The following is a 72,089-nucleotide window of genomic DNA, read 5'->3' on the forward strand; positions in this document are numbered from 1 at the left end:
CGAAACGTACTGAATCACTACGGCCGGCGTTGTTCGTCATGGCAGTTCGCACGCAGCCTATTTAGTGTCCGCTTGAATCGGTAGCCGGAAAACAAATGACAGAGTTGCGCCATAGTGTTAGCCATCTTTATAGACGCTTTCAACACGCGCCAGACTGAGCTGCCGTAACCGACCTTCTGTTGTCTTACCGAGATGCCGAGCCACTGAAGCGGACATTGACGAGCCTCCACAAAGGCCTATGCTAGGGAGAAGGACGCAGTAACATCCAAAATGGCAATAACCTGTCCTGCTGTGGTACTTATGAAGTGGAGCGAGTGAGATAATTGGAAACGAAAACTGAAGGTCGGTTATGGCGGCGCCCATGCACAGCTGCCTGAAATCGTCTATACTTAAAGTTTGTTTCGCACCCGACGCCCACCGCACACACCCTCTGGAAAAATACAAATAAAGCAATGTAAACAAAATGCCGTCGTAGCACTGCCGATGCCAAGAGATCGTGGCGGGAGACTTGTTTTTACGCGTTTCCGATAAAAAAAAAAAGAAAAAAAATAAGAAACGAAACTGTTCGGAGCAAAATGGTGAGACATCTACTTTCTCCGCATACTTTTGTTCACGCAATCCCCGGTGCGCGAACGCTATGCCGATGCCCAGCCACTTCGCCGTCACGTGTAGCAGCTATCGCTGTGACTGTACTGCGAATTGAAGCGTGAAACACATGACAACGGTTGATGTCATTTTTGTTTTCAATACTTACGCCGCGGGGCGGCGTGATGTGACGCGATTTAGCTCACATGTATTTCGCGCTTTACAGAGGACTGCTCATGCTGTTTTTCCTTTTTTGTATTTTTATCCAGTGCCTTCCCTTGTGAACCAGTGGATTATCACATGCACAATCTTATAAATTATTTCGAAATTCTCGCTCCAGGTTTTATTAAAAAAAACTAATGTAATATTTCAACAACAACAATGACCTTCCGACCGGAGATCGTCGACTTCGGAGGTGCGTGCTTACAATATACCTAGGGTTATGCGCATTTGCTTTTGCTAAAGGTTTTTGAACCTTATAGTTTCACAGGCTCAATTGGTAACTGCATGTTTCTGGTATACGTAGAGCCTGGGCATTGCATTCACCCTTCAAGTAGAAAAGCGCCAAGAGACGTATCTGAGAATAATATTTTTATATTTATTACGTGAACAATAGCTATTGTGCTTTAGCAGCTGGTACAGGTTCACTAAAAAGAAGAGGAGGTCTTGCCTTAGGGACTGTATATTTATAACCACCGAGCGCCATACCCAGATCCATACCATGTTGGCACGTATCTGCCTGTTTAAACCTCAAGAGACAATGATTATCCTCTTCTTCTTGGGACTACTGTTCTTATCGCGCAGCGATGTTATTTTACCTGAAAAGACGAAAGGAGATTATCCCGATGCCAACAAGGTAAGAAAATATCATACATATACAGTGATGTGTCGTTAATGTGGACACCTCCGTGCACGGAGGTGTTCACATGTCCACAACACGGCGCCGTGCGAAACGGCGCCGTGTTGTTTGAAGACCGGCGGCTTCGCTGCGTTCCCGTAGGAGCTAAGCCTTTTTCTTTCTTTACTTTTTTTCTCAGGTAAGTTCGCTCTTTGCAAATTTTGGAAACAAAAAAAAAAAAATGCACCATTTGTGGGCAACGCTGCACAAAATCGTGGTGCGATAGGTTAATGGGATACTGCACCAAAGAATGTAGTGTCCATAATAAGTGGCGCACGTTCTTTCCACGAGTCAGCAGCCGCCGGTGTGCGTGAGCACACGCAACAAAAATGACGTCAAAGACCTCCATTCGCGGTTAAGATCACAGTGAAATGTATGGGCTTCGGGCCAAAGGAGTATAAAAACAAGTTTTTCATTTACACAGTGGTGTCTGGCATAAAAGGTAAGCGATTAATTGGTCTAAGAAGCATGTAGCTTTTATTTGCAGAGGTGGAAAACCTGTCTTTATTCGCCTTTGCCCGAAGTCCATGCACTGTCCTCTTAAGCGCGAATGGAGGTCTTTGACGTCATTTTCGTTGCGTGTGCTCGCGCACACCGGCGGCTGCTGGCTCGTGGAAAGAACGTGCGAGACTTATTATGGGCACTAAATTTTTCGGTTCACTATCGCTTTAAGAAACTGAATTTTGCGGTCGATTTAAAGACCTGGCCTCTCCTTGAATCACGCTGTAGTACTAAATCGGATCCAGTCAAACGATCCCCTTCTAGGGGATGGTTTGATACTTTTAAGGCGCATGAAGATCTTTATGGAGACAATGCTGAATTCAATTAGGTGCTCACACGAGCATTGACTGGATTTATTTGGCATGCCGAGAAGGCGTTGTCATGGTCGTTGCCGGACGGAGTTTGAAGAGGAAAAAGAGGGCGGAAGGGGAAGAAAAAAGAGGATGAGGAGCTCGTGATAGGGAGGGGATCACAGGGCTCGGGACAGTCGAAGTCGAAACGCAGACAATCTGGGACGAGCGCCATCGACCTCCGTCGGGGTTCTCAGGCTCCGAGAGGCAAAACATCTGCCGAGACTCGAGGACACAGCAACGACCTTTGTCGGGGTGCCCAGACCCCGAGAGATACGATTGCGCTGCTTCCAAGCACTCGAGGCGCCGGACCGTACGAGGTCGACTCAGCTGCGCGGAAAGCAACCGGCAACAACAAACGGAACCCTCAAGCCCCGGACTTCGTCCGACTCGCTGACCAACCGGGTACTCATGTGACTGACTGCTCGGCTCGAGTGACTGACTGACTGCCCTTCGACCCTCTGACCATCCGACCACCTCGTTCACTGCCCGACTGTCTGCTCTCGCTACCAATCAACGACGTGCGCGTTAAGTAAAACGTTTGTGCTCTAATAACTCTAACGTAATTAGGATTGTACATATTCTTCTTATTCAGTCTTCTTTTGTTGTGAAAGCTTATATAACGCATCCAAATTGTCTCCGTGTGATTACTTAACACCCCTCAGTCACAACCTACATGACAGCGTGAAGAAGGACTAACATGGCGGCAACAACGGAGGAAACTGGACACATTGTTTTCCGCTTCAAAAAGTTGCCGAGAAGTCAAACAAAAAGAAAGCGCAGCAGCACATGCAATCATTTTTGCTCCTCCGAAGTGCTCCAAATGTTTCCAAATTCAAAAGTCCGCGACTGCCCTCAATCTGGGAATACTAAACGATACACAGGTAACACGAGTAGCACTGTAGTCACTGAACACGAGGTGCAATCTAACAGGTTTTCGTTGTACGCTTAACAGAATATTAAAATAAACGCCATTAAATCAACACTGATTGTGGCCGTGAACTCACTTCCGGTGAGTTATAGGGCCAGATAGAGGTACTTTATGTGGCTAGGTGTCACAATACGTCACATAGACCCGCTTTATACATGGCGATTTTCCCAGCAATTTCGGAATGCTAGCAAGTTGTTCCCTAGCGTTCCCTAGATCCTGGCGCTGCAACACCAACTGCTGGGATCGGGTCCGGCTCGAAAGGGACGAGCGACTCTGACAACTCAGAGACGTTTGAAGCAGAAGTAGCCATCCAGGGACGCTATATTTTCACCTGACACCCCTTAGGGTGTTGATGATAACAACTAAAAAATTGGTTCTAGTTCAAAATGAATCGTTTTTGGGTATGAATTGTTTCAAAAAGACGTCAGTATTCTGAACGCCATTTAAAGATATAACAACGCGCTTATAGCGCATACCTGTTTGTCTAAATAGTGCAATAAAAAAAAATACTGATTACGCGGCAAATCAAAGCAACACTTTCCTTTAAAATAGTCTGTCTTCTCTAGAATTCAGACGCTGTTTAGCAATTGGGTCTTGCAGTGATATATAAGATCAACATTGTAAGAACCAGAGACGTAGGACAAAAGGAGAAGAAAACAGGGGACAACACAGACACAGGTTTGTGTTGTCCCCTTTTTTCTTCTCCTTTTGTCCTACGTCTCGGTTTTTACAATGTTGAAAGTTCACCAGCTCGCTTGCATCTTCTCTGTAATTTCTATATATAAGATGTTCAGCCAATTCATGGAAAGCCTTGCACTACTTTTTGTTTGTACCTTAATTACTTGTGTATTATGAGCCTTCAGCGTTTTTGCATTCTAGGTCCCCGTCTGTTTTTGGAGGATAATTTAATTTGATTCCAGTCCCAGTCTGGCAGGGAGATAGCAGATTTTCTAAGGATTTTTGACCTATATTTGACGTCTACAGTCGTAAATCATAATAGTAAAGGTTCATCCAACGTCAAGGGGCATGCATATGTTTGGGGGTAGCTCCTCTTTTTGAAATGTATATCCGAAGCTTATATCGATATACTGCATGAGTTGGTCAAAGACTATACACATGGTTCAGTTTTTATCAAAAGATAGGTGGTGACATTTTGGCTTGTGCACTTCACTCAACCTTGGCTGCTAACATCGAGAATACCGTCTACAAGGAGTCTCCCGAGTCAAGGTTCTCTGCCGAGAGACCAAAAAAATACGTACACCAGTATTTATACACGAACTCATCTCTGTTACGTCACGCCGCGGTGGTGGCGCGTCGGACGCACTTCCGGTCCGGGGCTGTGGGCGGAAGTGCCCAAGTGAGACGTGTATTCCTGCGTTGTTTTGAAAGGAACCAGACAAAAACCTGCCTTCTTGTCAAAATGCTGCTACTGGGGCTGTCCCAGAAGTGTCGAGAAAGATTTGAAGGTCAGTTTTCATGCGCTCGGTTCGTCCGAGAACACGGATATGTCCCGTGAAAAGGGAAAACCAGACGCCGTCGGACCACGATTGCTTGGGCGGGAAGCATTTTGGATTGAAATCACCAATACTTCTGGTCATCAATTTTTTTTTTTTTTTGTTTCAAAATGAGCACCGGAACATCGTCAAGTTGTACGGACCACCTGCGGACTACGTTCAGTGCGTCTTCAAGTTCAAACGGCCGCCTGATCGTTCGAACTGTCGTCTGCTCTTTCAAACGTTTCTGCTTGTCGTCTGCTCTTTTAGAGGACACCGGCCCGTAGACCAAACGTGGGCCCGGTACTTGCTACAAAAAGTAGGTGCAGGCCTCGAAATACTTAAGTTTGAAGGTTGGTAAGCAGGCTGGGACGTAAACAGTAGATGCAAGGTGAGGTTGATCATTGTTACCAGTTGCCATCACCGACTTGTTATGCCTGATTCAGTTGATCCGATCCTGCTTGCGATTTTCAGTATCGACGTCGACCATCTCAGCTACGGTTCACGCTTTTTCAGTCCGAGCGACGTCGCTATTGAAAATTGCGAGCGAAATCTCATCATGTGAATCAGGCTTTAGCGTACATTCTGCGGCGTCCACCCGGAATGAATCGCCGCATGTCAGATTGTTCACGCGAAGTTTTGCGGTGTAACGAGCCTCGTTAACTGCGCTGAGGCGGCTCAAGCAGTCAGACATCGTAAGGAGGACGTAGAATCAACAATTCGAACGTGAAAAAGAGCGCGGGGACTCACACCGACGCCGACAACATCCCATTCCAATGGTTTGTTTATAGGCGACGGCGAGCTTCTTGCCCACACCCCCATCGCGCATGCGCGGCGCCGGTGCCCTACTGAAAAAACCCGTATAAAAATTCATACTGGTTGACCCGTATATCTCATACGGTGTTATGGGATACGGGTCTCCCGTATGCTACTGGAAACCCGTACCTGTACAGGTTGACCCATTCAGATACAGGAGCCCGTACCTCTATGGGTTGACCCGTTCAGATACGGGACCCGTACCTGTACGGGTTGACCCGTTTAGGTAAGGGAAACCGTGCCGGTACGGGTTGACCCGTTTAGATATAGGAGCCCGTCCGTACCTTACAGGTTGACCCATTCAGATATAGGAACCAATATTTATACAGATTCACCTGTTCAGGTAGAGAAACCTATATCTTTACAGGTTTACCCATTCTGACGCAGTAATAGGAATCAACATGGTGTCGAACGTTTGCATACGGACCTACGGATCGTTGCAGGTTTAACAATTCGCATGCATTTGTCATGCAAAAAATGAGCATGAGCCAGGTCATTTCAGGTTATGTGTATTTAGTGAAGGCAAATTGGCATACTGCAGAACATCAACAAGAAGCTTAACCTCTAAGCAAGCTTAGAAGTCAAGCTTCTTGTTAATATCCTGCAGTACGATATTAACAAATTGGCATACTGCAGTAGGTTGACCCGAGCTGTCCTCTTCCCTGGAGAGGCCTCTCGAGGATGCCTCCATATGTACTCGTTGAAGGCATCTGCAGGGGAAAATAATACAACAATAAGTCATGTATATCTACAGTTTCTCGAAAAATTTAATATTTTAATTCCTGCAATTATAAGCAAGCAGTTTCCACTACAATTTATGCTTTGTTAATATCTTGTGATACCATGTAGACTCCAAGAGCAACTTCTTACGATTACGCAGTCTGCTGGAAACAGCAGGTATGCATGATTCGGCCAGAAAGTTTTGAACCAGTTCAGACCGAGTTGGGAGGAGTGCAGAAGCAGTGCTCAAGTCGGGCTGCAACTGCGTGAAGTTAAGCTGCAGCGTTACAAACGACCCTGTAATTGGTTTCCGAAAGACCAAGGAGGTGCCACCTGTTACTGCATGAACACTGAACTGACTTCAGCCAGCGCAAGGGTGTGTGGAACTGAGGCTGAGCTCGTGCAGCACTGTAATAAATCGAACAGGCCAGTTCAGCGTCCGAGCAACTTCTGATTGAATCTAAGGCATCAGTTCTTACACTATTTGAACAATATCGACTGGTTCAAGCAAATCGAAAGACCTAGTGTGACTTCCCACAACTATGCACTTAAAGTTTGCTTGAAACAGTGTGTTCCTTGCATTTCATTGTCTATGAAAATAATAGACCCTGGAGCAGTGGGACAAAAAGGAACGGAAAGACACGAAGCTCTGGAGCTTTATGTCTGTCTGTCCCTTTTTGTCCCCACGCTCCCGGATTACTACATCTATCCTTAACCAGCTCGCCTGCCTGTAAACTAAAATGAAAGTATGTTCTACGAATCCAAATACGCGTATGTATTTTCAATTATGAACATGGGCCTCCGATTGCCTAAAGCCTCGAACACATTTCATGCCCAACAATGGCACCATGGAAACGAGTGAAAGGAACATTGAACACACAATGCTCGGCAGGCGGTTTTTGTGCGAAAAAAAGATTTTGAGCCGCAATTGTTGTTCTGGGCATGTATATAAATTAACAACACATATTTGACATCAAGAATCATTTAAAAAATTTAATATCCGTGTCACGACCCTTCAATGGTCCATTCATACGTGATAGGAGGAATACCCGCGATGAGAAGGTAGTTTAGAAAAAAATGTGCAGTACTCAAAGGACAGAGCCAAACATAGTTCGGTTCCAGCAGCTCTAGTGGACAAACAGACTCGTTTCACAGCTTTGCTAGTGCCAGCTTTTCGTTCAAAAGAAAAAATAAGTGCCTCACAGCTCCGCCGGGAAGCCAGCAGACGGTCCTGTGAGCAGGCCTCTGATATCATAGACCCCCCCCCCCCCCCCCCCCAAAAAAAAAAACTTGCAGGGATTAGCAGATATTTGCGACGCGGAGCATGTTTCTGTAAAACGTCCATAGTGTGAATGCATCAGAAAGCGCCAAGCGACCTAGATGACCGTGACAAGGTCACCTTATTTTTCTTCATATATTAAAAACAAAGAAGGAGATAGGGCTTCTTCATTTCGGTTTAGCGCTCGGAGCTTTACGTTCCTAAAGCTCGAGCTCGTCGAACTGTGACCCTTCAACAGCCTATAACACTGAAAGTTCTAAAAGCCTTGGAATATTTTATCCCATTCATTTTGCCATAGCAGATTGCAACTTTGGAAGCCATAAGGTTTGAATGTCTCACCAAGTATGAGATATCTGTGAGAAGTGGGCAATTACTGCTGACTGCTGCCAACTTGACTGGAGTCAGGGCCTTCTTGGCCACGGCGCCCTTGAAGCGCCGTCATAGCACCCCTCACACTCGGCCCATGCAGGTCCTCCCTGCCGAAGATCAGCTTCATGGCCTCTTTAACGAAGATGGAGTCTCCCCGGGCTCCCCTGACGTAGGACAGTTTGTACTTTCGCACCAAGACACCGTGGCCAAGGTGAACCTAGAAATAGATAAAAATGCTCTACAGGAAATGCAGCCAGCCATTGGTCCCAATCTCAATCTTTCGGAAACTTGTGCAGACATCTGCCGCACAATGACACTTTTTTCGGACGCAGGACATGCGAGGCAGCTCTTCACGCAACATCTTGGTGGTATTCTTTTCGGAGCTGATCGCGGAAATTCCCCACGGGCACTCACTACTCATCTCCAACTTCTCAATGTACAGAACAACTCATCTTGAAGTGCAGAACAGAGAGTGGAACAAACATAACTGCAAAGGAATCGCATAGCAAACAGTTCCAGCCATGCATGTCGTCTGCTGTACACACAAAAAAAAAGGACACAGAAGGGAACACAAAAAGCTCAGTAGGGTGTAGCCACGTGACCTCTCCCACTCACTCCCTCCTCTCCACTTCTCCGACCTCCGTGCACGGGTTTCAGTTTCGGTTCTGAGCAGTTGCGCTTTCTGGCTTTCATAAAGATATATGTGACTCTGTTGCAAAATATTAATATTGTAGTCTTTCGACACAATAAATCGCCTAGCAAAAAATGAAACTTTTTTTTTTTTTGGGGGGGGGGGGGGGTGTAAGTGTCCGTTTAAGTGAGTTCCGAGTAAAGCGGAAGAGAGAAAGAAGGGTACCAATTATAACAGAATTTTGATCTGGGCTCGTGGTACATGATTTATGAAAAAGCTTGAAATAAAACGAGGACACTAAATAGAAAATGTTTCAAAAAAGCGCCAATTAATTGGGAAGAAATATCTTATCAATGCCCGGTTCTACTCTTTACATTCATCAGCATTTTGAAGCAGGACGATGGTTCAATTTAAGGAAACATACAAATAACCTCATTCAAGGAGCTGTGGAAACCATAAAATGTAGTCACTTGCCCAATATCTGAAATGAATATTCAATGAAATTCTGAACTTACCTCATCATCGACCTCTGCAAGCACTGGCACACACTCGGTAGGTGCCTCCGGTGGGCCTGCTACAAGAACCGCTGCTGGAACAGCAGCATCAGCGGCCGGTAGCTCGCGCAACGTGAACTGGAGCAGGAGCACCAGCTGCAGGAACTGCCGCTGGGCAAGCTGGAGGAGCTGACCCAACACTGCCAGACGGGACTTTGTCCACTGCAACATAATAAAACAATGTTTAGAAACAAGACACGGTTACAGGAGTCGACAGATTTTTCGGACGCCAAAAATTCAGACATGCTTGGTTATTCAGACTTCAGCACTTCCCTGGTCCGTTGATGGCATGAGGGCTTCATAGTGCTTCATGCCACAGAATACTATCGGCAGTGTGCCTATTTGTTTTTCCGTAACACACCGGGACTGGAAAAGTGGTGCGAGCAGAACACACAAAAAAAGGACGAGACACAAAACCAAAAAAGAAAAAGGAAAAAAGGAAATGCGCTCAAATTCGCCGGCAGTGGGCGGCAGAGAGCATGTTTACAAAAAAAATACCGGTGAATAGCTAATGAATATTCATACCTAGCACTTCCAACGGTTTGCGAGATATAAGCTCAATCTTTCTGACGAAATCCAATGCTGTAGCAGATTGTCTGGCCACCTTTTGACCAGTTGCACAGTTGCGTCGCTAGGCACAATCTGCCGCCCGATTAAAGTTCAGCCTTGTTGGTACTGTGGTCATGCCTACGACCAGCTTCCTCACTCCCTCCTCCTCAACAAAAAGAACTCCTTTCCCCCCAATGACGAAAGGACGTGCGCTGGCCGGGCTCATCGGAAAGTGCATATTTACAATGTGGTGACCGACAGAACAAACATTCACTTCAAGCCTCATCAATGCGCACAGACCATGGTGTCTTGGTATGGACATGATTGTTTGACGAACTGCAAAAAACTATTTCTTTGGTCAAAACAACAGTGCTGCCAAGCAAAACGGGGTCATCGCCATCAGCAACAAGAAACAAGCTCTCAAAGCTCCATTTGCACCCTAAGAAAAGAGAATTATGGACACCAACTCATTGATACATTGAGGGCACCCTGTTGTATATGCTTGCTTCCGTTTGCGACCAAAAAAAGTAAAGTTACTTTTGATCCCTCGGATAAAGTGTGAGCACATAATGTGTCGTGTGTGAGGTGGGCAACTGAAAGTGCCTCCACGCTTACCCAGTAGTGCCAGCAGCTGCTTCCTGGTAGCGTCCTCTCTATCTGGAGCTCCTGCTCCAGGTTCACCACCCTCTGCTTTGCCGACCGCAGCTTTTCAACCAGTCAGGCATGCTCCACAAGCGACACAGTGGACGTCTTGTCCTCCGTCTTCTTTTTTTCTTGTACTTGCCACCCACTGCAGGGGATGGCGACATCTCAATCTGGAAAAGAAAAAAGGTCCACGCATTTCAATATTCATTTAATATAAACTTCCACCACAGGATTCGGACACACATAGTTCACATTAAATTGCCCCCCCCCCCCTTTATTTTCTAGGTGTATGTTTCAGCCCTATACCTGTGATTGCCCCCTCCCCCTGAAAGAATGCTTCCAGATGCCCATGACCATATATCCGGTATTCACGGTCATTTCAGGAAATAATTGCTGCATCGTCCTTTACACACTCTAGTGTGTAAAGGACGTTACGTGTATCTGTTTGCGCTACGTGTACCTGTTGGCAGCAAACACTGTATAGGTAAACGAGATAGTATGATAAAATATTGTGTTAAAAGTACTTCTCAGTTAGTTAGAAAGTAAATACTACTTTGCACCCAGTGTACTTTCTATGAGGTACGTAAACTCTCAGTTACTTTGTATTTGCAATCCAGTACTTTTAAATACGATAGCATTTATAAGCAAACCCTATGCACTTTAGGCGTCCATTGGTCCGAGGATTTGTTACTGCTTTTGAAAACCAGCATGGGCCGGCACATTATAATTCAGAAAAGAAAAACATGCCGTCGGCACTGTGCGTCAAACCCACAACTGTTGGGGTCTAAGCCGGGCACATTGTATCCGCTTCACTACGAGCACACATGGACAAGCATTTGCGAAAGAGTTACTGGGTGCAGGCAAGAGCTGCGTTGATGCACATGCCAGTGACTCAACGCCGTTGTTGCCATAGCAATGAGTGTCACATCTGGTCGCAGTCGCGCATAGCCACATCTGAGGAGAGCTCTGTGAACCACACTTGAGCATCATCTATCGTTGTCGGTATGCGAAAGCTGGTCTCACCAGAGGAACATACACGCAAGCGTGCTGAGGAACAGCGGCAGCAAAGTGCCTAGGGCACTACAGAACAACATGAAAAATGTTTGTTGAAAGCTAGAGAGGAAAGTAGCAACAAGAGAACCATCGAAGCGGATGAAAAGATTCAAAAGAGGAAACTTTGGCTGCAACGCAAGCAGGACGCCAAACAAAGGAGGGCGTCTTACGATAGTCAGTGATGTGATTGGCGTAAGCCGTTTTGGAGCACCTTTTGGGGCAGCCAAAACGGCGTTTTGGAGCAGGAAAAGTAGCCTTTGGAGCAGGCAAAAGAGTGTTTTGGAGCAGCAGAAGTGGCTTTGGGAGCGGCCAAAACAGTGCTTCGGAGCAGCGAAAGGGGCTTTGAAAGCAGATATTCTTAGGAAAATAAACATATTCGTTTTAGGTGCTGGACAAACGAAGGGCACTTCGGTCGCCGCAATAAACAAATTACGGTCAAGTTAGACCATGTGGGAGTCTCTCAACCTGTAACTGAAATGCCAAAGGCATAACACATTTTGCAAAGCTTCATTTAAATTCTACATGTATATGTACCCGTTATAGGTAAATAAGAACCGAACTGCACTTAATAAAATTTATTTGAAAATAACCAGCTTAGTATATAGTAAATATCACAGCATTAGGTCGACTACCGTAGTTATATATAATATAATAAATGGAAGCAGTCTCCGACTGATCAAACACGTAACTATACTGCAGTACAAGACAAAGGTACATTAAGACTAGCGGGTGCTTTTCTTTTTGCTTTTCGAAAATTTCTGCAAGGCTGCTGCAAGCCTCGATTTGCCTTCGGCTAGTAATGAATGTCCACTTTCAATGTCTCCAAAGAGACATTGAGACATCCCACAAGTGTACAGTGCTGTGGGCGTTGCCGAGCAACCCCGGAAAACCGCTTGCCACCGTTTTACTGGTTCCCGACGTGCCAGATTTTCGTCAAAAGTAAGCAAACGTAAAACAATGGGTCGCAAGCTTCCCAGCTGGTGCCTCTGTCGGGCAGTCATGTTCGCATGCACATGAGGGCAGCTTCGGCAGGCTTGCAATTGCACGTGCTTCGTCGCGGGAGTGGAGATGGCTGTTCGATCGAAACAGACACCATGCCACTCCGCTCCATCGCCAACTGGTTCCCAAAAATGTATGCAAAGTGTAATTGTCCAGCATACGACAAAAAACAGTCCAGGGCACATGCTTGCCAGGCCGGCAGGCGAGGTACAAGCTAAACACACAGAAAAATAAGAACCTGAGCGCATCGATTCAAGAAATCGCGAGCCAGAGTCAAAAAGTACTTGGAGCGGTCTGTGCAACGACTGAAGTGTCCACACACGCCCGCTGGAGCGCTCTGTGCAACAACTGAAGCGTCCACAGACACCCGCGTCTATCGTTGATTTTTTTTTCCTTTTTTTTTTTTTTTTTTTAAATGCGCGGGACGAGACACATGAGACACGACGAGAGCGTGAAACGAGAGACGGCGGGAAAAACTATGCAAGACCGGATGGACGATTGATACAGGGTACTTTTTGTCGGGCTGCCGCTTGCGCCACCTAGCTCACGCATGCTCAATTACGGTACTCAGTTTAGTTTCAATTTGAAACACAAACAAAATTGGTCTTTTGGCGCAGGCTTAGCGCAGATTACCCATATTTTGGAAAAATGTAGCAGGATGTAGCGGGGTTTGCCCCTTGGCGCAGTTTGGCGCAATTGGCGCAGCAATCACATCACTGGATAGTGGAGAAGAGATGCACCTTCGACTACAACGAGATTCAGACTTAGAGCAGGTGAGGAAGCCTCGTAAGACTGAAGAGGGTCAAATTCAGATATAATGCGGTGGAGAAACAAGCAGGAGAGTGTCTCTTGAAATTGAAGACGGACAACTTCGGCTACAGCACAATCGAGACCAGGAGTGGCCAAGCTGTGGCTCTTTGTGAGTTAAAGTGCGGCTTGTGGTCCACTTTCATAGAGCGTATCTACCTACCGGATCTGTGTAACAGAATAGCAAGCAATTTAAAAAAAAAATGTCTATACAAATAGTCCTGACCAGCCATAATGAATGGACACAATTACTCATGAGGCGAACAAAATGCAAGATATTCCTTAGCCTAACCGTGCAATTTTTTGCCCACAATTACTGCCCACTGGTAACAGATGTGAAGTATGGTGCCGATTTGAAAAAGGGACACAAAAGACGAATTTAAGGCCGCTGGTTCTGAACAGAGTCTAAGAATGGCGTAAGAAAAACAGTTTAAAGGCGCACATATACCTCGAACCTTGAGTCCAATATCATAGGGATGGCCACGTGCTTCTTTTTCAAAGCAGCAGCCAGCTCACCTCGTGTCTCTGTAAGACAAAACATGCACATTGAGCTACATTTCAAAGTCGTGTTTGTCCCCCCCCCCCCTTGTATCGAAGTTTATAAATATGACCATTCACCAGCTAGCCTGCGCTATAACCCATGTTTCAACAAGTCTTTTCTTCTATATTTTTACAAAGTAAATGCACCACCTAGTCGAACTTATGTGGTAAAGTTGTCGTAGCTTACAGAGCCGATTTGTTGTGATTTATTTTAAATTGTCGTGGCTGCCATCTGGAGCGCCCTGGAGTTCAACAATGTAAAACCCTTTGCTCTTGCCGCCCAGTTCTTTACAAATCCGGCGCAAGGACATACTCGTGCCCATCACATTTTGGAATTCTAGACGCCGGAACGGGGGACACCGGAACGGGGGACGCCGGAACGGGGGCACACCAAATTTCCGCTTTCCTTAAATTCCTTTAAACCCCCCCCCCCTTAAATTTCCCTAATTCGCTAATCTTTCCACAACCTTAAATTTCGCTAATTTTTGGACGTGTAGAATTTGCCAAAAAGTAGAGGCTCGCGAACATAGGGAGTTTTCGTAGACCGCGTTTCCCCCTCCGCTAATCTTTCCGCAACGAAGAAGTTACTACTGCGCCTGCACGCCGATAGCCTTGACTGTAGAGTTCCAGGTATATAGCGAGTTGCGGAGGGCGTTGCGGGACGGCGAAAACGATCTACGAAAACTCCCTATTAACGGTTTGCAGTAAACGTTGCGCTTCGAGCCCCTGATGCGTAGAAAACAACTTACCATTCTCCGGCGCACGCTGCAACAGCCTCCCCGTAGACGCTTTTCGGCACGTCGGGGTCGAAGTCGCCAACGGTCGCCGGTTTGAACTTCTTGATGCGGTTCACGCTGACTATTGCCTTCGCGCCATCAACATAAATCACGTACGCTTAGTACATATCGACACCGATAAACGATCGAGATAGCCCTAACGTCATTGCGGCTTTAGTTCAGAGAACTGGCTGGCAGTGGCTAGCTGGCCAGCGGCGCGGGTACATAAGGATTGGATTGGATTGAAGAAATAATCTGCCTTAGGTTATGTTAGTACTATTATTACTTAAAATAGTTTTAAAACATTTAAAAGCATAAAAACTTACCATTGTAAGTTTATTTCTTGTTAAGAAAAACATTGTTTGTCCGTCGTTGGTTGTTTTTCTGCACTCTGGCTTGCAGCTACAAAATCCAATCCAATCTGATGTCAATAAACCGAAACCGAAACTACCGCGGTACAGGGCTCAAAGCTGTGAAGCGAACTCTCGTTTATCTCGGTCTCGCTTCCCATGGATTTGGTTTTCGCATTTTATGACTTTAAATATGCATGTCATAAAATGGTTGAGTTTGATAGCTGAAACTGTTAAATTGAAATGACCTAATATGTGATTTTATGATTAAAATTTTTTATTGAAAAAAATATCAGAGTTTAGTTTCGCGGTGCGCGCGTTCCCGTCGAGGTCTGATAATTTCTGGTCGCGTTAAATAAAGGGGTATCCACACGAAGGAGAACTCCGCGGACGGATTTCGTGACGTCAACAACCCATTAAACTCCGTCCCCGGCTCCGCCGCGTGCACCTGCGGAGCTCTCATGCTAAAAGTACGAGGCCTCCGCGCCTCCGCCACGGAGGAGAACGGCGGCGCGAGGCCGCGAGGCGTCAAGAAGAGATGACGTATGTCTCATGTGATGCGCGCTCCGCGGAGGAAAGGGGCGGATTTCTCCTTCGTGTGGATACCCCTTAAACCGATCTCACCGGCCAGTTTGACTACGCCACCGCTGCCGCAATGCAGCGAGGGAACTTTAGTCTTTGTGCACGTGCGACAACCTCGCTGGAGCTCTTCGCGTGTAGAGCACGAGAAGACACGAGCCCTCGCGTGCACGGCCGTCTGCCTCCTGTGAACTAAAGTTATGGCGGCTTTAATGCGCTCAACGCTTAGTGAGATCGGTCTATTGTAAAAAAATTGGGTTGTGTGTGTGTTTATACAGCCTAGAACTTGGTCTGCCTCACAGGGGCGACGAGTCTCCCAGCTGTAGATGAGAAATTTAGCCAGTGCGGTACAGCCGCTAGCCTGGGGTCTTTAACGTGCATCACGCAGGAGTGATACACGACCACACGCCGGTACGGTACAGCCGCTAGCCTGGGGTCTTTAACGTGCATCACGCAGTAGTGATACACGACCGAACGCCGGTACGATGCTCATCCAGATCGAAACGGGCAGGGGTGGGGCTCGAGCCCAGGATCCCTGGGTTCTGCAGCGCGAGCTTTCGCTCCACGTGCTCCGAGCTGATGTGCGCTAGAACACTCGGCCACCGATCCCCCAGGTCTATTGTGAATACCGGTAGAGCCTGTACAAGGTTACCGACCGCCGGTTTAACTGCCGGCGCCGGTAAGGCGTTACCGGTCGCTCCGATACGTGGTTGCTGTTCGCCGCGCTTCGATTTCTGGCCACCGGTACGTTATTACGGACCACCAGTGTGCCGTACCGGCTTCGCCTGTACGTGTTCACTCGCCGCCTGTACATGATATGGGTAACCGGTACGGCGTATCGGCTTCGCCGGTACGTGGTTACCGGTGTGGCCTACCGGCGGTGCCCGTACGTGTTTACCGGTCGCCTGTACATGGCATGGGCAGCCGGTACGGCGTATCGGCTTCGCCAGTACGTGGTTACAGGTCGCCGGTACAGAGCTACCGGTTACCGATATGAGAATACAGGACTCCGGTGTGAACCGGTATAGGCCGGTATACATTCGTACAGGTTTTTTCAGTAGGGTGGCGTCCGCTAGGGGCGCTCGGGGTGCTCCGGTTTGTTTGTAAACATGAGTTGGTGTATACCTCCGGCTCAAGATCGTCCCCTAGTTTTGTTGGACGTGTGGAATGACAAAAGTGTAAAGTACGGCGTGCGGTGAGAGGTCACGTTGCCGCCGATGGGACTTTCAAGCCGAACCCGAGAAACAGGTGCGTGCCCTTCGGGCTTCGACTGGGAGGATTTGTTCGGTGGCCTTGTGTCTGTGTCGGGGAAGACGAAGGGTTCTCGCCAGCTGCGGAGGCACCGAGAAGTCGGGAGATGAGCTGCTGGTCGAAGAGACGGGAACAGCACGAGGGTGCGTCACCGAGGAGGAGAGAGTTTTTCTTTGTGAGCTTGGTGGTGTTTCGGCGAGGAGGAAGGCCCGCCGTTGGGGAAGAAAGGGACGCGTCAGGAGAGCCACTGTGGAAGGCCGGAGGAGTGAAGTGCCTTGGACGGGGCGCGCGGGAGTAGAGAGGAGGCCCGAACCAAGAAAAGAGCTCGTTGGCGGATTGGAAACGACGGGGGCGAACAGAAAACATGGGAGGGAGACCGCGCAGCGTTTCGCGGATCGACGGAGCTGACGAAGGCCGGCTTACGAATCCTGACCGAGCCGTGCCACCAAACCTGACCGCAGCGTCCCACCGATCGACGCGATCCTGACCGAGACGTACCTCCGAGACCCATCAGGCATCCAACGGGATCACCGAGACTGCGACCCAAGAAACGTCCGGCCGCTTCACCACTACGTCGCTCAAGACAGAAAGAAGAGCCCAAGGCCCCGCGTCCCGTCAACAGCACCGGCATCAAAGGGGGCGGGGCTGAGCGAGCACACCCACCGTTCCCAGTCGGACCAATTAAAGTCCGTTTTCAGGATTCGGTGTCGTGGCAGTTCTTCCACTTACTATCCCAAAAGGAACCCCAGGGAGGCTGAACCGCTACTCAACCGGCAGCGGTCATCACAAAGGCAATACCAGTACTTTGTTTTGACAGTTGCCGTTCGGAGCCCATAAACGCAGGTTTAGTTTGAATCAGGGATGGGCAGTATTTCAAATACAAGTATTTGAAAGACGTATTTCAAATACTTTGTGTATTTTGCATTTGTATTTAATAACAAATTGGGTAATGTATTTGACGTGTGTATTTAAATACTAAAACTTGGGTATTTCAAATACAATTGTAATTAAATACAATTTTGTGGGCGAAAATACATCCGTCAAATTTATTGTCACTGTCCAGAGCAGGAAGAAAACTAGGTTCTGCACCCGAACGCACTGCCTCTCAATCAAGCACAAGCGTTTAGTGACTTTGTGATTACGGTGCTAGTCCAGGGCAAGAATAGTGACGAAATCGACGTTTACAGGCAGACTGGCTAAATAAGTGCCTGTGACCACTTGTGATGCTTTCCAGCCTGATTTCCATCCCTATTTTTGCCTGGAACATTCTAAATGCGCGGGTCGTCCAGATTTTCGTAACTGGAGCGAGTTGCAACAATAAAAAAATTCTCTAGCTAGTGCTGCGCGTATTGGTCGTCTCGGTTCTTTGTTGGTCTATACCAATATGTAATCGACAAAAAAGGCTGCTTGAAGCTCTGTACTTTTTTCACCTATTACGTCCAAACTGATTACATTTTTTTGTGATTATATTTCTATTACGTTACTAGAGCCTCGCACACTGACTCCTGAGTGTGCGATGCAAAATTAAAATGAGACCCCAGAAACCCGTTCCAGGTACCCTGAAGTCGCTGACGCAAATTTTGAGGAATGTATTTGGAAACGTATTTGGAGGAGACCAAATACATTTGGTTGTATTTGTATCTTGTACTTAAATGTTCTTTTGGAAATGTGATTAGATTTGTAATGAAATACATTTTTGACGAAGTATTTTGTATTTGTGTTTCGATACATATTTGCATGTATTTTGCCCATCCCTGGTTTGAATAATGATATGTAACGCGCTTGAAAAGTCTTATCGCCACACGAATATGACATCGATTTGGGTTATGTTTTCCTGTTCAAATAGCTTTTGTATTGTTTCATCGGGCAAGAAACTAAAAAAAATATATATATATCCCGAACATAAAAATTCGTAGCCATGCCGTTTTATTGTTTTTTTTTTTGTTTTTTTTTCGTTGTGTATCCCACAACTTAAAATCAATCGGCGGTAAGCTTGGTGTAGGCATGGCGTTCAGCAAAAGTATTAACTTTGAACATTTGACTCCATTCGCTTCCGCTAAAATAGGTTACTCGAAGAAACACAGGGACACATTTGTCACATCTGTTTCCGGTGCGGTGTACAAGATACCGTTTTATTCTGGATTTTGCTACAAAGGTCAAACAAAAAGCGGTATTTATGATAAGCTGGACGAACATAAACGATGTTTCAAAAACAAAAACTAGTACTCGGAAGTTTCTGAACATCTTCATGCGTGTTCAGAACGTTATAGAAATCAACAACCAGAATATCAACAAAACAAAAGTGACCACAATCACCTGTTGCAGAAATCAGTCACGATTACCAAGCATGAAAATGCTGTAAATAAGCGGTCATTGTCTTTGGAAGCATAATATAAGCAGTTTAGGAGACTTTAGTTTTAGTAGTGTGTTATGTTCTTTTCGTAGTAATCTTAGGAGTTTGTGAGCTTAACGCATGAGCTCTTTTCATTCGCGGTGACAGAAGAACACAAATACAACATAAAAACTGAAAATACACTAGTATATACAAAGCATACAACGAGACAATAAAACTTTAAAATAAAAGCCATTTCAGCCATTAAATGCCATTAAATCAAATAAACGTGATTCAATAAATACAAGTTTGATTGTTTCCTGAAGGTGTGTAGAAGAATGTAAGTTCCAATATATCAAATATGTCAGGATAAACGTTCAGGAACTTTATAAAGAGATAAAAACAAATTTTACAAAACGCTGTGTGGCGTCGAGCCATTGGGACAGATTTTTTAATACATTTATGACAAAAATAAGATATAATATTGTTGGGATCGTGGCCTCGAGAGGACTGAAAATCGGCCTGCGGGGCCCAAGTGAGAAGAAGAGGACGGCAAGAAAGCAGAGCTCGGTCAGGCGAGCTCACGTATGGTCGGCGACGGAACGGTAAAGGACAAGGCGCTGCCTCCAGGTCGTTCAACTGTGACACAGTCGATCTTTCGTACCTTGCGTTGTGTGATCTCCTTCGGGGCGGTCGAGGCGGGGTCTGATGGGACTGGGGCTAAAGTGGACACCTACAAGCATTTACAACGAGGCTGCCTATGCCTAGGTTCTGGCAGATCGTCTCCGGGGTCAGGCTAAGCGTAGACCAACAATTTTGTACAGTTAATGCTGCAGACGCCGGCACCACACGCGCGCGCCTTTCCAACACCTCATAGAAGCGAAAGCCGTAGCGCTCCGAGTGGTTACGTCACAATGTCGGAGAGGGAAGTCCATGGAGCAACTACGTAATAAACAGTTCTGGCATCGACGAAAAAAAAAAACGTATTGCGGCTAAGCGGCGACGACAATAACAATGTGGCTCGTGACAAGAGCCACGTTAGCAGCGACGTCAAACGCCACTGCAAGTGTTCATGCTGACCGAACTGGACAAATGTACGCATGTCTTCGTCCGACATGACGCTGTTCGTCCTTCATTAACACCACCCGACGATGGTCCATTTGAAATCATCTCAAGAAATCAGAAGACTTTGACCATCCTGATCAAAGGACGAAGGGACGTTATTACCATCGACCGGGTGAAGCCTGCATTCATGGAAGGAGCCATCTGTGACACTGCAATCGTCACACACTCATCTGCTTCAACACCCTCACCCCACAAAACAGTTACGTGGAGAAAACAAACCTCTGCTCTACTAGGGGGGGGGGAGACTTATTGCGCCTAAGCGACGACGACAATAATATTGTGGCTCGTGACAAGAGCCATGTTAGCAGCGCACGCCGCGTGGGCACTCGGCACTCGAGGCCGGCCAGCCCGAAAGGGAACATCGATATCAGCCGGCTCCTTTGATCAACGGCAAAGCTCACGGACCAGCTACTACTCCGTCCAGGCGTGTAAATAAACAAAGGGGCCGATTTGGCCACTTCAAACGTTTCTTGTCGAGCGGCGCGGGGGTGCTCGTGAGCGTTTATCTGACATTAGTATATGTTAAAAAAGAGACGTATTGTATAATTTATTGTATATATCATATAAACATAATATACAACGCGCTACCAAAGTTGAAATTACAATTTTATGTTTATAATTATCCCCGTAACCGCGGTACTAGGTGATATCCCGCAGATCCCCACCGTTTTCGAATAAAACGGTCCGCTGCGACGTTTTCTTCCCTCGCACGGGCTCCGATTCTGGTAGATTTACCTTCTGTTCGAGCTGCTGACTGACTAAAAAGGAACGCTGAGACTTTTAGAAGGGAAGGGAACCGAAAAAATCCAGTCATCGCCGCAGGGAGCGAACAGGAGCAAGGGATGGGTCGACGACGTTAGGCCTCTCACACTGCTGCCGCTGCTCTCGTGTCTGTATGTGGTTCTTTTGATCCTTCCCGTCGTTGTTGGTCGTCACAGCAGTCTCGGGTAGTTCTTTTGTGTTCCCTTTATAATACGACATTTACGTGCATTCGTGGAACAAGTCCTGCTACGTTTTGAGTAATATGCGTGGCAACTAGCCAACGATGACACTGGTCGATTATCGATAGACCTATCTTTTGACAAAGAGACTTAAAGTTCGTGTTCAAATGATTTCGTCACGGATATTGTGGAACGTATGGCTACGGTCGACAGGTAAGGGACAACGTATTTTCAGGCTTGTTTGGTCATGTTTGAGGCGATTAAAGTGCTGCAGTCGTCTTTTTTTTTTTTTTTTCGTGATAGAATGGCATCTTGTACAACGTTATCCGTGTGCGGTTGCGTCCAAATTTGTAAATATGGGTGGCAACATTCTGTTTTTTACAGGAAGGTGAATAACAAGTGTGTGTGAATATACAAAGTGCGTTGTTCGTGCTTATATGTTTATTTTTACTAATCTTATTTTATTGCCTTTACGGCGTTTATACTAGAATCTTAAGTGTATTAAGGTAGTGGTATTATTGTATACAAATTAAGTTATATTTTTTTCAGGGGAAGCTCGAGCCCACAGGGAGATGTAAATTAGTTGACTGTAAATAGCGAGTTTAGTACCCTGCCACACGGAAAAGTTAATATATTTTCATTAAATAATATGAGACTTAATCAGCTCGTGGTCTTGAGTGGTTATACTAGCGTCGCAAGCTGATTTGTCGACCCCATAATGTCATTCAATCGAAATTACATTAATTTCTTCATATGCCCGGGGTATGATGCAAGGATTCAGTGCCTGCACGCGATAACATCGCTTACATTATCGTGACACTTTCCTAGCCGTGTCTGCGTTAACAACATCTGCCTGATCTTTAACTGGCATCAGTTTTGCAGTGTCCAATCACTGCGTGTCTCGCCATTTGGTCGAATTATTTTTGTTTAAAATATGCATTTCTACAGCAATACTTCCGAGACTCAACGTTTTCTCTTATACTCCTACCTCATACCATTTCATAGCGATTATTTAGCGGTGTAATATTTCGCTCGTGTAATAAAATATTGTCGAGACCCCTTGCAATGTGCAGCTTTCATTTTAGCTAATAAGACACGCGTATGTGACTAAAAGCGCGTTACGACGGTCGATCCACACGCGACCCCGACGGCCTTCCATCGCGACGTCACGAAAAGAGCGCTACGGCCTTCTCTTCTAGGAGGTGTTTCATGGAGAATAGAAGGGTAGTTAGAGGGCATGACGTCGGCCGTGTAGCCTCCACAAGCCATGCTCCCTTGACGCCTCGCCTCTTTCTCATTTTCCTCCTTACTCTCCTCACTTACCATGCCAACGTGACCACATCACGTGACCGTAGGTAGACTTCGTCTTGCTGTGGGGTACTAGAATACACCACAGTCTAGACTTCGACCTGATAAAACCTACCGGACGGAGCGCGCGCAAGCCTGTGAGGAGCCCTTCTACAATCAACCATCCATCTCACACGTGACATGTCACGCGCACCAATCGCCAGAGAGATCTGCGGTCACGCTGGGCACAAAATCGTTTAAACTTTTTATGACTAAGCTTCACCAATATTGCAACGTGCCCCCTCCTAGTACCTCTAACCTCCTTGAGGTGTTTGCATTCCCAACGCGCGGCGTCTCTCTCCCTCTGACATTGCGCAATGCCGCGCGCTCTTCGGCGGCCACCTGCTGAAGATCGCTCCGCTGTCCTTATCAGTTGGACTTCAGACTTCACATAGGTCGCACACGTGTTGTATGTTCCGAAGAGGAGCAGCCCGAATACGAGGAGTGTCTGCGCGCCCAGAAGCGAGAATGAGCACGCCGCCAACGTGAAACTACCGTTGCCGCTCCTTCCAGCCGACATCGCAAATTCCATCAGACCGGAGGAAGATCTCACTTTTTTTTTTTCAATTAAGCAGAACAGCGCCAGAGAACAACGCCTGACGTTCGAGGGATGGATACAATATTCGTAATATCGAAAACAAACAGCACGGGTCTATATGTGGATCCTTGTGAAACACGGTATATTGTATATTCAGTGCAAAAGTCTGTATTATTATTAACTACAAACTGTGTCCGATTCGTCAGGTAGTTCCGTAACAATTCGAAAGAAACGGGCTTTAGTTGAGCTTGTTGGTGCCAGAGCCGTATATCGGAAGAGTCTGACCACTCATTGGTTTGAATAGGCTAGAATCTCGTGATCAACCACAGGCCGCGAAACACCCCCTTGTTGCAGTTTTGAGCTCTAAAAATGCGACTCCACTAATTTAAGTCCTTTTAGCGTCACTGCAGTACAAAGGTGTAACTCTTGGTGACTGAAAAGTTGGCGTGTGAGCCTTTCGTCACGTCTATATTCAACGGTAGAATAAACGAACGCGTGTTTCGAACCAGAGCCAATTGCGTAGTTGCGATTATAGCTCCCGCGAAATTGACCGCTTCTATTTCACGCTTTAAAAGCCCTTTACAATAATAAAATTGGGTTGTGTGCATGTACACACGGCCTAAAATTAGGTCTACCTAAACGGACTACAAGTCTCCAAGCTGTAGATGAGAAATGTAGCCACTGCAGTACAACCGCTAGCCTCGGGTCTTTAACGTGCACCACGCAGTAGTGATACACGACCGCACGCCGGGACGATGCTCTTCTAGATCAAAACGGGCAGGGGTGGGAATTGAACCCAGGAACCTGGGTTGTGCAGCAGGAGCTTTCGCACCACGTGCTCCGAGCTGGTGTGCGCAGTCCCACTCGGCTACCGATCCCCTTCGTTTCGAATACTGTGACGTCAAGACCTGTTGAATGGCCGATGCTGTGTCGCTCTTTCAGTTTACACTCGTACCGAGGAGGAAATATCCGGCGCTGGCGACGGCCTTTGCTCTATAATAGGGCAAACTATAATATGGCCTGCTGAGCTTAGGCGAAACGCATACACAGGGAGAAAGGGACAGACAGGCCGCTGGACTAGCAACGTGGTTTAATACTTCTTCCTCTTTTTGAACCTTCACCTCGTGCTTTTTTTTTTGTTAAAAGCTACGCAAAAACACACAACTTATATCATAAAATCTAACTTAACTTAATTTTGAATCACCCACTCTTCGCCGAAACATGAAACACCGAAAATATTATTATTATTTTTTTTTTGTTTGGTATTGAGCTTGATAGAAGGCTTGCTGACGCCCATTGCTTCTTTTTCGTCTGTGGCCATGGTCTGGAGCATATCTCGTGCATACTGGTTTTTGTCTTTTGCGATGATGGTGGCGCTGATAAACTCTGCACTGCATTCACATTTGCGGCAATGGGTTGGTAGGTGACCTTTTAGAGATGCTGCGGGTTCTCTTGTCCTGTCATTAATACATCAGCCAGTTTAGACAATTTAACACTTTCCACCAGATTAGGGGAATATAATATACAATCCCCTTCTCACATGGGCCATATCGTGACCTCTGAGAGATGTTGCAGGTTTTACGTGGTTCGTGTCTTGATTTAAATACGCAATATTGAATCTGCTTTGTTTGGTGTAGAGTACACAACCTTGATGTCCTGTGGCGCAGCTAGCTTTTTTGTAATTTGTGTGTTTTTGCATGAATGTAGGTACTATTGCGATCTTTCATTTGGCTTTTGTTTTCTGCGTTCCACCTGTGCCCGATGCTTTGCACTTCAGTTTTGTGTAGATGCATTCACAGACGCCGTTTAAGAGACCATTCGGATATCCACAGAAAAGGGGAGCAAAGGGGATAAAGGACAAACTTAAATCTCCAAAAACAGCTAGGCGACTTGTGCACGTCCTAAAAAACAATGCGCCTCGTACTGATACCGAACCAGGGGCCTCTCCATTACCAGTGGAGCGCCCTACCAACTGAGCTAACCAGATGTTAGACGTGAGTGGGGCGAACGGATTTTATCAGCTGCCACCAGTCTAACACCAACAAGTGTGAACGGCTTGCATTTTTAAGGTTATGAGTGATCATGTAATTGAGTGCCAAGGTTGGATACCACGACAAGGCGGATTTTTTCGGTCGCGCACAAGTACCCCAGCTATGCTTGCATATTTGTGTTTGTCCTTCGTCATCCTTCTTCCTCTTCTCCATTGATTATTTTCTTCATCATTTGTCCAGCTCGTTTGCACCATTGTCGACAATCTTCCCGTCCCACCAACACCCACTCTCACCTCGGCTTGTCTGCGATATGCGCTCTTTAGTACTTTCGCTTTAAAAAAAGGAATGCCGCGGTACGTCCTTTTTTAGCTTTCTTTTTCTACTAATTTTATTAACCTTGAAATAGGCCTAAAAGTGACGCTACTGTCGCGCTATCATTATCATTAAAGCGGGAATAGAAGCATCGCCGCCCCATAGGCTCTCCACGTTCGGCAGAGAAACAGTGTAGATTCTTGCGTTTATGTTTTCGGCTAATATCGGTGGGAAGGCAATTTTAACGGAAAATGGTGTAATACCGCTCGGTGCGTCAGTGAAGATCAAATCGTGTTGTCAGCGTATGGCCTTAATTTAAGTAATCACTCGTGTGGATGCGTCATCTGCTCTAGGCCGGCGTTAGAAAGCATGAATCACCACGACGGATGCGTGTCTCCGGGTGAACTGCCCTATATATTAAATATTTGTTTCGTTCAAAAGAAATGCGTCAGTTCATGATCGTAGGAATTGAACAAAACAATGAATTCTAACCCGGATAATATAATACCTCTACTGTGGGCTATGACATTGAAGGTTCTATGTTTCTTCTTTTTTTTACCTTTTACAGATATATAAATGTTTAGCATGAAGAAACGCTATTACTGCATTAAAAATTACTGTGCTATAGAGTCCAGCGGCATCTAAGTTTTCTTTCTAATTTGCCATGGTGTGGTAATCTTTTTGGAGTCAGAAAAAATACCCTACGTTGCGATGAGGAAAATGAACGTCCACTAGTTACGATCTGGAAACTGTTCGTTGGCAGGAAAACTCAAAGAAGTCAGACAAACCCTTCTGATATATCTGCCGCGAGTGGAACAAACGGGTGTAACCGAGCAACGCAGTAGCGTTCATGTTGTTAGGTGCTTTTCTCGGTAATGGGAGTTCACACGCTTCAGCTTGCTCGGTGAGGACCGCGGATGTCCAGTAGTCTAATATTATATATTTCTCGCTAAATAATCTTTTACTCAAACGCATTAAAGTGTGCAATTTCAACAAACGAGCCGCACCACAACACAGCATCTGCCGCAGCGACCCTCTCTTACTAATGAGGGCTAGCGACTCCCGCGTTACTTTCCGATCTCACTCCGCCCTCAGCTAACACTTATCGGGACTGGGCAGTTCATCAAATAACCTTCGATTATTCAAGTGATGCTTTAATTGCGATGTTTTTTGTTTTTATTAAAACAATTGTTTGCTTTAATATTTCTGACATGTTTATTTCTTTTGGGACACATGTAAAACCACTTCAGCCTGCTTGCGATTGTCATCGAGGGTGATTATACTTTTTAAATATTGACTTAAAAATGACTTCTCTTTAAAGGGCTTTCCTTGTTGATGTTTCTGCAGGCGTCACAAAATGAAGTTTCAAATGGGAATGTGATATGCCATATATGGCTAGTAAAAATAGTAAAAAAGAATATTTTTAACGTCTTTTATGCAATATAACCAGTCAAAAATCAACTAACAGATTTATCAATTGATTAGTCTATTAAAGTGTAGCGTTCAGACGGGTTAAAGGGGCGATGCACTGATATTTGTATTTTGCGCAAATACCGCTTAGAACGAATCCCTGACGTTAATGATCTGTGAAATACCCGTTCGTTTTCACCACACGCAATCAAAGTCGCAGAAACAAATAAAGAAAAACGAGCAGAATTCACCCCCTCAACTCGCAGCCAGAACATGCGGCCCCGTGATCTGGAGCCGATTATGTGCCGCCAATGTTGATCATAGCCATGCGCTGGGGTTGGCAAGGCACAGGACACGCGCTGAGTTCCAGACATTGTTATGGTTCGGCTGTTGTCGTCAGTGCAGCGATTGGACACAGGATACTACCCGAATGTTTCTCGAGCTATCGATTATCACGAGCCCAAATCGAGTGTTCACGCCATGCTCGGGTCCAATCTATGAGCCGTATTCAAATATCGTCACTGGGCGGTACTGCTACCGCCCAGCTACGTCATCAGGTTTTTCGAAGGAGAGATTGAATGAAAACACTCGGTTTTGTCCTCGAAATTACAGCGCAACAAAGGAGTTTCTTGGTCAGTGGCGTTGCGTGCGAGTATCCTTGAGTCCCACTAGTGCCAATAAGCTCGTGTAAAGTGAAAAACATTCCAATTGAATATAGTTGCTCCGCCCCTTTAACTTTTCAGTCAAACCACAGCTTCAATCAACATTGAATGTTTTATGAAAGCTGTGGTTTGTACGAGATAACAAATAAATGTGGGACCAGCTGTTGTATACAAACCACAACACAACGATTAGGAAAGCTTCCGACTTAATTGTTCCGCTTTGCTCAATTCTCACGCATGTGAAACAATACAACACAAGCTTCAGTAGAAAAAAAAAACTGCAATAGAAATAAGAAGCGTTTAAAAAAGAGGGCTTAGCTCAGGCGGAAACGGGCTTGCGTCGTTGAGATTTATGCTTCTGAAAGTGCACCCGTAGCAGACGACGAACGGCGGCATCCCCACTTTCACCTGCTTCCAATTTGGGCCGCATGATGGCAACACGGTTCGATCTCAAGGCGAATAGTTAAAAAAAAGTTATTTTATCTTTCAGTTTCTTCCGGTGCTTAAATGGACGTAATTTTAGATGCTCTACAAAATATTTCAATGCCTTTGCAGGTTATGAAGAAACTACCTCAAACGTACATGCTTCAGTCACTTGGAAATTTTACTAATATAATTTGTGGTTATCAAGTTTTCTACAAAACGACAAAGAGAAAAAAAACTTTCAGAATGTATGATTTTTTTCTCCGGTACATGGACGGTCATACGTGAGTACTAAATGCATTTATGAAATAATAAAGAAAAAAAAACTGTCATTCGTATGTCACAAACACATTGAAATATTAGCGTGTTTACTTTGCAGCTTTCATCAACCGTACTATGTGAAAAATGTGACTAACTACACGATTTATTTGGGCACCCATCGAAGTAAGCCAACGTATTTCCTATAAAACATCATTTTCTAAAACTTGGCAACACTCACATAACCAATAGTGTTCGTTGTATTTTTTACCGAGATGTATATTTCCTTATGACTTCACTTCGTTTTACTTATTCACTGAGTTTGTAGACAATTGCGCAGCTTTTATAGCTCTGTCTACACCCAATTAGGGTAAATTCACTGATATTAAAGGGGCGATGCAACGAGTTTTGTATTTTGCGGAAATACCGCTTTGAGCGGATCCCTGAAGTGAATGACCTGTGAAATACCCATTCGTTTTTCACCACACGCAATCGAAGTCGCAGAAAAAAATAAAGAAAAACAAGCAGAGTTCACCCCCTCAACTCGCAGCCAGAACAAGCGGCCCCGTGATCTGGAGCCGATTATATGCCGCCAATGTTGACCATAGCCATGCGCTGGGGTTGGCAAGGCACAGGACACGGGCTGCGTTCCAGACATTGCTATGGTTCAGCTGTTGTCATCATTGGAGCGATTGGACACGAGCCACTACCCGAATGCTTCTCGAGCTATAGATTATCACGAGCCCAAATCGAGTGCCGACGCAATGCTCGGGTCCAATTTATGAGCCGCATTCAAATATCGTCACTGGGCGGTACTGGTACCGCCCAGCTACGTCATCAGGTTTTGCGAAGGAGAGATTGAATGAAAACGCTCGGTTTTGTCCTCGAAATTACAGTGCAACAAAGGAGTTTCTTGGTCAGTGGCGTTGCGTGCGAGTATCCTTGAGTCCCACTAGTGCCAGTAAGCTCGTATAAAGTGAAAAACATTCCAATTGAATATCGTTGCACCGCCCCTTTAAGAGCGATCATTCAATTTGGAATTTAATCGTTATTTAATCACCTTTGGTGGTGGTTGCTCCTCCTGTAATTCTACTTGTCAGATCACAGGTACTTGTTTTTGTGTTTTTACATCGGACCAATATTTTTTTTTTTTTTTTAAAGAAGTGGGTTCTAGTAATACTATGTATGTTCTGTGAATATAGGCGAGAATCGGACGTCGCGGCTTTCATGTTGCCAGGATAGGTTAAATAGCATATGTGCCATCAATAAAAGGATAATCTACTATGCAGTCAATGGTTTTAACCTAACCTCGAAAGCATAGGTGCGGTTCAATATACAAATTAACAGACTGCGGGCACGGTTGCAATAAAAGACAGGTATAATAAACAGTTAAGCTGGTTAAGATTAGGTATGCTATGAACCGGAGTCGCTGCGTTTGAGACGTAGGTGATTAATTTTTTTCTTATTGTCCGTCGCCTCCGGGTATACAATTAAGTGAAATGCTTAAAATTTCGCAGTAATCACTAAAGCAAAAGAATCACATGTTGCTTGCTATTCAGGTTGTTCACAATTTTCTTGTTTTTTTCAAAAATACTTCAATGAGTATATGTGTCTCACCATGTTTCGTCGACTTTTGAACAGAACCATCATTGCCAGCAACGGCTAGACGCAATATATTATTTTCTGACATGAAGTCGTGTATGGTAATAAAGAACCCAAAAAATGATAAAGGTGAGTGCCAGGAACTAACTTGGGCACAACTCGCGTAGGTTGGCTGTTCGAAAGATGTGCACCAACTAACTCTGGATTGCTTTATGCAACCGACTAGTTCGCACGAAAACTATAATCTGCGTGCAACTTTTTAAATACTTAAAAGCGACGAATCTTATTTTACTGCTACCAATTAGCACTAAAGTCAGTGCGAAAAATAAAATAGTGTTTTTTTCTAAGATTGCCTCCACCTACGCAGCCAAAAACACAAGCACTTCGAATAAACCACGCAAACAGGACGAAATTCAGACTTTTGCTATGCGTGCGAAATCATGTAAATTAACAAAAAAAGTGATTTTCTGTTGACAACATAACCTGAGGGAAGAAAAAATGAAAGCCGTTTACAAATCCCTGTAACGCCGAATTGGAGCGCAGCTCTTGAGGAGGGGTAGGGAAGGGTACTGAGGGGGGTCACGTCACCTGCGGGTAGTCACGTGACCCCGGGGGGTCACGTGATCTCGGGGGAGGGGGTAACGTGACCGGGGGGTCACGTGACCTCGGGGGGTTACGTGACCTTGGGGGGTCACGTGACCTTGGGGGCGTCGGCGTCGGCGTAACCGGGGGGGGGTCACGTGACCCCCCGAGGTCACGTCGCGTGACCCCCCCCCCCCCTCCGAGGCCACGTGACCCCCCCCCCCCGAGGTCACGTGACCCCCCCCCCCCCCCCCCGAAATCACGGGGGTCACGGGACCTCGGGGGGTCACGTGACCTCGGGGGGGTCACGTGACCCCCCCCCCCCCCGGTTACGCCGACGCCGACGCCGACGCCGCTCAGGCTGGAAACGGGCCCCTAAGAGCTGCGCTCTAAAAAGAAATGCACTTACACGCAACGGACAACGTACGAAGTACTCAAACACAGATAAGACTTTATTGAAGTCTAATTTCGTTTAGAAAAACAGCTCCTGAGTCGTGAACGGCAAATTCTTTACAAGGTCATCTTTGCGACACTCGTAATGATATACGGTAAAATCCCTCTCCCCCCGAAACAAACACGAGGTACATTCACGAAACCCAAAAAGTCCCCTCAATAGTACACAAACCTCTCCCGCCCTCCCAATCTTTGTCGTCACAGCGCAGCATAAATACACACATAATAAGTACATTTTATACCTCAAAAACTCCTGAGTTGTTCGTCTTAGACAACGGAGTAAATGCTAACACAGGCTTTGCAGACATGATACTAATCAATCCTTTTGCTACATGCTCCAACGGATCTGATTCTCCGTTTATAATCATCGTGCAGTTATATTCGGGAAACCAGTTGTTGCACTTCGCTAAATACTTAACGATCTCCGAATTAGGCGACTTCGATAAAACCACCCGCTTATGTTCTGCAGTTCTACCGTTCCAGCCGCTGCCGGACTGCCCAATCTGGGGAAAGCCGCGTGCCAAAAGGATGTCACATACTGAACACCGTTCATTATGTGACATCGTGGCGGATCACTGTGCTTTTTTGCACGGCCTTCCAGATCACCAGAGAAAGGCGTCAGTCTATTAAGATACACAATCATTCTTAGTTTTCTTGGTTACTTGCTTCAGTTTAATGCTCTGAACTTCTTTTGTTCGTTGGAACGAATCTTTTATTTAGCTTATAGATCGAGGTGTAAAAAAATTAAGAACTTTTACAACACCCTGTAACGCAGAATCAGTGCGCAGCTCTTGAGGAGGGGAGGGAAGGTGTTAAGGAGTGGTTATACCCCTTTTCCCTCTTCCTGACCTCCTCATCCTCCCTGCTACTCCTCCCCTCCTCCTTTTTCTTCCTCCTCCTCCTTCCCTCATCTTTCAACCTCCTCCCCTCCGCCTCCTTCCTCCTCCTTCCCCTCCGCTCCCTCTTTTCCCCCTCCCCTCCTCCTTCTCCCCTCTCCCTCGTCCTTCTCCCCCTCCTCCTCCCCTCGCATTGCATCATGGGAAATGTCCCGTAATTCACCGCGCGGGACACTCGTGACGTCACTTGTGAAGTCACGTGTGACGTGTTGAATTATGGGACATTTTTATAATGCACCGCGCGGTTACTCCGACGGTGCCGCCGTCAGTTTAGCCATTGACGTGGAAAACGTAGAAAAGAGGAGTCTAAGAGCTGCGCTCTAAAAGCAGACAGTTTTGTGTATCTCATTCTTCTATGCAATTCCTTACCATCTGAAGGCTCTGGTGTCGCGTCCTGATGTAAGAATTCTTTTAATGAGAAAGCATTGCCTGGGGTGGTCTCATAGAGCGAGCCGACATCATCAGCTTTGAAACCGCGCCAAACGGCACCTTAAATCCTTTCTACAAGTGAAGCCAGCTCCCAGCTATGAAGATATACGAAAAACATCACCAAACGGCACCTAGTTTCATCGATCTCAAGTGAGCGGAGTAAAGCTGATTGATCTCGGCTTCGGTCGCATTGGCTGGTGCGCGTCGACGAGGCTCCCATTAGCCGCTGCGCGTCCGTTTCAGCGACCGCCACCCCATGGCGCTGCGTGTCCGTCAGCGCGCCGCTAACACGAAACGTTCAAGGTCAGAGCGGCGAGGAGAGGGCGCGCCCTGTCGTCCACGCAAATACGATGCAGGCGAAATAAGGGAGCGGAGGAATGACGTGCATGCTTTCGCATTCACAACTCATCACGGCTTAGGTGTACCTCGAGCCTTATTAAGACTGACTTTCGTCTTAGTAGGCTGACGGTCTTCTCCGGTAATTCGCAATGTTGTGCAACAAGGCACGCATACCCTGTCATTCAGTGCATTGAAGGTGTTATCTGTCACATACATTTGGAATATTATGTGTCGTAAATCAGTCAGGCTTGCCGCTGCATAAACGTTTAAGTTTTCAAAACAAACGAGGGGGGGTTCGTAGGAGTCGCCTAATGAAGAGATTTAAAACATTTGGAAGGGTGTAACAAGGAGTTTCTGGAATGAAACTGCACTATAATTCTGAGGAGATAATCTAATCAGGTTAAACCTGTAGTAACTGTGATTATAGTATTAAAAAAATTCGGTTGTGTGTATGTTTATACAGCCTAGAACTTGGTCTGTCTCACAGGGGCGACGAGTCTCCCAGCTCTAGATAAGAAATTTAGCCAGTGCGGCACAACCGCTAGCCTGGGGTCTTTAACGTGCACCACGCAGTAGTGATACACGACCGCACGCCGGTACGATGCTCATCCAGATCAAAACCGGCAGGGACGGGGCTCGAACCCAGGATCCCTGGGTACTGCAGCGCGAGCTTTCGCTCCACGTGCTCCGAGCTGGTGTGCGCTAGACCACTCGGCCACGGATCCCCCCCGACTATAGTATTAATTCTGCAGGAAACTGTGTTGGTGCTCCTGAATTGTCTCAGACAAGGAAGCCAAATTTGTTCGATAGGACTGTGGACCTTATGTGTGCCAAATGACTCCTTAGTTTGCCGTTATTTTATTTGCTTTGTTTTGTTTTGTGTTGCATCGGGACGATGCAGTTTTTAAAGGCGGGAGTAATGCCACGCGCTCAGCTGGCCAAGCAGACAGCGCGACCTTGGCCTAACGGTTATAGTGCTTGCCTGCCTTGTGAGAAGCCGGGATTCGATTCCCGGGAGCGCCGCGTCATATTTGTTCTTTCAGTTTAATGTTCTGGTACATTCGGGAAATCTGTTGCCTATTTGAGGTACGAATGTTCTAGTCACCGAACCTTCTGGGTCGACTGCTCCAGAAGCCAACGCCTGTGCAAAAGGGGCTCCGGGTGGCGATCTAAAGTTAGTCTCGCCCCAGCTTTCGATCCTGCTGTTACGCCGACTTCGACGCCCGCGACGCTCTAATCTTCTGTTTCTTTTTTTTAGGGGGGGGGGGGGGGGGGCGGTAGGGGAGCACAAGTTCGCCTCAGTCGGGACCCTGTCACATTGAGGCAACATGAAGGTACAGCAAAATAACACGTTGTTGAACAGTCGGGCAACTTGTTGCTCACTCCCCGTGTTATCCGACAAACCTGTCACATCGCTGCAACAACAGCACAACATGAACTACTAAAATGTTGCCTTGGTATGACAGCTTTCGGCAAACAAAAAAAAAAGCAGCAACATATGTTGGACAACGTGTGTTGCCCTGTTCACTGGCTGAGTAAAATTCGGGTCGGCAACACGACAAAACAGATTGCTTCGATGGCAGATATAGTTCACTATCAATAACGCCTTACACAAATAAAGGCTTGGAAAACGTTAGTTAGTAATAATTAAGGCTTTCATGCATCTAAAATATCTTTATGAATGCTTTTGCTGTGTAATCTTGGAAAGCGATTGTCGAAATGGTCACAGCTAGGGTCGTGAACGTTTAGACTGGTGTTGAAAATAGTATCTTCAAGAGACCAGCTCAGATTGCTGCTAGTGAAATGAAATGACATGCCTACGCACCCGCTGATAAGGTATAATTAAAATATTCCAGGACAGCAAATGTTAAAAAATGACGCATTAAATGACCACTATGATCATGATAGTTGATGCTTGAAACTTGGAAACAACCGCTGCCAGACACCCGATGTGTTTCAAAATTACCCAGGACGTTTTGGGAAATGAAGCGATCACATAACAGGTGGTAGGTAAAGGCGATGAAGTTTTATTCCAGCGATTGTTATGAAGGCCGATTGTGTCGGTGTCGCAGTATTGAAACGCTGTTAGTTCAGCTCACTACCACTCTACAAAAGTCACTTTGGGGTACCGCTGGTGCTTAATCATTTTTACAGTAAAAAATTTGAATTGTATGAAAGAAAGCACCGGACAGAAAAGTAAATCCTGACCATATATCAGGAATCTACCTTTTTTTGGTTATGGCTATCTGCTTTGTCAACGAATGGAGAACTTTTTGAAAAATTAAAAGGTAAAAAATACTCTCCGTGTCAACTTCTCTAATCACAGTCACTGGTTGATGCCATCTCGTCGTAAATTCCCACCCTTCGAACGCACTAGCATTGCAGAGTCACATTTCCAGCGACACCACGCCCCACACAAACGAAGGTAAACAATTACGATGGCGGAACGTTACCCGTGTTGTCCCCGCCGTCAACGCGGTGTAAGAGGGTTGTTGGGCAACAAATCGGACACCACGGTTGCAAGGTGGCAGCAACATGTTGCCTGACTGTCGTTGTTTCCGCGATGTGACAGGGTTTTCGGCAACAGGATTTCTAGTGTTTGACGTTTGCCACGTTTTCAGGAGTTGCTTTTATGCAGAAAAAAAGAACCTGCATTGGGTCATGGGTAGCTCCTAATTTGCGTGACATTTTTCTTTCAAAGTGTTACAGGGGCATATTCCACGGTTTGACCTCCTATCCAGTCGCACACACATTTCGATTTGTTGATGACTATCTTGTGCTCACAACAAAAATACCAAGCCCAAACGACATCAACATGATGAAAAGAGTATTCCTAGGTCGGTCCCAAGAATTGAATTTCACCCACGAAGCTCCGCCTAACTACCTCGACTTTCTTGATACGCGACTCACCTTTCAAAATGACAACGTCTGTTGGATGCATTCACCTAGATATAAGAAACGAATACTCTAATATGAATCTGCACACTCAAAACTAGTCAAAAGAAGCATTGCGTGTAGTTGCTTGAGCGCTGCCCTGAAAAAGTCTCGTATTTATTCAGCAACGTAGAGCTTTGACGCGCCAGTATCAAGGCTCAGGGCGTCAGGCTACCCGACCTCCATCCTGTCTGACGTTGTTGAATGTATGATAAAACCAAACAGAACAGCCAAGAGAAGTAGGGAAAAAAAAAGTCGACCGGCGGTCGTCCCTTATACCTATGGCATCTCTCATAGCGACAAGAAAATTGCACTAAATACAATGTGCCGGCTGTGTTTTCAGTCCAAGACAAGCTATAAAAGCTCTGCCCCAAAGTCAACAGCCCGCGCACAAAGCTTGATAAATGTGGTGTTAGGCACATCAACAAATACGTCCACGGTTTTAGCGAAGCCGTGTATGTCATCCAGTTCACCTGTGGAAAGGTTTATATAGGACAGTCGGGAAGATGCATCAACGTAAGTCTCGGAGAACATGCGCAATCTGTAAAATCCTCTCCATTGAGGCATCTCGCTCAACATGTAAGGGACTCTGGATGCGCCGTGCTACTGCCCAGCACAAGGATTCTGAGGAAGTGTCGTAATAAGTGAACTCACGAGATTTTTGACGCTGAAGCCACTGCGACCAAAGGAGACGCCTGCAGCAGTGCTCAATCGGTGACATTGTCATCAAAATAATTAGAGGGCATGAAACATTTTTCTTAGATGTTCTTAAATTTGCTATAGCTTCCTCTTTCTCTTTCTTAGTTGTGTTTTTTTTTTTTTTGCAATACTTCTTTCACTGTTACTTTAATCATGCCCACCATTTCCTTTTGTTTCGAATAATTTTCTTTTTTTCCCTTCTTTAATTTTGAGTCTTTCCAGATCCTTTCGCTCCTTCCTCGTAAATATTTGTAACTTTTAACGTTAGGGTCTTTAATATCTTCGTCTTCCTCATCTTCCGCATTAAAACGTCAGTTACATGTAAGCGATTGTCCTGTGTAGTCTCCCTCTTGTCCGGGTCTATCACGTTTTTTTTTTATTTTCGTAATGATTAACCAACTAGGCAAACTAATCATTTTGCTACACGAGAGGCACCTCCCTCAAGGCCGACATCACCCCTAGACCGGAGACAACGGAGCAAGTCTGCCAGTCGGTTGATCAACGCATTCATTCTCGTTCAGTAGAAACGTAAAATGTTCTGATAATATCATATATTCAGTTTCTGTTTTGACGATCACATTCAACCAAATTTGTACTACACATGATGAAAACAGATCTAACGACAAAAGGCGGAGTGAAAAATAAGCACCAAAGGGGGAAACTGTACTCGCAACTAAAGGTTTATAAACCAGCAAAGAAAATGCAAGTACTTCAGGCACGAGCTAACAAAAAATAAATAAATAGGAAATAAGGGCTCTGGAGCAATATTGACGTTTTGTTATACAAGTACTGAGGATATCCGGGGGAGGGGCAGAATACCCCCCCCCCCCACCCGCCCCGCCAGATATCCCTCAAGCTTCGGCGTTTTGGTAGTAGGGTTATCAAAAATACACCAGTGTTTCGCTGTTATTTTCTGTGCTCTTATAACCTGAGTGTTGGCGGGGAAAGCCAGTTTGATGTTTTGTTTCACCCAGAGTACTAATAAAACAAAAAACAAAAAAAAGCGCAAAAAGATCGTTCACAAAAATGTAGCCTGCTTTTTTTCTGGTTTTTTTACAGTCTGTAACCTGATGGTGACAAAAGACACATTTTCTACACCGTCACGAAAGTGCCTCCGAAAATTTCGAAAGCACTGCGGATCACAGGTGTTCAACTACACCATCGATAATTGCCCTTACCCAGAAAAAATAAATAAATAAAAACCCTATGAAGAGTTTGCAAGTGTCCAGACCAACCTTGTTTCACCCTCACTTAACATTTTTGAATACCCACCATTTTCAGAGTAATCCCAGGCAGCAAGCAAATAATAAGTATGGGCGCAAACGAGCTGGTGTACACTGCACATGGTTGAAAAAACCCCGAGACTTTTTAGCGTTGTGTCGTTTACTCGCACTCTCGGGGTTTTTTCAACCATAAGCAAATAAGACTATGTTGGCACAAATTTGGCATTCTTGGGGGCTTTACTTAGGCATGGTAAGGTTTTGCTCCAAGAAATATTTATATTTTAGAGCGCAGCTCTTAGGGGCCCGTTTCCAGTCTGAGCGGCGCCGGCGTCGGCGTCGGCGTAACCGGGGGGGGGGGGGGTCACGTGACCCCCGAGGTCACGTGACCCCCTCCCCCAAGGTCACGCGACCCCCCCCCAGAGGTCACTTGATCCCCCCCGAGGTCACGTGACCCCCCTCCCCCGAGATCACGTGACCCCCCCCCCCCCCCGGGGTCACGTGACTACCCGCAGGTGACGTAACCCCCCTCAGTACCCTTCCCTACTCCTCCTCAAGAGCTGCGCTCCAATTCGGCGTTACAGGGATTTGTAAACGGCTTTCATTTTTTGTGCCAAAGAACTTTCTGAGCTTTTTTTGGTTCATTACACTATTGTCAAAGTGCCAGAAATAAGCCGAGAATGTTAGGTATCGCTCAAACAACCCCCAGCGAAGCCTATTCTGACACTTGTTTCACACTTTAGGTCCAAAGTTGAAAACGAGAAAAAAAAATAAAAAAAAATAAAACCGAATATTTGCATTTCTTCGGAAGGTGAGACATCAAGGAGTTAGGTGACTGCCGTAGAGCCTCAACCTGACTTTGAAGACGAAATCTGGCGATTGTTTGACAAACTAGGGCCGAAATAGAGATGCTTGGAACGAGATTATCACGCTAAGTTATGGCATTGCTTTCTTAAAATGGATAACAAGTGCTTGCAACGGTAGATAAGAAATGGGCAAGGCGCCCACTTGTTATCTACCGATTATGACAACTCAGCGAAACTTCCAGAAAATTGACAGTCCTTGATGCATCAATGACTGTGTTATTGTGTTAGTTAGGATAGGTCCTAATCGTGCAAGTGAAAGTAAACTATGAAGCATTGCGGGCAGTTTTGATCGCAACAGTATGAAACTGTTATTGTGTGACAAAGGAAGGAGTATGCTTTGTGGCACGTCAGAATATCTACCTAGAAGAGGCGGAGGTAGCCTTGGGGGAAAAAAAAAAACTTCAATCGCCTGCCTGACTTTACATCGAAACTTGCTGAGACCAAGGCTCTACATATATGCCACAGGCTGGATTTGAACCAACTACAAAAGCAAATCGTTGCATCTAAAGGGAACCAATTGAATTTTTTTTCACTGCCAAAAGACAAACAAGAAAGTATGTCCTTTTCGCGTAATTGTGACTGAGAAGGGTTCTGGGTAGGGGAAATGCCGCGGTACCTTCTGCGTCATTTGACTGTCCTCCAACTTGATGACCCCTTCTTGATATCCAGCTCAAAAATAATGATTTGGTGTCTGAAAGATGACTCAACCTAAACACAATATGGGTTCTGTCTAGATGCTGAGGGCTCATTTAATTCAATACCACAGAGAAGCTTGTTTGACAACGTCAGCGAAAGACCAAACTATAATTGAGCCCTAGGTATTCAGAACACCTCCCAAGTAGCACGCCAGAGGAATGCCCAACTTGGGCAAAGGTCTGGCAAGCATAAGGGCCCAACGTTGGTGCAGTTAGGTTTTTGCACCATGGCACTTATCAGTGCCAAAGTACGGTGCCTAACTATAGCCTTAGTTGGGCGATCCTAGGGCATGCCAAAGTTTGGCTCTTCTCTGGTACGCCAGAGGAGTGCCAAAGTTGGTGCCATACTTGAGCCATAACTGCCATAGTAAATCCTAATCTGGGAATGCGGGGCATGCCAAGGTTTGGCGTTTCTCTGGTCCGCCAGAGGAGCGCCAGAGTTGGTGCCATACATCAGCCATAACTGCCAGAGCAACGCCTAATTTCGGTATTTGGGACGTGCCAAGGTTTGGCGTTTCTCTGGTCCGCCAGAGGAGCGCCAAAGTTGGTGCCATACTTCAGCCATAGCTGCCAGAGTAACGCCTAATTTCGGTATTTGGGACGTGCCGAAGTTTGGCTTTTCTCGGGTCCGCCAGAGGAGCGCCAAAGTTGGTGCCAGACTTGAGCCATAACTGCCAGAGAAACGCCTAATTTCGGTATTTGGGACGTGCCAAGGTTTGGCGTTTCTCTGGTCCGCCAGAGGAGCGCCAAAGTTGGTGCCATACTTCAGCCATAGCTGCCAGAGTAACGCCTAATTTCGGTATTTGGGACGTGCCAAAGTTTGGCTTTTCTCGGGTCCGCCAGAGGAGCGCCAAATTTGGTGCCAGACTTCAGCCATAGCTGCCAGAGTAACGCCTAATTTCGGTATTTGGGACGTGCCAAAGTTTGGCTTTTCTCGGGTCCGCCAGAGGAGCGCCAAAGTTGGTGCCAGACCTGAGCCATAACTGCCAGAGTAACTTTTAATTTCGGTATTTGGGACGTGCCAACGTTTGGCGTTTCTCTGGTCTGCCAGGGAGCGCCAAAGTTGGTGCCATAATTCAGCCATAGCTGCCAGAGTAACGCCTAATTTCGGTATTTGGGACGTGCCAAAGTTTGGCGTTTCTCTGGTCCGCCAGAGGAGCGCCAAAGTTGGTGCCATACTTCAGCCATAGCTGCCAGAGTAACGCCTAATTTCGGTATTTGGGACGTGCCAAAGTTTGGCTTTTCTCGGGTCCGCCAGAGGAGCGCCAAAGTTGGTGCCAGACTTGAGCCATAACTGCCAGAGAAACGCCTAATTTCGGTATTTGGGACGTGCCAAGGTTTGGCGTTTCTCTGGTCCGCCAGAGGAGCGCCAAAGTTGGTGCCATACTTCAGCCATAGCTGCCAGAGTAACGCCTAATTTCGGTATTTGGGACGTGCCGAAGTTTGGCTTTTCTCGGGTCCGCCAGAGGAGCGCCAAAGCTGGTGCCAGACCTGAGCCATAACTGCCAGAGTAACTTTTAATTTCGGTATTTGGGACGTGCCAACGTTTGGCGTTTCTCTGGTCTGCCAGGGAGCGCCAAAGTTGGTGCCATAATTCAGCCATAGCTGCCAGAGTAACGCCTAATTTCGGTATTTGGGACGTGCCAAGGTTTGGCGTTTCTCTGGTCCGCCAGAGGAGCGCCAAAGTTGGTGCCATACTTCAGCCATAGCTGCCAGAGTAACGCCTAATTTCGGTATTTGGGACGTGCCAAAGTTTGGCTTTTCTCGGGTCCGCCAGAGGAGCGCCAAAGTTGGTGCCAGACCTGAGCCATAACTGCCAGAGTAACTTTTAATTTCGGTATTTGGGACGTGCCAACGTTTGGCGTTTCTCTGGTCTGCCAGGGAGCGCCAAAGTTGGTGCCATAATTCAGCCATAGCTGCCAGAGTAACGCCTAATTTCGGTATTTGGGACGTGCCAAAGTTTGGCGTTTCTCTGGTCCGCCAGAGGAGCGCCAAAGTTGGTGCCATACTTCAGCCATAGCTGCCAGAGTAACGCCTAATTTCGGTATTTGGGACGTGCCAAAGTTTGGCTTTTCTCGGGTCCGCCAGAGGAGCGCCAAAGTTGGTGCCAGACTTGAGCCATAACTGCCAGAGAAACGCCTAATTTCGGTATTTGGGACGTGCCAAGGTTTGGCGTTTCTCTGGTCCGCCAGAGGAGCGCCAAAGTTGGTGCCAGACTTCAGCCATAGCTGCCAGAGTAACGCCTAATTTCGGTATTTGGGACGTGCCAAAGTTTGGCGTTTCTCGGGTCCGCCAGAGGAGCGCCAAAGTTGGTGCCATACTTCAGCCATAGCTGCCAGAGTAACGCCTAATTTCGGTATTTGGGACGTGCCAAAGTTTGGCTTTTCTCGGGTCCGCCAGAGGAGCGCCAAAGTTGGTGCCAGACTTGAGCCATAACTGCCAGAGAAACGCCTAATTTCGGTATTTGGGACGTGCCAAGGTTTGGCGTTTCTCTGGTCCGCCAGAGGAGCGCCAAAGTTGGTGCCAGACTTCAGCCATAGCTGCCAGAGTAACGCCTAATTTCGGTATTTGGGACGTGCCAAAGTTTGGCTTTTCTCGGGTCCGCCAGAGGAGCGCCAAAGTTGGTGCCAGACCTGAGCCATAACTGCCAGAGTAACTTTTAATTTGGGTATTTGGGACGTGCCAACGTTTGGCGTTTCTCTGGTCTGCCAGGGAGCGCCAAAGTTGGTGCCATAATTCAGCCATAGCTGCCAGAGTAACGCCTAATTTCGGTATTTGGGACGTGCCAAGGTTTGGCGTTTCTCTGGTCCGCCAGAGGAGCGCCAAAGTTGGTGCCATACTTCAGCCATAGCTGCCAGAGTAACGCCTAATTTCGGTATTTGGGACGTGCCGAAGTTTTGCTTTTCTCGGGTCCGCCAGAGGAGCGCCAAAGTTGGTGCCAGACTTGAGCCATAACTGCCAGAGAAACGCCTAATTTCGGTATTTGGGACGTGCCAAGGTTTGGCGTTTCTCTGGTCCGCCAGAGGAGCGCCAAAGTTGGTGCCATACTTCAGCCATAGCTGCCAGAGTAACGCCTAATTTCGGTATTTGGGACGTGCCAAAGTTTGGCTTTTCTCGGGTCCGCCAGAGGAGCGCCAAATTTGGTGCCAGACTTCAGCCATAGCTGCCAGAGTAACGCCTAATTTCGGTATTTGGGACGTGCCAAAGTTTGGCTTTTCTCGGGTCCGCCAGAGGAGCGCCAAAGTTGGTGCCAGACCTGAGCCATAACTGCCAGAGTAACTTTTAATTTCGGTATTTGGGACGTGCCAACGTTTGGCGTTTCTCTGGTCTGCCAGGGAGCGCCAAAGTTGGTGCCATAATTCAGCCATAGCTGCCAGAGTAACGCCTAATTTCGGTATTTGGGACGTGCCAAAGTTTGGCTTCTCTCGGGTCCGCCAGAGGAGCGCCAAAGTTGCTGCCATACTTCAGCCATAGCTGCCAGAGCAACGCCTAATTTCGGTATTTGGGACGTGCCAAGGTTTGGCGTTTCTCTGGTCCGCCAGAGGAGCGCCAAAGTAGGTGCCAGACTTGAGCCATAACTGCCGCAGTAAATCTTAATTTGTCGATTTGGGGCATGCCGAAGTTTGGCTTTTCTCTGGCTACCCACTGAAGTGCCAAATAAGTGCCAAAGTGGCAAAGAAAGCCGAGAGGCCAGCCCAAGCTTCGAATATCTCTGGTGTGTCACAGAAGTGCTCTTTCACGCGTCCCAGAAGAGAAATAAATTAAACAAGCGTTGGAAACACGATGGTAAGATGTCATCACCTCCGTTCCCAAGCAGCATGGCAATACTTTGCAGTATCGTGCCAGTGCCGGCCGAAAGTAGGTTCCAATATCGCTCAACTGTCCAGTTTTGTGCCACCGTTTGATACCCGGCAGGTATTGCCGTACAGCTGTTTAGCCCCGGCCTAGCGTTCGCGGAATATTGTGCGAAAACTCTACGATGCGTCTGCTTCGTATTGGCCGAACGTCGTGCAAATATGTGTACGTTGCATGCCATTTGTTGCATATCCAATCACTTATACGGACAAAAAAGTTTTTTTCGATCGCTCCCAGAAGTTTATTAAACAACTGTCATTGCACACAGTGTATTCTCAACATATTTACAAAGGTCACACTTCTCAGTAAAATGAAAAGCAAATTATGAAATACAATTAACACTGTCCTCATGCCAAGCAAAACTCATTACACAAAAACCGCGGAGATTGAGAGCAAACAGGGCGACTATCAGAATCATGCATGCAGTGCACTTACTAATAAAAGAGCGATATCATGTAATCCTTGATAGATGCATAATCCAACTCAGGCACCCCCCAAACACATTCGAGGATTCGAGGACTGACGTCTCGTCGTCGGCGAAGAGCAGTTTTTGTAGAAGCGTGTCCAACAAGCACATCACAAGTATTCCACGGACGAACTCCGGTGCAAAAAATGGCTGTTACCGAAAAATTGGCATGGACGTATTCCGACCGTTTACGACGAAAAAACACAGCCGCGTCTGCAGCGCACGAAAGCAACAGAACACTGAAGAGCAGTTCGAAAACCAGACCTACGTGGCCCGCTTATTTCTATAACTAGGCAAACGGCGAAAACGACAGCCCCAGAGATCCCATCAGCGTGACAGAGAAAGTCACGTGAAAAGCTTCGCCCAAACGTTTTTGTCCTACGCATCCTACGTAGAGAGGTCACGCTGGGTCACGCGTTTCGCTTCACCCTCTTGATTTGCTTAAAGGCCGGCCCGCAAGCAGAGAGAAGGAACCCGACCCTCACTTTCTTTCTCGCCACTGTGAAAGGAGGAAATCGCCTCTCGTTTCCTCCTCGCCGTTTTCCGTTTTTTCTTTTTTTTTTTTTTTTTTTTTTTCAAGTTTGGGGTGGAGGAAATGAAAGCTTCAAGGATTTGAAAAGATTATCCAGAAGCCAGCCGGCACACCTGCGACAAGGTCCTGAACCAACCGAGTAGCTGTTTTGAGAGAGCTTGGCACTTGCTCTTCCCGACGAGTTGCATTGGCTCTTTTTTAGCATTGGTTTGGAAGACGATTCTTTGCTGTTGTGAGAGCAAAAATGCCTTGTTCTACTCAAAGAAGTAGTCATTGGGGTATCAATTTTATTATAAATATCTGATTTGACATCTTTCGTTGTTTAGGCGGATTCATGGCGACAACGGGAAGTACGAGCGGCGTTTTCTGTATATCAGGGATGGCGCTCCATAGACCAGTGGTTCTGAATCATCATGGTTCTTAAACCGGCAGAGGTGACGGAGGATCCCATCCGTAGTGGGTCTAGTCATTTTCGGTGTAGAGCGTTTTGCTGTAGGGCATTTCGGTGGGGACTTTTTGGTGCACAGACATTTCAGTGTACGGACTTTTTGCTGCAAAGGCTTTTCGGTGTGGGACTTTTCGGTGCGCGGATATTTCGGTGCACGGACATTTTGATGCATGGACATTCGACGCTATGGTTCGCCTCGCCGGTACCTCTTTTCCAACGTACGCAGACACGCTTCACATCGTGTTTGTGCGTTGAGTTGATAGAGATAGTCTCCTCTATAAGGTTTCGGCTTTAGTATTGCTCCTGCGTGTAGGAAACGACTCAAACAGCAAGACGTTTGAAGTTGTTTGTGTATTCAGAACAATTTTGAATATCTTCAAATGCGCCTCCTCCGCGTAATCGCATAGCTCCGATTGTTAATAATAAATTGTAATAACCTCGCACGACAAAAAAACGAAAAAAAACAATGTAATTGACACTTGTAACTCATCAGGGAGTAAAGTAGGCGTGTGCGGGTACAAAATAAGTGTAATCAAATCAAATATCGATTTGAATCAAGTAAACAAGCCGAATTTGGTGAATGCTAAATATATTTTATTTTGTATCAAATGTTTGCTCATTCTGGTACGAAAAAAAATAGTGACCACAGATCATACACAGAGTATGATATGTGGTCAACGTCTCCTTCCATGCCGTAATGATGTCGCCGGACGTAAAGAGCTGCCTTACAATCGTGCTTATATACAGGGCGATCGTTTTTTAACGACCAGACCTTTTCTAAAAAAGACGTCAGAGTTACGCAATCGCGGTTTGTGCCTTATCTGTAGTCGTCAAAAAGACCAAATCATTCATTTTTAAAAAGATATAGTGGACGTGAAGTGGCTCACGGCGTCCTAAAAAGCCTAATTTGGACGCGAATCGTGTTACCGCAATCTTTTCGGCCGCCGCACTCCTCGCCCCTTCTACAGTGGCGTTGTCACAGCGATGCGCATGATTTGTCGCTTTGGCTTCATGGCGTTAGGCCGTGCCACGCGGAGATGGAGCCCACATAAAATCAGAACTATATTTTCGCGCCCAAAATAGGAGGACGCCGTAGAATAGTGTACGTGCGTTACATCTTTTTAAAATGGACGGTTTGGTGGCTTGCGATTATGGCCAACTTTCTAAATAAAAGATGCCGTTTTCTTTTCTAATTAAAAGGTTAATTAGCGAATTTTAGGCAATCGGTCGGTTTTGGTTGCGTTCTTTCTTGAACCTAATCCGCGCCTGGCCGTATAGCTCACCTACACAAACCGCAATGGCGCTAATTTTCACTGGACAATTTGGTGGCTTTCGATTACGCCCAACAACTTTATAAATAAACTATCCCCTTTTCTTTTATAATCAAAAAGTTCATTAACAAATGTTGGGTAATCAGTCGGTTTTTGTTGCGTTCTTTCTTGAACCCAATCTTCGCCTGGCCGTATAGCTCACATCCACAAAACGTTAATCTCCACGTTTTTTCTAATATCTAGTAGGTGAAAAAAAAATAAACGTTGTATATAAAACAGAGGGCAGTTCTTTTCTGATATAAAAAAAGCGTGCGGCGCGCGTCTTGCATGCATCTCTTTTTTTTTCCGGCCGATGAAAACAAATTCCGGGACATTCGAAATTGAGTTTATGATGAGCGGGCACTTTATCACGGGGTATTTTGTCATGTTTCATAAGCTTTATTACTAGTCAGAAGGAAGCCACGCGAGCCGTATCACGTTGCAAACAGCTAATCGGGTGTTTCTTAAGCAGCTCTAGAACTTTCCATTTAGCTCTAGAACTTTCCATACTTAGTCTTAAACATTTAATTTATTAGGCATAATTAAAATACTTCAACTCTCGCAAGACGTCTGCCCAAAACATAAAGTTGGTTTCGTTGGCGTAAAGTGGCTGCGTCTTTCATTTTTATGCTTGGTATTTAAAGCTTCGTGAAAAGCATTTACGACCTTATGTGTCAAGCCGCGTACGCGGACAGCGCGGCCTCCCGGCAAGTTGTTCCCTCATCGAAGACGACAATGAATAAAAGGTACGATCAAAATCTTAATGCCTGAAGAAAGCGCAAGTTTAAAATAATTCTAAGGGTGTCAGAGATTTTATTTCTACTATATTCAAATTTCAACACTCGTCGCGGGCAGCATGAAAGGAAGCACTGCACTCTTGGCGCAAACCAATGCCCAGTCAACGGTCCTACACTCAAACACGCATCACCACCCGACCTGTTTGAAAAATAAATAATTTTTAGTACTTTTGGTAGAAAAGGCGAATTTTTTACTGAGCGTGATATTTTGTGGACCCAAAAGTTCTGTAGCCGATATCGGTAGTTCATAGTTTCAGGAAGACGAAGAACGACGGATGCATTATTTCCCGCGGAAGTACTGTTTTGACTTTGAATTCCACATAAAATTGTATATGCACAAATTGTGGCACGATACCGAACTTGCTTGATTGCTTTTCTTTTAAAGACAACATAACCAGGCATAATCTACAGATATTGCAGAATTCATTTTAATTGGCGTACAGCGCGAAAGACAAGTATGGACATAAAGAACACAATACAGCTCTCCATTTCTACTGCATTTCTTTCCGTACTTGTGGACAGTTAGTCCGCATGACTATATTCAAGAACTGCCAAATCGTTTAAGCCTACCCCTTGTTATAGTTCTTTTCGTAGATGAATTGTGACGAATCCCGGCTGGGTTCGGGTAAAGATCTAGCACGTGTTCAAGGACACATTTCGGCATGATTTCCCGCTTGGTGATGACGTTGAGCTTTCCGCTGTTCCGCTTTTTTTCTAAGTAGGCGGGGAACGCCAGACGCCTAAATTAGCGAAGCAGCCCCAAAAACTTGCGGTAGCACACCTTCCGAACTCCTGGGTTTTTTTGGAGATGGCCTTCGCCCACCGTGACAAAGCCCCAAACAATTATGTAAGGGCTGCAGAGGCTATCTGGGCATTCCATTTCTTCATCAGCGAACAAATACGGACAGACGAGAATGAAAACTTCGTAATACCCGCTGTCTTTTAATAAATGGCATAATATGCTACTATTGCTAGTTGCACTATTTTACGCGAAGAAAATTGTGATTTTGCGGTTCAATCTCTGTGTTTCCCGTTCTCTTTGCTGATACGCCAGAAATTTGTCGGGTGTCAAATTTTCAGTTACATTTGTTGACAGAAACTAAATGCACGTTTGGCCACGAAGAATTTTTTTTCAAAGGCTGAAGATAGATGAAATATACCATAAACCGTTTCAGTTTTCATGAAAGTTTGCTTTTACTCTTCTTAGTAGCTTCAACGAGACGGCCGTCACTCTAGAAAACACCTGTAGTACGAACCTATATATTATGCGCCAGAAATGGCCAGACTGTGTCCCTCTGACTGCAATATCTTTGACTTGTAATTACTCATGATTATTAGTTTGTACAAAAAAAAAACAAAAAAACAGTAGTGATACAATCACTCTTCAGTGTGCCGTTGTTAGAACGACAAATTTTGAACTCTCTGGGTAGAGCTCAAAGTTCGGATAAAAATACCCATCTTTTTCCTTCTGCCGTGATCAAGTTCCGCTCACTGGAGATAATTATGCGGTGTTGTAGCGGGTGTGGCCGCATGCGGAAGTATCTGAATGTAAAAGAACTTGTTGTTGGGCTAGTTGGTGCTGACTATCTGAGTGTGTTTTAGAACTGCAGAAAAAGAGCAAAAAAAAAAAAAAGAAGAAAAGCGAGCCAGCCCGAACCCTTCCGAGCTCATATCCAGCCTGCCTAACTAATCCCTGGTGTTTGGGATTAAAGCAAAGAACCTTGAAGGGTTACATAGGCTGAGTTTACATGGATGCGATCGTAGCGAATCGAATCGAGATTAATCGCCTATGATTGGGTAGACGAGGAAGGGAAAGGAGGATCGCGGGCGCGTGACTGGTCACATCTCGATTCGATGCGCCATGGTCGCATCCATGGAAACGTAGCCAAGGATTTTGTCGGGGGGCCGGTAAGCCCATTAGCACTCGTGCGAGAAGGCCGTAAAAAGCGAGGAGGAAACTGGAGGAGGAAAGGGGAGGAGGAAAAAAAGAAAAGAGGGGGAATCTTCTGCCACGCTGAAGAAAATTTTGAGCGCCCGCCTTTAAAGCGGCTGTCGCGCTCGCTGACAGCCACACGAAGACACAAAAGCAGGTGGGGAGGATTTGCAAAAGGCGAGGTCGAAGAGGAATCAACAACGCATAAAAGGAAAGGCCGCTTCTGCCGGTGACCTGTCGCCTTGCCTAGTCTGTCAGCGTTCGGCTTCCATTGAGGGCCTCAGAAAGATAATCTCCTTTCTTGAGAGCGAAATGGACGGGGTGGTTATGTTTTTCGGGCTTGTCGCCATCCGATAAGCCTCAATTATTTCTGTCCCCACTCGCTCGCAGTGGCCTCCCATGGCTGTCCTACCGGTGAAATTAGGAGCGCAAAAATACTCCAGAAGCCGGGCGAAGACATGATAAATGTAATAACAAAAACGGCTTGACATCACAAAAATAACAATTTAATTAAACGTTTCGCCTCCCATGCGGGAGGCATCTTCAGTAGAGCGCAGAGCGAGTGAGAGTCGCACAAAAAGTTCGGCTATTTAGGCATAAAGTTTGTGTACACGTCCGGCAGGGGGCCACGGTTCTTGTTTACCAGCGATGAATCACTTCCGCATTTGTCATTCTGGATGAACCAAGATTTCAGCAGCTTCCTCGGTCCCCACCTTTTATCCCTCGCCTTGTCAAAGTCAGATTGGTGTCCTGACGTCCATGCATGGTCGACGAGTTCGGACTTGAAGCGGGTGGCGTTCGTGGAATTGGCGACATCCCGTGCATGTTCTTTTAGTCTTGTTTTTCTTTTTCGTTCCGTCTCTCCAATGTAGGAAGCGTCACATTCCTTGCACTGCACCTGGTAGATCACGACCCTTTCTGCCTCTGGCGGTGTCGGGTCTTTTGGCTTGGAGATAACATTGGCAATTGTTCTGTAGGGTTTGTATACAGTTCGTACCCCCAACGGCCTAAGGGCGCGTCCCAATGCCTCCGAAACCCCCTTAACGTACGGGGTGCACACGACGTCACGTGTTCGTTCGGCTCGATCCGGGCGCCGACGGGACATTTGTTCCTTAACGCGATTGATAAACCGGTCGGGGTAGTTACGTTTCTTCAAAGCCTCCCGCACATGGCTAAGTTCTTGATCGCTAAGTGCTGAGTTAGATGGGACTGTTTCTGAACGGTGAAGGCAACGATCTTACAACTGAGCTTTTGTGTTGAGTAGGGTGATGAGAGTGGTAGTCAAGAAAGTTTTGTCTGTCACATGGTTTGCCATATACGGATGTCTCCATCTTAAAGAAAGATTCACTATTTCTATGGATACGTACATATAAAAACGGCAAGGTACTATCAGTTTCATGTTCGCAGGTGAACTGAATTGAGGGGTGGACACTATTCAAATTGCGGTGAAAATCGGTTACGTTCTCTCTGTTAAATATTACAAAAGTGTCATCGACATAGCGACGGTAGAACTTCACAGGGAAATCAATGTCAGACATTACCTTTTCCTCAACATATTCCATGACCAGATTCGAGACGGTTACGGAAACTAGACTCCCCATAGGGCATCCGCTGACCTGATGATATATGTCCCCATTAAAACTAAAATTACACTGGTTGAGACAAAAACGCAAAAGCAGTATAACGTCATCAACAAGGAGGGTTGTGCAAGTGGACAACGACTGGTCTGCCAACATCCGGTCACGGGTGACATCAACCGCCAGGGCGTTGGGGACATTCGTAAATAATGAAATCACATCAAAGGATACCAGAGCCTCGTGCGGTAGCAGGGTCTGAGCGCGTATAAGTTCAGCAAAGTCACGGGAATTCCGGACGCTAAACTCATTGTTTCCCGTAAGAGGGCTCAGAATCATAACCAGATATTTGGAAAGGCTGTAAGTGGATGAACCAATAACATATACAATCGGGCGTAGGGGGCAACCCGGTTTGTGAATTTTGGGGAGTCCATACATCTTGGGTGTCGCGGCGTCAAAGGAGAAGAGACGACGGTATAGGTCATCACTGAAGCGTCCTTTCTTTTTCAGCTCTCGAAGGTGGTCAGCTAACTCTCTTTCGGACTTAGCAGCGGGATCTCTTGATAGGCTCACGAAATAGCGACTGTCATTTATAACGTCATACATCTTCTTCATGTAGTCATCCCTATCAAGCACAACGGTTCCTTTTCCTTTGTCGGCCTTTAAAGTCATGATGGAGCTGTCTGACTTCAACTCATTAAGAGCAATGCGTTCTTGTTGATCTAAATTTGACCCGGCCGGTTTCACATTGTTCGAAACACTGACAACGCGGCTTCTCGCGAAATTTAACCCTGTGACATCGTGCACATGTCTGAGTTTCTCTTCAATTTCAATTATGAAGTCACGTTTTGGAACGTACCGTGGAGCAAGGGCCAGTCCTTTGGATAGCAGAAATTGCAAGCCAGGGTTGGTAATAGTAACATAGGGTACGTACGGCAGAATTCCCTGCCATAAAAAAAATGATTTGGCTAACGCCAATTTAACGCGAAATAGGTGCAAAGAGTTTTGCGATAAGAAGCGTAAACCGAAAAAAAGGAAAAAAAAAAGACTGAAGGAAAGGAGAAATAAAAAAAAAATCTGGTGACGTGGCCCAAAAAAAAATCTGTTCATGTGATTTTTCTTGTTACGTGACCAAACAAAAAAAATAAAAAAAATAAACGAAATAAAAAAAGGAACACGAGAAAAAAAACCAGCCCGGTTTCGAAGCTAGGCCCGCTTGATCGTGAAACTAGCGCGCTGTCCGTTGCGCCAACATAACTTTTTTTTCTTTCTTTATTGCAAGTTGCGCCAACATAACTCTGCCTGTAATGCTCATGCATTCTCCCATCATAGGAGAAAGCTTAGTTGCCTTCGTAATTTTTCGTGCATGTGTTATTTTTATTTGTGGCAAGAGTTCACGTCCAGAATGCTTTTAGAGTTTTCGAGCAAAACGAGTTTTATTCATCCGAGTCACCTTCTAGAACCAGTAGACCGCACTGGGTCGTCCGGCTAATCAAGCAGCTTTTTTCAAATTCTCTAACGTGCCCGTCCTCAGAACCGAGGTCGCCGTTTGACAAGCTTAACTTTCTTCCACCTTTTAGCCGGAACCCCCACGGCAGCTTTGTTCCGTCCCCACTCCCTCTCGAGAGGATGGCTCGCCCCGAGGCTAATCCCATTCTCTAGACGCTCTTTCCACCCAACGATAGCCCTTTCCCTCCCCGTCCCCTAGCTTCGGGAGAGAAGGTTCTTCTCTGTAGAACGTTCTGTTTGTACAGCGGCCTTTAAAGTTCAGATTGTCCTGTCTGTATCGTCCCTTTTGTGTCTCCACTTTTAATGTTTCAAAAGTATCAACACGCTAAAATAGCACAATTTCCAGGATTTTATTTTCATTCCCCAAGTGTGATGCGGGAGCCGCCCCACGGAGCCCCGGTCGTTTCCGCTCTTTGTTATCGCTAGGATTTGACAGTGCTCAATCAAAATGCAAGACACGCACAGAGCCACGCTCGCTTTTGCAATGCGCCGCCTAATAATGATATCTCTTGTGGAAACGTGCGTACATCCGTCTTGCGCAGTGTTAGCTCAATTGACAGCACTTTCTGTAAAGGCGGATTCACACCGGGGATGTAAGCAGTCGCGCGATCCAACTAAATCGCATCGCAAAAAAATAAATAAACGTAATTAGTTGGTCAATTTGGCGTGCGCGATGAGCGAGTCCAACGCCTTCGTTGGCGAGTCGCTTCTCAAAAGCTCTCGCTCCGAACGCCGTTGGTTGGCTGGGCCTCTCCGCGACTAGAGCGCATCGTAAAAAGTCGGGTCAGCAAGCGACTGCTCAAAACCCGTCACTTTTTGCCCGCGATGGTCGCTTTTGCGATGAAAGTTATGGCGCGACTAGATCGGATCGCCGGTGTGAACGCGCCATAATGTCGAACCAGTCTCACGGTGCGCCCCGATATTTGCTTGTGTACCTACGCGCGAGTGCAACCTCTGGCACAATTTATTTGCGTTTGCAAAGCCTGCTCCAGCCGCGTCAAAACATTCAGCCAACCTTTGGACTGCAGAAATCAAGAGACACCCAAAATAAGATGAAGTTGCCAGCCGAATAAAACTTGATTTCTATTTAATTAATATGAAGACCACCCGCGTACATCAAATATTTCATCAGCCGAACTCCAAGGCAGTAAGCCTAGTTCTGGCACTTGTTTGGCAACTTTGGCCCGCAGCTGTCAGATCACAGCCAAACTATCGGGAAGCGAAGCCTAACTTGGGCACTGGTTTGGCGACTTGGGCCCAAAGATGCCAGATCTCAACCGAACTTTAAGGTACTAAGCCTAACTCTGGCACATTTGTGGCGATTTTGGCCCGAATGTGCCAGTTGACAGCCAAACTGTGAAAAAGTGAAGCCTAACTTTGGCATAAGTTTGGCGATTTTGGCCCGAAAATGCCAAAGCTCTGCCGATCTACAAGGTAGTAAGCCTAACTCTGACACATCTCTGGCGATTTTGGCCCGAATGTGCCAGGTGACAGCCGAACTGTCAAAAAGTGAAGCCTAACTTTGGCATTAGTTCGGCTTTTTTTGGCCCAAAAATGCCAAAACTCTGCCGAACTACAAGGTAGTAAGCCTAACTCTGGCACATCTGTGGCGATTTTGGCCCGAACGTGCCAGGTGATATCCAAACTATTAAAAAGTGAAGCCTAACTTTGGCATTAGTTTGGCGATTTTGGCCCAAAAATGCCAAAGATCTGCCGAACTACCGGGCAGTACGCCTAAATCTGGCACTTTTTAGGCGATTTAGGCCCGAAGATGCCAGACGACAGCCGAACTACCCGGCAGCGAAGCCTAAGTTTGGCACTTGTTTGGCGAATTAGGGCCAAGATACCCAGACTGTTGCCAAGGGAGGTCAGGTTTGACACTACTTTGGCTTCTTCGGGCTTTTTAATGCCCTAAACTGCCAGACGCAAGCCAAGTTTTGGCCCAGAACTCGGTGCTGCCTGGGCTGTGGCATACCGGCCGCGTCTTTACTAGAGCTTTCGAAGTTTTATTTGTGCTCGACAGTTGGCACGTTTTCAGGAGAAACTTAGAGAAAAAAGTAATCTGCATTGCGTCATACGTAGCTCCCATTTCGTGTGACAGTTTTCTTTCAAGTTGTGACAGGAGCATGTTCCAGGGATTGACCCTGGAATCCAGTCTCACGCCTATTCAGATACGTTGACGACTATCTTGTGATCATTACAAGAATACCTGACGCAAACCGCATCATCATAATCAAAACCATATTTCTAGGTCAGGCCCAAAGATTGAACTTCACCCACGAAACTCCGACTAACTACATCCTCCCATTTCTTGATAGGCGACTCACCTTTCGAAATTACTATGTCTGTTGGATGTATTCACGTAGATCCAAGAAACGAATTCTCTAATATGAATCTGCACACTCAAAACTAGTCAAAGGAGGCATTTTGTCTAGTTTTTTAGCGCTGCCCTGAAGAAGCATTGCATTCATTCAACAAGGTTTGACGCGCAAGTATCAAGGCTCAATGCGTCAGGCTACCCCAGCTCCCTCCTGTCTGACGTTGTTGAATGTATCATAAAAACAAGCAGAACAAGCAAGATAACTAGAAAGTAGAGTAGAGCAGCTGCGGATCACCGGTGTTCAACTATACCACCAACAATTGCCCTTACCCAGAAAAAAGCAAATAACAACCCGATGAAGATTTTGAAAGTGTCCAAACCACATTGTTTCAATCTCGCTTGGCAATTTTGGAGCCCTCCCCCCAATTTTTGGACTGATCCCAGACAAGACGCAAATAAAACTAAGTTGGCACAGGTTTGGCATTATTGGATGCTTTACTTAGGCATGGTAAGGTATTGCTCAAGAAATATTATTATTTTTGTGCCAAGGCACTTTTTTCGCTTTTCGTTTTGTTCATCACACTATTGTCAAAGTGCCAGAAATAACCCGAGGATGCTAGCTATGGTGCAAACACTCCCAGCGAAAGATATTCCGGCGCTTGCTTGGCAGTTTAGGTCCAAAGTTGAAAAGTGGAAATAGAAAAATTAAAAAAAAAAAAACAGAAATAAAACGGAATACTTGCATTTCATCGGAAGTGAGACTCAAAGGTGATAAGTGACTGGCGTAGAACCCCAACCTGACTGCGAAGGCCAACTCTGGCGATTGTTTGAAACTCTAGGGCCGAAATGCCGACACTTGGAACGAGAATATCACGCTAAGTTATGGCTTTGCTTTCTTATTTGGTTTGTCCAAAGTTGAAAATATTTGTCCTAAGAACTCTGTTATATGGGACGCGCTTGTACTTGATTGCGGTAGAAATTATATATATATATATATATATATATATATATATATATATATATATGTTGTAGTCACATTTTATTGTTGCGTTTGCACTTTTTGGATTCCCAAATATGTCCAGGGTTCAAACAAAGTTCTCTTCAAAATCAACGCCTCGGGGAAAGTCAGAGCTTTAGTTGATTCGGGTTCCAGTTTTAGAGTACTAAAATCTTTAGCAATCTGAACCCACTATTCGTTTATGACCGTAGGGCGCTCCAAGTTCATGACGCTTAAATGTAACGAGTCTTCACACGCATGCCGAGGCAACATGAATATACATAGTACACAGTAGGCATTACATTAAAACATATACACATCTTAGCTAGTCCTACTTAAAATGATTCTTAAAGTAATACCTAAACTTACTTGGTGATATCTACCAAGCGAATTAGCGGGAATGAAATCCAAGTCAAGGCGATTCGCAACCCGACGCCTTTGCTCGTTCACCACAAGGTAAAAGTGAGCGGTAGGGCAAGCGACTGGACCAAGTATTACCCATCAAACCATACCTCAGTAGGCGATTGTGGGCGCACGCAGGTGACTTCCGAATAGCGAGGCGTAGCTCCTCACCTGATCTCATGACATTCATAACAATAACCGCACAAGCGTGATTGCGTCGTCTATTTGAATCCCGTAAGCACAGATATAAGTGATCAATATTTTTTATGACAATAATCCTGAAGTCAGAAACTGTGTTGCTTGCATGTTTTCAGAACATTCCATTGAATAGACTTTCTGTATTTATTTGAAAATTTATGGTAAAATCGGGGCAAAATGTACGATAATCAACACGCATAAGATGTATATATTTTGTTTTTATTTCAGTATGCATACAATAACTATTTTTACTATAGATCAGTTAGGGTATCACATTGAAATTGTAGCTGATATGGGTTACACCAAATCATCGAATCAAAGTAAATGGAAAGCAATATTTGTATACAATATAGCATGAAGGTCATCAGTAAGAGATGCAAGCAGCGCATAAAATATAGCATGAAGGTCATCAGCAAGAGATGCAATTGCGCTCTAGGTAAAAATGAGTTTGAAAACCGCTCTAAACAAAAAAGAAATTTTGGTAGGAGTAAATTAACTAAATTGGACGGAATAGTACCGTCTAATATTTTACATGGAAGATTGGTTGAAGAGATTCGGTGAAAGTTTAAAAACTGCGTTTATCACATCGGTATTGAGGTTTTATATCGAAACTACACTACTGCGAAGGCAAAAAGGTGCAGCACTTAGGCGTGCCAAGGAAGCTCTGATCACGCCGCGAGACCGAGGAAACTTGCTTTGGACGAGTTTGTGCCTTTACATACGGCCTCACGCACATTGCACTCGCAAAACACATTCACACGGTGTCGAATCTTGGTCGGAATCCAAGCGTGTGAAGGCACAAAGACGTAGTGCTTTGGCGTACCAAGGAAGGTTTGACCACGAGCAAGTCCGAAGCAACTGACTTTTGACGAGTTGTTCCTTTTTCCTCCGGCACTGCGCTTTCGTAAGACTGTTTACTTGTTCTCAACGGCAAGTCTCAAATGCTTACACGTAGTCTTAAAATAATTGTTCGGCGAATGACGACGAACGAGTAAAAAACGTGTCTTCAGCACGCTGCCGCCTACCTCTGCAACGCTCGCAAAAACGCAATATCGTCACATGCAAGATGGCCATCGGGTGACTTCACTCGCTGGAGCGGGAAGCGCAACCCAGCAATTGTCACAAAGGTCACTTCTGGCAACCAACGTTACCAGAACATTCCAATGTGGAAACTGCCAGAGAACCCGCTTTCAGAAAGTGGCTCCGTTCCGTTCTCAAAAACCGAAATGAAGGATACCGCAACGCCTTCATTTCTCCCGCAGCGGCCACTCCAGGAACTGCACGGCTGAACGTAACGGTTCTGGTCGAGTCAGGCTAATACAGCTAGCGGCGCTCAAGGAAACCTCGGTAGAGGCCGCCGAGAGTCAGGATGACGTCACGATGCCGTCAAATATGTTGACCACCCACTCCGGCAATTTGGACGGTTACAGCCGTTAACATCCATGTTACTTTGGTGCGCTCTTTCTGCGTTCAAGCCAACGAGGTAGAGGGGCTTAGAGTGATAAACCGGAAGTTCGGAAGTGGCACCCCCCCGGTTGCCGCCATATTTTACGCAAATGTGACCACTCGTCACGTGACCTCCCAAGAGCCGTGACGTCACAGGTAAGATGGCAGCGCCCAGAGCTGGCGGATGCGAGTTTGTTCGGTGCGGGGTAGCCGTGATGTGCAGCTGCTTTCCGACGGCTTCGGGCTTCTTCGTGCTCGCTGACGCAGGTATAATGTGAAAATATGATGGAATGAGACTTTATACCGTTTTTGCGCAAGATCGCTCTGGATCATCTGGATATTAACGCCTGTGAGACAGCATCAGCTCTGCATCGCCGTACCGGTGCTTGGATTCCATGATGTGTCCGAGGATCGATAGAACTTTGAGTGCTTTTAACATGAAATTTTCGCATTCTCTTAGCTTTGTTTGAACGTTGAAATATCTGAGAATCTACGCGAAATGTATACGTCGCGTTAGGGCCTAAGGGAAGTTGTTTCAGCCCTCCGTCACCTAACAACCATAGCAACTTTTAGCGAGGAAGCTCCTGCGATTTTAACCTTTTGTGCTAATCCACGATTCTACATTCGATCGCTTTTCTTCCTTTTTTTTTTGTGTGTGTGTGTGTGTGAGTGCGAAGTGCACCGTTATTTTCAGCTACGTGGTTGGCGTTTTATTGAGTATGGGGAAGAATAAATCGTTGCAGGCACCTGCTTCAAAGCTATTCGACTTGCTATAAGAACAACTGTTTTGGTGCATGCATAGGTTAACTGCGCATTTTTTCTGTTTTGTAGGATTTATTGCAGCTATACTCTTTTCCATCAAGAGTGCGTTGTATTAGTCGGTCAATTATTTAATTGTTCTAATTACCTGGATAAGATGATTCATATTTGTGTTCATCCCTTGCCTGGACAGCAGTCTTTTTGAAAAATGTTGACTACCATTCCTTTCTGTCTCTTCAATAGACTCTTTTTAAAAGTGTGGGCTGTCTATACTTCGCATCACAGTAACTTGGAAAAGGCCAACCGCCACAGCCCCCTCGAGCCAATCAGAGAGACGGAGCGAAGGTGTGTGACAAATTTGTGGAGACGAGCACTCTGGTGATATGCTGTCATGTGCCTCTCTCCAATGTGTGTATTGACTCACCGAGACCGTAGCCTTTGCCGTCTGCCAAATTCTGATGAAACAAATTACAGTAGCTACTACTGTAATTACCCCAGGCTTTCACACTTTGGGTATTTGTTCGACAAGAATGTTACGTCCGCCATCCCTGTGAATTCGGCTCAGCACCTATTGGACTCGAATGCTGCATTGGCGTTCGACGTGAACTGGGGCCCTTTCGTGTGCTTAGCGCCGAAAAAATGGTGACGGTTGTGTTGCTTGATAAGGTTCTGCAAAGGGTCTATTGTGTCATACATATAGGAAGGGTCATGCTATATAACAATGCATCAACACATACTATTAAACTATATGCTCAGAGGTGTGTTTGTTTTTCCAATTAACAAGTTACAGCAGTGTGCTTTAATGCTATTATCATGTGTGTAGCTTTGAGTATCCTCTCTGCAATGCCTACGAAGGCCCCTGGAAGGAATAAATTAATAAATAAGATTTTCACATCACCGGAGTTGGTTTTCGGATGCACCACATGTTCAGGAAAGGTTGAACGAGTGCAGCCCCTTCCAAGAAGTCTGCCAGTCTGGTATGACCCCTTAATTAATATTGAAGGGTCAGAGAAGAGAGTGTCCTCGTAAGGTCCAGAGCGTGCAATGGACACAATTCTCGGTGTGTAGACTCAAGGCATGAAGGCAAGCGGAAATATGTTTATCTGGTTAGTATCAAATATGTTTATTTCCACTTGATTACATAATTATTGATTCCTAGTAAATAGTTCCATAACGAGTTCTTTCTGCGACAGTCTCGTGTCAGGCGTTCAGTCGTAGTACCTGTGGACCTTGTTGTCGGATGACGCTCCTGGCACGTCTGTGTTCAGTTTGGTCGAGTGGCAACTTTGACCGACTGATGCTGTCTTGTAATCATACGTCATGTGCACTGAAGCTGCAGGGCTTGCTTCTAATCCGAAAATTTTCCTGGTAGTTTTCGGCATCAATGTCGCAAGCTTGGGCATGTATTGCTTACGTGACTGTGCCTTTTGCTGCACCGTTGACTTGAAAGCTGGCAACAATTTTTGTTTGCTATCCAAGTCTGGTGATGCTTGCAGTTCACTTTTGAGAGCAACCAACCATTCTATTCCTTCAAGTCACTCAGAGGCATTCTCCCTCAAAGTTGGAAATTGTGTGCTTCGTGGAGTGGACACAGAAAATTGGTGTCAGCAAATTTTTAGGTATTGTCCTTGGGCGACAACCGACACCAAATCCACTGTCACTGCATCGCCGCTCATCTGCTTTGTCGTGCTTACCTCTTGTTGAGGTGATGGACATGAGGAGCTTTGGGGTAATCAGGAATTCAGAATCTTCGATTCGGCATCAGGGACAAAGGTCGCCGAAGGTAATCCTTAATCTCCCGTGGTCGCTCCTCGAGACGTAATCGAAGGTCGTTTGGCACCAACCCTCGCCGACCAATTCATTGGTACGGGCTGCTTTGGTAGATATGGTCGGCTTCATGCAGTGGTAGCAAAGTGGTTTTCGGTCGCACATTCGCATCACCAACGTTTTCCTCGGTGTACTTTGTTGAGCACAGTCCTACACACGATGTCGGGAATGCTTCGGCGTTAGAGTGTCTCATTGAATTGGCATTGAATACTAAGGGGCAGCCGGTGGCGGTCGTCGTGCCATTGTGGCGTAAGTTGCCCTTGGTTTGTCAGATGCCGCCTCGCTCGCAGAAGTCTCGGTTGAAATACCTGTCAAACTTGTTCCGAAACAATCTCGGCAATCAAAATAAAAGCCGGGCAACTGATGGCAGGAAGCAGCTTCCTGATCTCCTCCCAGACAACGTCGTGGGTGATGTCGTGGATGCCTGGGAGGCTGGCGTCGAAGTAGTAGCTGGACAACTCGAGTGTCGAGACGCCGGGAAGTTGTTCATAGTGGCAGGCTCGGGCATGCAGTGCACATTCCATGATGGAAGCCTCAGTGATATGAACACTTCGACTGTTGTTGGGGGGGTTGCGGACAAGGCTGCCGAAGGTGTTGTCCCTCACGTGAGGCGCATGGGATTCTTAGGTTCTTGTCTTCTGTAGCATCAAGGTCGGCGTGGGCGTGGGTGTGGGCGCTCAATCAAGCGCAAAACGTCCTCCATGAGTTCGGTGGCGCTCTCATTGGGGAAGTGTCCTGGGCAGAATCAAGAATGCGGCTCTCTTTCGTTGATGTTGGCTGACGGATGCGCGCTTCAGCTTGATCTTGCAAACTTCCCATGACGTTAAGGAGGATCCATGGTTCTCAGACCAGCGCCGGCAGTTGCTTCCATGAGAAGTATAGGTTCTGCAGGAGCTGGTTGTCTGTCCACCCAATGTGGCGGGCGACACTGTCATATTGTTCAATCCAGTCCTTAACGTCTTCATACAGCTTGCGTGAAAAAGCGTCGGAGTGTGATTTGCGACGGGCATGCAAACAATGGTGGGAGGGGACACGGTTTGCTGCTACAGGTTTGTCATTGCTGGCTTAGTCAGGTTCGGATTTTCTGACAGGAGACTGAATTCCGGTGGTTTTTCCTGGTAGCAGCAACTGGCTCGGATTTCAGGTGATTCGTGGTGTATTTCCGAGGTTACTCCTTGTGGTACTCGGTCGTCTTGCGGTTGTTCTGCCAGGCTCGGGTCAGGACTTTGCCTACGGCTCGACAGGGGTATAAGACGCAGGATAGTCCGCCAGCCGTGTCCCATTATCGGGTAACTCGGCTGAAGAGCCGCCGGGTTCACACAGAGTGAAGGGCTACGGGTAAAGTGCCCAGCACCTCCACCTGAACATACGATTACAGCTGAGCATGACCTGCAGTGTCCCAGAATAGTGAATATTGATAGAAGATAGGACTGGAACAAGGATCCGTGACAGTATAACAAAACTAGCAGAAGAGAATCTATCCTGACCACAGAAGAAGCTGCATTGCTTTAGTGGCATTCTGTCCGAATAAATCCTCTCCTTCGGGATTTGGCGACTGCCGTGGACGAACTGAACTGAAATGGATGTGGGACCACTTTTCTGGTAATGAGCCACTGCAGACTGTTGCTACAAAGCGGCGTGAGCTGGGTACGTAACACGCTCGGTGAAATGTCCGGACAGCTTGCAATTCGCGTAACGAGTGTGGATGAAACGGTTGTGTTGACGGAACGTGCGACTGACCAGCGGGATCAATACCAACTGCAACACCTGTGCACCGTGAAAGTGCACGTCTACGCCGGAACAATTTCGGAAGCAGCACAGTATCACCTAAAGCATGGCACAGGAACTACCAGCTTGAAGGCAGCTCTTCGGTGCGCCGCACACCTGTGCTCCATGAAAGTGCACTTCTACGCCGGAACAATTTGTAAGCAGCACAGCATCATTCAGCACGGCACGGGAACTACCAGCTTCAAGGCAGCCTTCCGGTGCGCCGCACAACCGAAGTGAGCCCTCGGTCATTTGATCGAAGCTGCACCACGATTGCACACCGCCAAGCACGACTCACGCAATTTCCGTCGCTAAACTGTGTATCCAAATATATTGCACACGCTTCACTGCAAACCTCGAAGATTCCGATGGTCAACGAGAGCACAGAAACGTCGCCTTAAATTTTATCCTAGCGGTATCCGAATCAAGCCGAGGTCCGAGCAACGTAGGTCAGATTGTCTCTTCCGTGGCAATATCCCGGTCGGTCACCAGCGAAATGCACAGTTTCTCCGTATTTTCACGTTATACCTACGTCAAACACCACGCTGAACTCTGAACTCGCTTTCGACCGGCCTCATATGACGGCTTCCGCGTCTGAAATCAACTCGCCGAGACGAACGACAACCAACAAAGCATCCGACAAGCTCCGGCCCAGCTGGGGCCAGCCGCTGCATGGGCGCTGCCATCTTTCCTGTGACGTCACGTATTTGGTTTGGTCATGTGACGTGTGGTCAAATTTGCGTACAATGGCAGCCTCCTTATGGGGGTCACTTTCGAGTGCAGACCGGAACCCCGGTTTATCGCTCTAAGCCTCTCTACCTCGTTGGTTCAAGCGTAGGGTTATCTTTTCCACCGCCTCAAAATATGGCGTTACGATCGATATTGCCACCGGGCCGGTGGCCATGGCAATGGCGCAACCGGTGCCACCGGTGCAACGATCGCCGACATCCGATGAGCCTGATCGTCTGCTCCAAGTGTTCTGCGGAAAACGTGGTGTTCGCTCGGTCCGCGATAATTTGACTTCGAAAGTTCTAGTGCTCCCAGAAGAGGATACCTTGACGCTACTGCGCTGCGAAATGGTCCGAGAACTCCAGCAAGTCGGAAGTCTTATTGTTCATTCTATACCCAAAGGAGCTCCGAAGCGAGAGGTGAAGTTTCGCTTTTTGTCGCGTTCGTTTCAAGCACATTTCATGTTGTGCGATAGTGGTTCCGATTTTCAGACTCATGCGGCAGGAACCCCGTGAACACAGCACTTAACACACGTTTGTTTTCATTTTTTCTTGCGTATGAGAGTCGTTGCACCTGAAATTCGCAGGCAGATCGAACCGTACCACATGCTAAGCGCACAGGACGAAAGAGGCATTTTGGTGCTCTCTTTTTGCCCACAGACACTTGAATTACTTATGTTTTCAAGCTTGCATGCTTTCTGGCGTGCGTTCTCAATCTGACATACAAGGATGATATGATGAAGTATCTTAATGCTTTTTTGACAGAGCAGTCGAAGAACTTCTCTGTCCAGAAATCGGATAGATGTTCCTCCAAATGTTCTGCTATGGACCTTGGTGAATTTACGCCCTTAAAAGGAGAGATCTGCAGAAACCTCATTTGAAAAGGTTTGCTGCTGATAAGAAAGCACAAAACCGCAAAACATATCATCTCTCAGCTGTGTAACAAAAAATTCACATTTTTTGTGTACAAAATTTTGAAGTTTCTGCTGATCAAGACTGTGGCGGTGCGATATTCTGTATATATGTATATTTCTTCCTCTGTGCTCTTACGTGCTTCTCGTGCCATCTGTTCTATTGTTCCGTACATTTTATTTTCGGTATATATCTTCCATTTTATGAATGAGATCTGTGTAAATAAAAAAGAATCGATGAAAAGTAAATGTGTGCTCCTTGCCTCTTACCAACTTAAGGAGCAGCTTCCCTGAAGTAACGCTACAGTGGTTTTTGAAAAAAAGATATAAAAGCCCCAGAAGACGAGAATGAAATCGAGGAGAAATGAAATCAGGCAAGCAAACGGGGGGGGGGTTTGGACGCGCGGCAGCGAATCCGCCGCAGTATAGGCGGCTATTGTAACGCCATGTTTGGAGGCGGCGGAAACACGAGCCCTACGCTTGAGCGCAGAAAGAGCGCCCCGAGGGAACATGGATGTTAACAGCTGTACCCGTCCTGGTTCCCGGAGTGGGTGATCAACATATTTGACGTCGCCGTGACGTCATCCTACTTTTCTTTTTTTTTTCGCTCATATGTCGCTCTTTTCTCGCTTCTTCGCTCGCTCAGGCGCCCGGAGCGCGTTACAATAGCCAAGGCTACGGCTGCGCCGGCCTGGTCGAGTCGTGTAAAGGCCGATGGCGCAATCTTGAAGTGCCCGTTTAGTAGCAGCAATATAAACCAACTTTCATGTTTTGACTTGTCGCTAAAGGGTGGCGGCGTTGTCGTATCCAGTTTGTTCTCGGTGGGCGCGGGCAATCCGGGTTTCAAGGGTGAGTCTCCCAACTGAGTGTTTTAGTTACGTCGGTGGCAACTTGCATTGACGTGATGACCGGATGACAGCGCTCCAAAAGCGTGGGTATTGGGTACTGAGCGGACACCTGCGATAGGCCGATATGTGTATAAAAACAACTACAATCTTTCACCCTGCCTCTTTCTACAGTATTTTATGCTACAATTGTGTCTAGACGTCTCCCCATGCATTTTGAAACAGCAAGTCTGTCGCGCAGTCTAAGACAGTCCAGCCATTGTCGCGCTTGTCGACGACGCTGTCCTCAAAACTCGTGCGCGATCAGGTTGCAGACGCACTCGGTACTGTCACAGTTTGCGTGGGAAACAATGAATGAAACAAAAAATGAAAGCCGTTTACAATTCCCTGTAACGCGGGTTAGAGCGCAGCTCTTGAGGAGGAAGATGGAAGCGTACTGAGGGATAGGTGACTCCTTGAGGTCACGTGACTTCTGGGGCTCACGTGACTTCAGAGGGTCACGTGACCTAAGGGGTCACGTGACCTCAGGGGGTCACGTGACCTCAGGGGCTCACGTGACCTGAAGAGGTCACATGACTTTAGGGGGTCACGTGACCAGGGGGTCACGTGACCCCCTGGTCACGTGACCCCCTAAAGTCATGTGACAGTAGGGGGTCACGTGACCCCCTAAAGTCACGTGACCCCCTAAAGACCACCCAGGTCACGTGACCAGGGGGTCACGTGACCTGGGTGGGTCACGTGACCTCGGGGAGGTCACGTGACCTCGCGGTTACGCCGACGGCGACGCCGCTCAAGCCGGAAACGGGCCCCTAAGAGCTGCGCTCTAAAAAAGTGAAAGCCGTTTACAACTCCCTGTAAAGGCCCGTTCACACATGCAGCGGAGCGCTACAAGCATAGCGCTAACCTCGCGCTAAGCGCGTGCTGACGACAGCGTTCACCAGCTTTGTATCGCACCGTCAAAACTGTTGCTCATGGCATACGATAAGTAGCTGATGGCACGTGAGGAGCGCTACATCAGCGCTTCGCTGCATGTGAGAACCGGCCTTGACACCGAATTGGAGCGCAGCTCTTGTGGAGGAGGAGGGAAGAGTACTGAGGGAGGGTTATGCGCCTCCTCCTTATCCGTACCTTCTTCTCCTCCCCTCTCCCTCCCGTGCTCATCCCCTCATTCTCTGCTCCACCTCCCCTCATTTCCCCCTCCTCCTCCTGCTCCACCCTTGAGGTGTTTCGATTTTGCGATATATCGTGCTAAACAATCTGAGAAAGATATATATATATATATATATATATATATATGCATATGGTATATACACTACACTATACACTATATGCGTAGTGTATATAATGTGTATATATATATATATACACTGTGGTTCTTCCTCTCACCGTTTGTCCCGACAAAGGAAAAATAGTTCTCACATCTGGAAGCTCCACTTCCAGTTCTGCCGGTGCCGGGAATTATGACAGCAGCAGCAAGGCGGGAGAACGAGACAACCTTAAGGTTGCGGTCCCACGGCAGTCATCTTGAACAAGGCGTTAGTTCAACCAATAGATGGAGACACGCACCCGTGGGGTGGCCGAAACATTGGTTCACAGTGGGATGGCTCGAGCACCATCACGTTCCCCTCGTGGCCTTGCTCGCGCCGCTGCCAGCTGTGCTCAGCTAGCTCAAGTAGCGTGGCCCAGCAAACGGATGTATGCGAGAATGTCAGGCTGGGTATAAATTGTTCTCTGATATAGGGAGATGCGGTTCGGCGGTTGTAACGGGCTTTCGCAATAAATCTTACCAAGAAGGAATCAAATGTTGATTGACGTGTCAATATTCTATCAATAAAAAATTCCTCTGCATGAATGCACACTCAGTAGACTCAATCTCCCAAGACACCATCGGAAGCGGACGTCAAGTAAACTGCTTCGCGATTTACGGTACTTACCTCACCATTTTAATGACGACTAGAATAACGTCACGAAATATTGTGTTTCACGGGGTCCGGAAGATGTTGTAAAGGTTGTTAAATTATAGGCTCCCAGAAACTTTCTGGAAAGACTTGAAGTCTTCCTTGAGTCCAATGCCATCATGAACAGAAACTGAAAACGATCCACTATTCAGTCGGTGGGTGGCGAAACGTATCCGCATCTGCGGAGTCATGGTCAATGAGTACTCTAAGTGGCTGGAAGTTTACACGATGCCTGCCACGACGTCCAAACACGTCATTGACGTTCTACGGTCTATTTTGCCTACTTTTGCCCTACCGAACATACTTTTCTCTGAGAACGCGCCAAATCTTGCTTCAAATAAAATAAAAAAAATGTTAAAGACAAAAAAAAAACGGAATCAAACATCACATTAGTGCACCATACCATCCTGCAACTAACGGGCAAGCAGAACAGATGGTGTGCGAAACGGAAAGATGCCCTTTTGAAGCTTACGGAAGAAGCAGTTCAGTGAAGAATCGTCAGGTTCTTGTTCCAGTATAGCACGCGACGGTCTCATATTACACGCTAAAAACACCTGCCGAAGCAATATTTGGCGGACGAAGAGCCACACCCCCCGATCTCATGATACTATGGCCTACGAACGAAGATCGAGAGATTCCCAGATCGGGAGTAATGGCAGTTTATTTGGTCGGACAACTCGTCTATGTGAGGAATTTCAGCGGAAGTCGGGCCTTCCATGTAAAACTTGAGTTGAAAAGGCTCTATGTTGGTTGACCTGAGGTGTAATCCCTCTGAATACGTTGGACATCAATGCCCTTGTGTGTAAATATAACTAAATCACAAAACTCTCTTTGTGTATTGTGTAACCGCCCTTGTATTTGAAAGTAGAAGCTATGGTGGTGATTTGGACCTTTCACACCAGGCTCCCATTTGTTATTTTTCACCTCATACTCCTTTGCGGTTTAAGTATGCTTCAAGAACCTTTTGGAACGGGGACACTTTGCGTCAACGAGGCCATTTGTTCCAAGTAGTCAATCAGGGACCGCTGCTAGAACTCCGTCCCTGATATTAACGAATGAACCGCACTTCTGCACAGTGCAGTTTTCCTGTTCCGCGTACAGTTGTAAAGCAGCATCCTCATTGATCCTACCATATTCTGTTGCGGGTGAAGAAAGTCTTTGGGTACACGATACTTGAAACAACTCTGGCACTGTACATTGTGGTTCGACACCCACTAAAATCGTCGTCCTTATAGAGCCTCATGATTTCACCATTACCTCGTCACCTCATATCGCTCTTCATCAACAGTAAGTACAAGGCTGCCGCCATATTACGATCCAAGAATTGAAAAATTGAGTCGTGCAGTCCTTCAACAAATTTATTATTTATATAATGTTATTACGTTACATTACCTCGAGACGATCGACGTCCATCGTCGATCTTTAAATACTTATACCTGTATATATATTAGACGCACACGGGGGGTAGTCGGTGGCCGAGTGCATGGTCTAGCGCACACCAGCTCGGAGCGCTTGGAGCGAAAGCTCGCGCTGCAGAACCCACCCCGCCCCTGCCCGTTTTGATCTGGATGAGCATCGTACCGGCGTGCAGTCGTGTATCCCTACTGCGTGGTGCACGTTAAAGACCCCAGGTTAGCGGTTGTACCGCACTGGCTAACTTGCTCATCTACAGCTGAGACACCAGACGCCCACTAAGACACACTAACTTCCGGCTGTATAAACATATACACAACAATTTGCAATAGGACGCATAATAACGAAGACCACAGCGTGCCGCCTCTTTTCTTTGGATGCCTTTTTTAAACCAGCGAAAGCTCGCGCGTTCTCTCTTCTGAGACGGTTAGAACGGTCGCACATAAAACCCGCATTTCTCCTACCCGGCCGCTTCCTCCTCTTATTATGTGTAGATGGTTATAACTAAATAAGCTATAATAATGGTGTATTATTCATATTTACTTTCAGCTTCAGTCAGGGAAAAGGCGTTTCGTGGGAACTAGAGCCAATAAATGAGCGGCGTTTAGAGTATCGCCACTCTCTTTCCCGACAGTGTTGTGAACGCCGCCATTGTGGTGCTTGTGCAGAGCAGGCGCAACTGCCGATCGTCATGATTCAAAAGTGCGACATCCTCAGCATTAGATTCGGTGTTAGGAAGCTCATGTAATGTTGCTTTGCTTTGTCGCAAACTGTTTAAAGGGGAGGACGGAAAAATCGTTTCTTGTGATTTCAGATAAAGCTTCAATTAACTAGCAACCGTGAGTTTAAGCCAGAATAAGGCCAAGTGTCGCTACTCTAAAGCGTAGCTTATTTAATGACATTATTCATGCTCTTGTTCAAGAGGCTTGTAATACCTCGAGGGGCCATGACGTAAGCCCCGTGGATTCCATAAGCCACAACCTTTTGACACCTGCCTCTTCCTCATTGTTCCCGCTTGTGCCAGTAAATTAGCTACGGTTAGGAGTAACGACACTTGGCCATTATGTGGCGCAAAATCGTGGTTGCCAGTTATCTGCAGCTTTATTTAGAATTACGGGAAACGCTTTTCTGTCCCCCACAAATGTTTAAACAACCCGCGACAGAGCATTGTAATATTGCATCAGCTTCCTAGCACCACATCTAATGCTGAGGAAGTCGTACTTTTGGATCACGACAATCGGCCGTTGCGCTTGCTCTGAACAAGACCCAAAATGGCGGCGCCCAAAACAATTTTGGGGAACAGAGTGCCGATACTTTAAAGCTCATTTAGTGACTCTAGGCATAAAGTAAACTCGGGTGTTTTTTTTTTTGTTTTTTTTTTTTTTTAATAACGGAAATAAAACCAAAGAGGTTAGCCTTGAAGCTTCCGGGGCTGGCTACTTTGCTTTTGTAGAGGGAAGTGGAAAGAAAGGGGGAGAGAGAGTTTTAGTTCTGGAGGGAGCACTCAATTAAGCACGACTTTGGATGTATATCTTGATGGCGCACAGCACTGGAGAGTTATTCACTCAGCACACTTGAGTTTAGCGTAATGTAGTCAAGGCAGTCTACGTTAAATCACTTGTCGCGTATTGAAAGTTATGAACACGAAAGTGCATTAACAATGGAAATAGTATTATAGACGATCAATGAGCCCTGTATTGTGAAGAAATATTTCCAATGCAGCTATAGCCTTTTGCTGAAGACGCGGAGGGTCCCACGAACCCAAGACCCTCCCTAAGCTAAAGGGCTTGCTGTCTAATTCTTGAACATTATTTATCAATATCTGCCTGTCTTCGTCGAAAAGCTCACATTCAGAAAAGATATGACAGTTGTCTTCAGGCACGTCGCAATGCTGACAGTTAGAGCTGGTGACGAGGCCGAATTTGTGCCTTTGAATGTTTGTGTATGTGGCATTCAGGCGCAGGCGATGTAGAAGTGTTTCAAAATTTCTGGGCAAATTACATGAAAGTGCATTGTGGAGAAAAGGGTCAATCGCATATAGCGGTTTGTAATGATATGCCGGTGATTGCCATAATTGTTGGAATTCCTGTTTTCCAAGTTGTCGAATAAGGGCTCGAGCGTCGGTTTTGGTAAATGGGACTACATCTGGTACTCCAGTCAGATGGCCTTGTGCCGCCGCCTTATCTGCTGCTTCGTTCCCTTGTAGTCCCGAATGGCCTGGAACCCACTGGAACACCACGTCGCGTCCACGACTCTTGGCTGTGGCGTGGGTAGCCAGAATTTCGAGGATCAAACAAGGGTTGGAAGAATTCGCAGTAGAATGCTTCAGAGCCTCTAATGCAGCACGTGAGTCCGTAAAGATCACCCATTGAGTTGCAGCCAATTGATTTTCAATATGTTGTAGTGCATGTTTTAGTCCATGGAGTTCAGCAGTCGTTGAGGAAACCCTGCGCAGTATCTTGAAAGCAAGAGTTTTATCCAACATTGGTATCACCACTGGAGATGCCGATGTGTCAGCGTATACAGAGCCATCCGCGTGTATACGTGCATATTGTCACGGGTGGTGACCAAAGGAACACTAAATAAACAGAAAGAAAGAAACGTTTAATGTGGCGAACTTGTGCCAAAAACTAAAAGGGTACAAAGATAATAACAGAGCGTCGCGGGCGTCGAAGTCGGCGTAGCAGCACAGTCGAACGCTGGGGCGAAACTGACTGCGGCTTGCCACGCGGAGCCCCTTATGTACATGCGTGGTCTTCTGGAATAATCGGCGAAGAAACTTCGACGCGTGGAACATTCGGGACTGGAACAAGCAACATGATTCTCGAATTCTCCAGAACACTAAATTAGAGGAATAAACAAAAGACATGTCGCTCCAGGATTCGAACCCTAGCTTTTCGCGTGGGAGGCAGGCGCGATAACCATTAGGCCACGCGCGCGCTGCCTACTTGGCGAGCGCGCGCGGCATTACTCCCCCCCTTTAAAAAGTGCATCGCCCCGATGCAGCACAAAACAAAAAGCAAACAAAAAGAACGGTAAACTAAAGAGTCATTTGGAATACGTAAGGTCCACTGTCCTATCGAGCGTAGTACGGCTTCATGCGCACGACGTGGACGACTTCTGGTCGTGGAGGGCGGCGTGATGAAGTCCGTGTTCCATCGGGCATCACCTCGTAGTTCAGATCACCGAGTCGACGAAGTACTTTGTAGGGTCCGAAGTAGCGCTTTAGGAGTTTCTCACTGAGAACACGGCGGCGGATCGGTGTCCACACCCACACCCTGTCTCCGGGCTGGAAGTGGACGTCCCGACGACGAAGGTTGTAGCGGCCAGCGTCGACACGTTGTTGGGCTTGAATACGGTGTCTGGCGAGCTGGCGGACTTCTTCTGCCCGTTGGGCAACCACCTGGGCGTCGTCGCTTCCGTCGAGAGCCGGTTCGGGGGGTAACATCGCGTCCAGCATTGTCGTTACCCTGCGCCCATGCACCAGTTGAAAGGGTGTCACTCCGGTGGTCTCTTGTACGGCCGTGTTGTAGGCAAAGGTGACGTACGGCAGCACCTCGTCCCATGTCTTGTGCTCCACGTCGACGTACATGGAAATCATGTCGGCGATGGTCTTGTTGAGTCTTTCCGTGAGCCCGTTGGTCTGCGGGTGGTACGCCGTGGTGCGACGATGGCTGGTGTGGCTGAGACGCAGGATTTCTTGGGTCAGCTGTGCCATGAACGATGACCCTCGGTCTGTGATCAGGACTTCGGGGGCGCCATGCCGGAGGACGATGGACTCGATGAAAAACTTGGCGACTTCCACAGCAGTCCCTGAAGGGAGGGCTTTCATTTCGGCGTACCGCGTGAGATAATCTGTGGCGACGATTATCCAGCGGTTTCCCGATGTTGACGGCGGAAAGGGGCCAAGTAGGTCCATTCCGATCTGCTGGAACGGTGCGGTCGGGGGAGCAATCGGCTGCAGGAGACCGGCCGGTTTCGTTGGCGGTTTCTTACGTCGCTGGCACTCGTGGCACGATCGGGTGTAGAGGTGGACGGCTTTGGGGAGCTTTGGCCAGTAATACTTTTCACGAATACGGGCCAGTGTTCGGCTGTAACCGAGGTGTCCCGACGTCGGGTCGTCGTGACATGCTTGAAAGATCTCCTCCCGAAGGTCGGTCGGGATTACCAGCAACCACGGTGTGCTGTTGTCGCCGAAGTTCTCTTTGTAGAGTACACCTTGTCGAATGGCGAAGGTCGGCAATACTCGTGAGAAGACACGTGGCACAGTACCCCCACCCCCTTCCAGGTGCTCGATTAATGCGCGCAGCTCAGGATCGTCCCGTTGACGTCGTGCCATGTCGTCGGCGTTTACAGCTCCTAGGAAGCTCTCGTCGTCATTGTCGTCGCTGCAGCCGGAAGGGGTTTCGACGGGGGCTCTGGACAAGCAGTCGGCGTCGCTGTGCTTCCGGCCGGACTTGTAGACCACTGTCATGTTAAACTCTTGTAGTCGGAGGCTCCATCGAGCAAGACGTCCTGACGGGGGTCCTTCAGGTTAGCAAGCCAGCAGAGCGAATGGTGGTCTGTGACTACACGGAACGGTCTCCCGTACAAGTACGGGCGGAACTTCGTGATTGCCCAGACGACCGCAAGGCATTCTTTTTCAGTCGTGGAGTAATTTCGCTCCGCCTTGGACAATGTCCGACTTGCGTAGGCGATGACTCGCTCGGTGCCTTCTTGAACTTGAACCAGTACCGCGCCAAGTCCTGCGTTACTTGCGTCCGTGTGAATCTCGGTTTCCGCATCCTGGTCGAAATGTCCAAGAACAGGAGGCGTCTGCAGTCGTCGCTTCAGCTCGTCGAATGCCTGCTGCTGCTCCTCGGCCCATTCGAACTTCTCGGCGTCCTTCGTGAGGTTGGTGAGCGGTGCGGAAATCCTTGCGAAATCTCGAACGAAGCGCCGATAGTAGGCACATAGCCCAAGGAACCTTCGCACGGCCTTCTTGTCTCTTGGCACTGGAAATGCTGCGACCGCGCGAGTCTTCTCTGGGTCTGGATGAATGCCTTCGTTACTAACCACGTGACCTAAGAACTTCAGTTCGTCATAGGCGAACCGGCACTTTGACGGCTTGAGAGTGAGCCCGGCGGTCTGTATGGCATGGAGAACCGTGCGGAGTCGTCGCAAGTGCTCGTCGAAGTCAGCTGAAAATACTACGACGTCGTCCAGGTAGACGAGACAGCTCTGCCACTTCAGCCCTGCCAGTACGGTGTCCATGACACGCTGGAAAGTTGCTGGCGCCGTGCATAGTCCGAAGGGCATCACCTTGAACTCGTAGAGTCCATCCGGCGTGACGAACGCTGTCTTCTCTCGATCCCGTTCGTCGAC

At 46.8% G+C, this 72,089-nt stretch overlaps 1 protein-coding gene and 1 long non-coding RNA gene across 2 annotated transcripts; one reads left to right on the forward strand and one right to left on the reverse strand.

Moving 5' to 3' along the window:
• Nucleotides 1–1,330: 1,330 nt before the first annotated feature.
• LOC115320783 lies at nucleotides 1,331–37,148 on the forward strand. The gene is made up of 5 exons (XM_040217448.1): nucleotides 1,331–1,441; nucleotides 27,890–28,041; nucleotides 28,137–28,201; nucleotides 29,657–29,746; nucleotides 37,009–37,148. The coding sequence occupies exons 1-5, from the start codon at nucleotides 1,346–1,348 to the stop codon at nucleotides 37,146–37,148; spliced, it is 543 nt and encodes a 180-aa protein (XP_040073382.1). The 5' UTR covers nucleotides 1,331–1,345.
• On the reverse strand, nucleotides 10,298–14,508 carry LOC115311190. The gene is made up of 3 exons (XR_003916982.3): nucleotides 14,470–14,508; nucleotides 13,629–13,705; nucleotides 10,298–10,491 (listed from the first exon to the last, which is right to left on the reverse strand). It is a non-coding gene; the product is annotated as an uncharacterized LOC115311190 (long non-coding RNA).
• Nucleotides 37,149–72,089: the final 34,941 nt, after the last annotated feature.

This window comes from Ixodes scapularis, unplaced genomic scaffold, assembly GCF_016920785.2.
Source record: "Ixodes scapularis isolate PalLabHiFi unplaced genomic scaffold, ASM1692078v2 PGA_scaffold12__126_contigs__length_90152505, whole genome shotgun sequence".
Classification (NCBI taxonomy): domain Eukaryota; kingdom Metazoa; phylum Arthropoda; class Arachnida; order Ixodida; family Ixodidae; genus Ixodes; species Ixodes scapularis.

What these genes read in the sequence shown, in the direction of transcription:
- LOC115320783 (XM_040217448.1), top strand. Translation starts at nt 1,346, where the DNA reads ATGATTATCCTCTTCTTCTTGGGACTACTGTTCTTATCGCGCAGCGAT. An exon ending in ATTATCCCGATGCCAACAAG is followed by an intron (nt 1,442 to 27,889) that starts GTAAGAAAATAT and finishes ATGCCTTTGCAG; the next exon opens with GTTATGAAGAAACTACCTCA. An exon ending in TTATTTGGGCACCCATCGAA is followed by an intron (nt 28,202 to 29,656) that starts GTAAGCCAACGT and finishes ACTTTTGAACAG; the next exon opens with AACCATCATTGCCAGCAACG.